Consider the following 72,089-nt stretch of genomic DNA (forward strand, 5'->3'; position numbering starts at 1 on the left):
AAGGATTTTGGTTGTCATTGTGGAGGATGGGTCTGAGAATATTCTAGAAAGCGGGTTTAGTTATGGTAAATTTCTTCCTCTTGTGAATATCATTAAGGTATTTAATTTTTCAATCAAAGAAACTCAGTTTAGCTGGATACAGGATCCTGGGTTGAAAATTGTTTTGTTTTAGGAAGTTGAAGGTAAATGACCATCCACTTCTAGATTGAAAAAGTTTAGCAGAGAGATCTACAGTCATTCTAATATTCTTCCCCTTGTATGTTATGGTTTTCATACATCTGACTTCTTCCAGTATTTCCTCCTTCATATTAACTTTGGTGAAGTTAATTATAATGTATCTGGGAGATGGTTTATTTGGGTTGAGTCATGCTGGGCTTCGGAAATTCTCTGCCATCTGAATTTCAGCATGTCTTGCCATGTTTGAGAAGTTCTGCTTGATTATCTCTTGGAGAAGAGCATCTGTAACTTTCAAAGCAACCTCATCACCTTTAGGGATTCCTATAAGGAGAATATTAGTTTTCTTGGAATTATCTCAGAGCTCTCTGAGAGATTGATTCATTTTTCTTTTCAATTTCTCTTCCTCTTTGTTCATTTGGGAGTGTTCAAAAGCTTTCTCTTTGATGTCAGACATCCCTTTTGCCTCTTCCATTCTGTTACTGAGGAATTATACTGTATGTCTGATATCCTGGAAGGATGCAACTTCTTTTCTCCATGTGTCAAAATCTTTGGTGATTTTTTGTTTGTTTGTTTGTTTTATTCCAATGACATTTAATGAGTTTTTAAGATAAGCAGATCAATAAGAATCTCCACCTTATGAAGATTATAGTTCCTTTGAAAAATGTAGTGTACATTATGATAGCTAAGGCTTATTTATTTTTACAATATTTGGCAGCACAACTATTTAACATGTCACATAATACTGAAATTTATTAAGTTTTGTGCCTTAGCTTTTTGCATTTACTACATTCTTTTATTCAGAATAGTTGAAGTAGTTTGTAAATTTTGAAGTACACAGTTTTGTTTTGTTTATTAACTTCTTGATGTAAGTTTTAGCATTTTCTTTCTTAAAGATTTTTTTTTCTGGCTTTACTATCTTCTTTCTTTTTTCTTCTTCTTTTTTTCTTAGGGCAAGTATTATCTCATAATTTTTTATTAAGCAATAATAATAATAATAATGCAAAGAAACAAGCCTTAACATTGTCAAATAAGAATATGTCTATTACAGAATTCTTTGACTCTGAGGTTCAGTATGGAGTCATCAAATTTCTTTTTGAATACACTGAATTATTTTTTTTTAATGAATGTTTTTATTTCTGAGTCAAGGGTGCTGCAGAGCAGCAGCAAGGAGGAGAGAAAAGAAAAGAGAGAGAGGAAAGAGGGGAAAAATGGGGGAGGGAAAGAGAGAGGGGGGAGTGATAGAGAAGGAGAGATGGAAACAGAGGAGGGGAGAGGGCTGAATACACTAAATTCTTGAGACAACTTTTGAATTATTCCTAGAATTTGCAATTCCAACTTTACTTCCATTCTGTTAATCTTATTTGCCATCTAAATTCTAAATTCGATTTCTGACAACTCATCCATCTGTTATGAATGAGATTCTCTGGTGTGTCTGGTTTGTCATTCCATACAAGAGTTGATGTGTTCTCATTATTCATGTCAGTGTTTTTACACATATTCTTCCTCTTGATTGTTATTCAATGATCATACAGCTAGGTTAGCTGGTAACTCGAAATCGGCTTGAGGGCTTCTGGGGTAGTGGCTGACCAGCCCTTTACCAAAGAGCTGAGACTGGTGACTGCAGATTTTCCTCTACAGCTTTTCAAAGGACCCCTACAGAACTACAGCCTGAGACACTACACATCTGTTAGGATTGTTGGGGCTAGGTGGCTCTTTCTTATATTCAGCTGATTTCTGTACAATACTAGGGAACCAGTGGCTCTGGGTTGAATGTCTCAGCAGTGGAGAAATGCAAGCAATTAAGATATTCTCAGCCCTACTATGAAAGTAATTTAGAGTTTTCACACGAAACCTATAACCCAGTTACAACCTAAGAATAGGGGGAAGGGGGAAAGAGAGGGGAGGGAGGGGGGAGGTGGGTAGAGGGAAGGGGACTGGTGGGATTACACCAGCAGTGCATCTTACAAAGGTATATGTGAAACTTGGTAAACGATCTGTGAAGCTAGTGAATGATGCCCCCATGATTATATCAATGTACACAGCTATGGTTTAATAAAAAATAAATAAATAAATAAAGTAAAAAAAAAAAGATATCTGCCCCCCACAGGCAAAAGTTGGAAGCAGAAAATCAAACCTTCCCTCTAAAACAGAACTAGGGTACCAACTTGGAGGGTCCTCAGTTGATTTTTCCTGTTCAAGAATTCCAAAACAATGTCCCAATCATCACTCACTCCCTAGCTGGAGAATTCAAACCTTCTCCAGCAAGTAATAGCAGTTTACTTGTAGCTCAAATGAGGCTCGTTCCAGTGGTACAAGGAGTCAGAAAGGCTCATCTAGTAGAAGGTTTGGAATAAGGAAGCTGAAGCCTCTTTCCCAACCTTGCTCCCCCTTCACCACCAAACTCTGATAACCCCAGTCTCCAGTAATTCCACTGTAGTCTCCGTTAAACCAGTCTGTGCCCAGTTCTGTAAAGTAAGCAAATGTGCCAGGGCTTTGTGTCTGCCAGAGTCAAAGTAAATTCAATGCCTCCACTTCTCAACCACCACTCTCTGTCACTAGAGGCAGGTGGACCTGAATGCCTGCCTCAGGTACTCAATAGCAACTGGGAAGTGTTCAAACTGAGCTCAATCTAAACCTGTGGCTATCCAGACAGAAGATACATATCTCCCTCAGCCACCACATGGTTTCTGCCACAGTTCTACAGCTCTGGTATCCCTATAGGATGAGGTCTAATTCCCTCTGGCAGACCACAGAGTTGGGGATGTGACTCTCCAAATTTTAACCCCAGAAAGATGACTCTATTAATGCTGATGTTGGGTGGGAGGTGACTCCACTTTGGATCGTGCAACTCAATGATTCCTGAGTCTCCACCCATTGCGTGGAGTCCCAAGCCTCTGCCCTCTGCTGAGATACACTTTGTCACAGCCAGGCTAGACACCTTCTTCTATGTGTCTTTCTGCACTGTTTCTGGTTTCACAGATACAGTGTAGCTGTGATGCAACTATCTATGCAATGTCCAGGCCTAGAATAGAAGTGTGTATATTCTGGTTGCTGCAGGGGTTGGACTTCTAGACCACTAGACAAGGGAGGAATGGTACAGTGGAAGTTCAAGGTGGCAGGGAAAATATTTATTCAAACTTCTGCCAGACAAGGGATTTCCTAGGCTCACAGCAGGGACTCTCTGGAGTCCCAGCTTCCAGCAAGTCACTCCAGTGGGGTGGGGCAATAGAACCTCACTTCACAGTTCACTAGTAGAGATCCAACAGCAAGCAAGCAACTCTCTTGGTGGAGGAGATGGACACATTTTTTTTGGGGGGGGGGGATGAGTTATGTACCTGAAATTTGTTTCCTTTGACTCATAGCTTGTCACAATATAGAAGACGTGCAATTATCTATCTCTTCTCTCAATTCCGCTCCCAACCATCAGCTTTGTTGTGTTCATTCTGACCATAATCTCTCCCTCTGGACTGGAGCTTCTGTTGAAAGCTGGCTCCAGTCAGTAATCATCACCCATTCCCCCTTCATATTGAATGTAAAAATCGGAGTTAAGGAAAATAGCCAACCCAAGGATTTTGCAAAACCCAAGAAACTTTGAAACAAAATGAATAAATAAACAAACCAAAAAGCTGTTGTTCTGGGAGAGCTGAGCTAGATGTCTATTCTGTCCACTATCATGCTCTGACTCCTAGATCCTGCCAAAGTGTTGGTTTCACCCATCTCAAAAAATATTCGCAGGCAGGTTTCGCAAAGTCTCCCTGCAGCAGTTCCCATGAAGTGAGGGATATCCTGGACCAGTTTTGGGTTCAGGATGGCTGCCTGAAGGTGAGACTCATATTGCCACACCTGGCCTGTAGGAAAAGTTGCCTGTTTCAGTAGCCATTCTGAAAGTGCAAACTATGTCTGCTTCCTAAGTGGATCCTTTCCCCCTGATTATGTTTCTGACTGCCTAACCCCAGCAGCGCCGCTCAAAATGGCTCCCGTTTCTGGCTGCCAATTTCTGCTCAGGAGCCCACACTTCAGCAATCTTTCCACAGGATACCTAGTTTCCCCATGAACTGGGAATTGTAGTTCTCCATGGAGGAGGGGCTGACAGCCGCCACCACCAGCTGCTGTTTCATCAGCTTCCCAGAAATATTTCTGGAAGACTTCACAGCTCCAGATTACATTCCCAGTCCAGCAATCCACCACTTCACACTACCTACCCCAAACTGCCTCTTTAATATTCCATGCTTGGAAAGATCTAGCCCAATCACTCTCATCTGTTGTTCCTGTAGAGCTGAGCTAAAAGTCTATCCCATCCACCATCATGCTTGGCTTCCCAATCTACAGATCTAATGCAATCCCTATTAAAGTACCTCCATCATACTTTAAAGATATAAAAAAATTAGTACTTTGTTTTATATGGAAACAAACAAACAAACAAAAAACCCTCGAATAGGCAAACATTAAACAAAAAAATAAAAAAGCAAAACAGGAGATATCACACAACCAGACTTCAGATAATAGTATAAATTTATAGTGATGAAATCAGCATGGAACTGGCACAAAAATAGAAAGGTAGATGTATGGAACAGAATTAAAAACCAATAGATGAATCTAGACACAAATTGTCATTTGATCTTTAATAAGCTTATGAAAAATACAAATTGGGGGAAAGATTCCCTATTCAAAAAATAGTGCTGGGTTAATTGGCTGTTATGTTGTAGAAGACTAAAACTGGACCCACACCTTTCTCCTCTAACAAAAATTGACTCACACTGGTTAAAGGACTTAAGACATGAAACTATAAAAGTTCTTGGAGATAGTGCAGGGGAAATACTTGAAGAAATTGGCCTGGGAGAATAATTTATAAGAAGGATCCCCAGGCAATAGAAGCAACATCAAACATACATTCCTGGGATCTGATCAAATTAAAAAGCTTCACCATTGCCAAGAACACAGTAAGTAAAGCAAGTAGACAGCTATCAGAATAGGAGAGGATTTTTATCGGTTATATTTCTGACAAAGGTCTAATAAGTGGAATCCACAGAGAAACCAAATTTATTAATAAGAAAAGAACAGGGCGGTACCTGTGGCTCAGTCTGTAAGGCGCCAGCCCCATATACCGAGGGTGGCGGGTTCAAACCCAGCCCCAGCCAAACTTCAACAATAAAAAATAGACGGGCGTTGTGGTGGGCGCCTGTAGTCCCAGCTACTCGGGAGGCTGAGGCAAGAGAATCGCTTTAGCCTAGGAGTTGGAGGTTGCTGTGAGCTGTGTGATGCCATGGCACTCTACCGAAGGCCATAAAGTGAGACTCTGTCTCTACCAAAAAAAAAAAAAAAAAAAAAGAAAAAGAAAACAACAAGTGATCTCATTTCATTGTGGGAAAGAGTTATGAACAGAAGCTTCTCTTATGAAGACAGGGGCATGGTATAAAGACACATGAAAAAATGCCCATCATCTTTAATCATCAGATAAATGCAAACCAAAACCACATTGAGATTTCCTCTAATTCTAGTGAGAGTAGCCCACATCATGAAATCCCCAAACTACAGATGTTGCTGTGTATGTGGAGAAAAAGAAACATTTCTGCACTGCTGGTGGGAATGCAAACTAGTACATGGTATCTAAATTTAGGCCTGCAGTTTGATCCTGCAATTCCTCTACTAGGTATATATCCAAAAGACCAAAAATCAATTGGCAACAGAGACCTATGCACCAGATTGTTCATTGTAGCTCTATTCATAATGGCCAAGTCTTGGAAGAAGCCCAAGTGCTTATGGACCCATGAATGAATCAATAAAATGTGGTATATTTATACCATAAAACACTATGCAGCATTTTTTAAAAAATGGAGAATTTACCTCTTTGATGTTGACATGCATAGAACTGGAAACTATTCTTCTTAGTAAAGTATCTGAGGAATGGGGAAAAATATATCCAATATATTCAGTACTACCATAGAACAGATTTATAATCACTCACACTTTCATATGAGAGATAAATCACAACTATAGCAAGGGAAAGGATGGTTTTACAAAGGGAGGTTTAATGTTGGGACCTCATCTATTAAGCTTACTACAAGGGTACAAGTCAAATATATCAAGTATTGTACACAAATATCTTAACATGGTGATTAAGTAAATGAAGTGAAAGCTATGTGAATTACTAGGTGTAAGCACTGCAATTCACAAAAATGATCAACACATTGAGTCCCACAAATACATAAAGGTATTCAAAATGTATGTATGTATAACTTAATAAAAAAAAAAGACAAAAAAAGAATGGAGAAAACAAGTGAATAAGAGAGAGAGAATTGGAGGAAGGATGAAGTGAGGGAGGAGCAAAGGGAGGGCGGATGAAGGGAAACAGAGAAGAGAAAATGACCAAACTTGATGACTCACACCTATAATCGTAGACCTCTGGAAGGCTTAGATGAGTGGAGTTCCTGAAGGAGGGGATGCTGAGAGCAAATAGAGCAAGACTCAGACCCTGTCCATAATAAAAAGTGAAAAAGTATCTAGGCATGGTGACAGGCAGGTGTAACCCTAGCCACATGGGAATTTCAGGGAGGAGGATTTCCTGAATCCTGGAGTTTGAGGTTGCTGTGATATAGGCTGAGGCCACAAAGACTAGCCTGGGCCACATACAGAAACTGTATCTCAAAAATACCCATACAAACACCCATGCACGGACAAAGCAACAAACTAAGCAATAAAGATTTTCATCATGTCAAATGACCAGAATTACTTTGATTGCTGAAGCAAAGCATACATGCTTAAGACCTGTGAAACTATGATGAAATTGAGGCTGTAGCCAGGCATAGAAAATTTTTAAGCTTCTCTGAAGTGGATACTTTGGGGTAAGTGTCAAACAGGTCCTTGAAATTGTGTCCCATGGGCTGTGCCAGTGCCTCAGTGGTTAGGGTGCCAGCACCACATAATGAGGGTGGTGTGTTCAAACCATGCCAGGGAAAAAACGCAATAAAAAATAGTTAGTGTCATGGAGGTTGACTATAGTCCAAGTTACTCGGGAAGCTGAAACAAAAGAATCACCTAAGCCCAGGAGTTGAAGGGTGCTGTGAGGTGGGATGCCAAGGCACTCTACTAAGGGTGACAAAGTGAAATTCTGACTCAAAGAAAAACAAATAACAAATAGAGTCCTACTTAAGTGACTCCAAGCAGTTTTGTCAGCTGTGATGTAGCTTGAGTCAAACAGATGAACAAAATCTCAACTGTTGTGTCAGAGTTATGCTGGGAATATCAACCATCAATAAAATCAGTAAGGAAAAAAGGGATATCACATCTCTGTCTGTGCAGGGAGGACTAAGAAGTGTCCAGGTTACAAAATCGTAAGGGACACGAGCTGAATTGAGCATAAAAGGCCACTTAGTATCTTTAGCCAGAAACCTGGATCCCAGGACATTACAGGATGAAGTCACTACATGGTCACCGTGGATGACATCACAATGGGTGTTGCCCTGGTTTACCTTCTTTAAAATTAACCTTATTACTGCTAAGCATGTGTAGGAATGCTTAGCAGAGATATCCAGGTTTGTCGTTAGGTTCAAACTGTCTGGGTTTGTCATTGGGTTCAAACTGTTAAAAAGAGTGGGCTTCTTTTCTCCAAACTCAATTACTGCTTCCTAAAGTTTTTTGTGTCTCTTCTCACGGTATTCAAAAACCCTTTTTTCTATTGTAAGCAAATAAAAGAGTATGGTTTATACCTAGTGCTTGCCTGGGATATTGAAGAACAAGTACACAAAGCCAAAGATCAGACAGTGATTTCACCTACCTGACAGGTACATCACACAGTTCTCAGTTCTACTTTTCATGATGTTTAAACTCTTTGTCTGGAATAGGTTTCTTTGGTAGGGTAGATGTCTCACTATAGTTCCTCTCTCGAAATCTGGTTATGCAATGTGTCCAGTAGTGTACTTCATACCCGCCATTGTTTACGATGATCAAGAGAAATAAAAGACCATATGGAAAGTTTTAACATTCCTGACCTCCATGCTAGCTGTGTCCAAACTTTTGGATTCTTGACCACATAGGAAGTAGAAGAGTTCTTAAGGTGTAGAGGGGAGTGATATAGGAATGAAAGGAATGAAGGAACTACAAGAAAGGAGACAGCAAGTGAATGAGAGATGGAGAATTGGAGGAAGGAAGGATAAAGAGAGGGAGGATAGAAGGGCGGATGGGATGGAGGGAAACAAAGAAAGAGAAAATGACCACATTTGGTGACTCACACGTATAATCGTAGCCTTCTGGAATGCTGAGATGAGTGCAGTTCATCAACAAGGGTGGGCTGAGAACGGAGAACAAGTGTCAGACCCTGTCTCTAATAAAAAGTGAAAAAATATCTAGTCATTGCCAGCAGCGCCTGTAGTCCTAGCCACATGGGAGTCTCAAGCAGGAGGATTGCCTGAATCCTGGTGTTTGAGGTTACTATGATCTAGGCTGAGGCCGTGAAAGACTAGCCTGCGCCACATACAGAAACCGTATCTCAAAAATACTCATACACACACCCATGCAACGTAAAAATGATAAACCAAGAAACATTTTTTCATCTAAAAAGACCCAGAATTACCTTGATAGTTCAATCAAAGTAGGCATGCTTACGAACTATGAAGCTATGAACAAATTGAGGTTACATTCATGCATAGTGAATTTGTAAGCTTCTCTCAAAGGAATGTTTTGGGGTAGGTGTCAAAAGATTCCTTGAAATAGCATCCCACAGGCTGTCACTGTGGCTCTGTGTGTAGGGTGCTGTCCCCATAATACAAGGGTGGTGAGTTTGAACCTGGCCCCGGAAACACTGCAAATAAATATTGCAGGTGTTGTGGTGGGCTCCTATAGACCCAACTACTCTGGAGGCTGAGGCAAAAGAATCACGTAAGCCCAGGACTTGGAGGTTCATGTGAGCTGTGAGATGTCATGGCACTCTATGGAGCGTGACAAAGTGAAACTCGGCATCAAGGAAGTAAAAAAAAATAAAGAGCGACCTACTTAAGCGACTCCATGCAGTTTTGTCAGTTGCGTTTCAGCTTGAATCAAACTTCTGTAGAATATCTACATTGTTGTGTCAGCCTAGTGCCAGTAATCTCAAACATTAATAGAATCAATAAGGCACAAATGGAAGAACACTTCTCTGTCTGTGGATATAGGGCTAAGAAGTGTCCTTTATCGAACCTTTGAAGAATATCAGCTCAGTGAGAATAAAGGCCACTTAGTATCTTTGACCAGAAGCCAGGATCCCAGGACATTACAGGATGAAGTCTCTGCATGGTCACCGTGGATGACATCACAATGGGGGTTTCCCTGGGTAACCATCCTTAAGCTTCACCTTATTCATGATAATTATGTGTAGTGGCTGTCCAGGTTTGTCGTTCAGTTCAAACTGTTGCAAAAGAGTGGGGTTCTTTATACCACACTCAATTCCTGCTTCCAAAACTTTGTTTGTATATCTGGCCAAGGGATTCAAAAACCCTTCCTTTCCATTTCACATCATGAATTTCTAAGAAAGTGGAAGAGTATGCTTTATACCTAGTGCTGCCCTGACATGTTATAGACCAAGAACGGGAGACCAAAAATCAGTGATTTCACAGACCTGACATGTACATCACACAATTGTCAGTTGTACTTTTCATGAGATTTTAATTCGTTCTCTAGAATAGGCTTGTTTCGGCCAGTAGGTGTCTCAGTCAACGTCCTCTATCAAACTCCAGTCAGGCAATGTGTCCAGTAGTATATTCTATAGCTGCAATTATTTGTAATGCTCATAGGAAATATCAGCCTATTTCTAAGTTCCACCTTTCCTGACCTCTATATACCAGGTATATTCACACTTTTAGCTTCTTGGCCACAGTGGAAGTAGAAGAGTTATTTTGGGCCACACATTTAATACACAATCACTAATGAAACCTGATAAGCAAAAAAGAGATGTGTGCATAATTGTAATATCTGCCACCACTGATACACAAAGCAATCCTGACAATTCTTATGTGTCCCTGGGGCCTGAGGATTGGACACTCCTCAAATGCCCTGATAAGGTAATATCTTAATCACAACTAAATGCCTTTAGCGACACATGACTACACTATTTAGTTTCTCTGGGAGGCCGAGGTGGGTCAAGGTGCTCAGAGTTTGGAGACAAGTCTCAGCAACAGCAAGATACCCCCAGCTCCGATCACACACCCAGTTTCTACTATAATAAAAAAGGTTCTCAATGATTGTTGCCCTTCCATTTAGTTACAGCTACCCAGAGGCCAAGGCAGGAGGATTACTTCAACCCGAGCTTTGGATGTTGCTGTGTGCTAGGCTGATGCCAAGACACTCCAGCAAGGACAATATACTGAGAATCTGTCTCATGAACAATAAAAAAAGAAAGAACAAAGAAAATTTGTTAGGCACAGTGTCCAAGAGCCAAAGTAGGAGGAGAAATCAGCAGGCAGATAAAATAGGGGGCTACATAAAGAGGGGATTTATTGTGGTCCATGGCAGTGGGAAATGTGTCAGGACAAGCGTGTGTGGAATCAGTTCATTAGGATATTGCCAGTTTATCTGCTGCATAGGGGTTTTCCAGAGATGTCTGGTTCCAGGGCTCAGACTGATTGGGGGAAGGGAATTTGGCCCAAATTGAAGGAGCATGACTGGAGAGGTGAAGGGTATACTCTGAATTTTTTAGTGTACATATGAAAAGCCATAGTTGAGTCTAGAATTTACTATGCGATGTATTGGCATCTGTGGCTCAGTGGGTAGGGCATGGGCCCCCTATAACAAGAGCGGTGGGTTCAAAGCCGGCCATGGACAAACCACAACAAAAAAAAACTATGCTTTTTGGACAGTGGCTGTAGTCCCAGCTATGCTCGAGACTGAGAGAAGAGAATGACATAATCCCAGGAGTTGGAGATTGCAGTGAGCTGTGTGATGCCATAACACTCTACCAAGGGCAATAATGTGAGACTCTGTGTACACATGCACACACACACATACATACACACAAAAGAATTCACTGTTGGGGAACTTTCCAGGGACTATAAGATACTAGGATATCAAAGGGTCAGAGGTACTTAAAATCCAAATGTTTGATTAATAGAGGTTGTAGGAAAACCATTGCTGAATGTGAGAATCAATTCTCTTGTTGATGTCTAAACTAGGGGAAAATTTTCAACACTAGATCCTTGGTCAAAAGTAACAATGAGGGGTAACTTCCCTACCAATTGTTTTCTCCATATAAGTAATGTGACAGAGTCTCATTTTGTTGCCCTTGGTAGAGTGCCCTGGTATCTTATCTCACAGCAAACTTCAAGTGTTGTCATCATGCCAAACTATTCCATTAGCTGGGACTCTAAGCACTTGCATAACATCCTGCTGTTTTTTATTCTTCAGAGATGGGGATCTCACTAGTGCTCAGGCTGGTCTTCAATTCAGAAACTCAGAGAATCCAAAAGATGGGTCCTCCAAAATTGCCAAGATGACAGGCATGAAGCAACACCATTGGCCATCAAGCATAGTTCAAAAAATATCCCAACTTCAAAGATTGGAGTGGTTTCTCATATCTGTTATTCTAACACTCTGGGAGGCAAAAGCAGTTGGTCCAAAAAGCTGGGCACAGTAGGGGAGCCACTGGACTCGCAGATGCTGAGGAGGCTGACTCAATAGGAACTCCTGAGCCCAGGAGTTTTAAATTGCAGTTAGCTAGGATGATGTCAAGGCACTCTACCCAGGGGAAAGGAGTCATACTCTGTCTAAAAGAAAAAAAAATGACATCTTCGATAAGATGGAACCATGTGCCTTCTGTGTCAATTCATGGTAAACTGTGTGTGAGCAGGAAGATAGGATTGACTGTCTCTCAAGTCCTCTCATTTCCTGGGTAATCCTTATGCTGTGTGCCTTTTAAGAGCCTCAAGTTTTGGAGAACATCATCAAGTAGGTTCTTTCAAATAAGCAGTTCACCCTTTCATAGTGTACAATTCTGTTTTTCTTAGTATAGTCAGACAGTTGCACAGCTATCATCACAATCTAATTTTAGAACATTGTCTTCTCCTCACACACAAAGAAAGTCAATACCTACTAGCAGTCACTTTCATCTTCCCCACCACCCTCCTCCACCTGCCCCATACTTGCAGCAGACAATTGAACTTGTCTTGATGTTTTGTATTGAGTTCAGTCATCCCTTGTTTTGTCTTTTGTAAGTGGCCTTGTTCCCTTATCATAATGATTTTAAAGTTTATTTGTATTGTAAAATAAATGTGCACTTCATTCCTTTTGATTGTTGAAAAATATTTCATCGCGTGAATATAGCAAGTTATATGTATTCAATCATCTGTAAATCCCATTAGTAGTCCTGAAGATGTTACCTTTTATCTAAGATTTTATCAACAAGATATGTTGCCTCCGTCAAAACCCTTTTCTTTGTCTCTTAAGGTGACCGTGTCGCTTTTGTTATTGGTTCTAATGATGTATTGTGTTCTATTAGTTGATTATCACACATGTAGGTAGACTTACAATCCTTGAGCCACAGGCGTGTTGCCTGTGGCTCAAGTGGCTTAGGCGCCAGTCACATACACCTGAGTGAGCCTGGACTCACCAAACAATAATGATGGCTGCAACCAAAAAATAGCCAGGCATTGTGGTGGGTGCCTGTAGTCCCAGCTACTTGGGAGGCTAGGGCAGGAGAATCACTTGACCCCAGGAATTGGAGCTTGCTGCAAGCGTTGATGCCATGGCATATCTACCCGTGGTGACAGCTTCAGGCTCTGTCTCAAAAAAAAAAAAAAAGAATAACTGAATAAATAAATAAAATTGGGGAGAAATGGATAAAATATTTTGTATGCGACCGGACTTGTACTGTATACTACATACCTTGTAGATTAAATATTGTGTTTCCCCCTTTGCCCCAGAATAATACATTGGTACCATGATAGCTCAAGGAAATGCAAGCTGGTAACATCAAGTGATCCTGTTGAGTTTATGCTTCTCAGTTACAGAGACTACAGCCCCATGCAACCACTGATGGGGATATTTTCCACTTTTTTTTTTTTTTTTGGAAAATGGGATTCTTACATTGTTACTCAATCTTGTCTGAAACCCCTTAGCTTTTAGTAATCTTTCTACATTGGCCTCTGAAATTGCTGGGATTATAGTTGTGACCTATGGTGTTCATCCATGATTATGTTTTGGTGAAGGTTTTCCTCTATTTTGCTCATACATAACAACCAAAGGAATAAAAACTAACAACTCTATTCAGATAAAATTTACACACTCCACGAGTCACCCATTTCAAATATAGAGTTCAAGACTACATATTACAGTGATAACTTGTATAGTTCATTTGTTTATTACAAATGAAGTTTCCCTTAATGTCTAGAGGCAAGAGATAGAGGAAAGAAATGAATGAAGGTAAAAAAAGAATGGAGAGACCAAGCAAGTGAGAGAGAGATATTTGGAGGAAGGAAGGATAAAGTGAGTGATGGGGAAGGGAGGAAGGAATGGAAGGAAGCATAAAAAAGAAAATGATGAAACTGCCTGGCTCACACCTATAACCCCAGTCCACTGGCAAGCTGAAATGAGTGGAGCTTTTGAAAGACAGGGTGCTGAGAACAGTCTGTGCAAGTGTCAGACCCTGTCTCTACTAAAAAATGAAAAATCATCTAGGCATTGCAACAGGCACCTGTAGTCCTAGCCACATGGGGGTTCAGGCAGGAGGATTGCCTGAATCCTAGAGTTAGAAGTTGCTATGATCTAGGATTAGTCCCTGAAAAAACTATCCTCGGCCACACACGGAAACCATATCCGTAAAATACCAATACACACACACATGCACAGACAAACCAAAAAACCAACAAAGATTTTCATCATCTTAAAACACCAGAATTACCTTGATGGTATAAGCAAATAGACATGCTTTAGGTCTGTGAAAGTATAACCAAATTGAGGTTGTGGCCAAGCATAATAAACATGTAAGCTTCTCTCAAATGAAAATTTTGTGGTAGGTGTCAAACAGGTCCTTGAATAGGGTTCCAGGAGCATTACCTGTGGTAAAGTGGATAGGGCGTGTGTCTCATATAACAAGTGTGGTGAGTCCTAACCCAGCCCCCGCAAAACTGCAAAAAAAAAAAAAAAATAGTCATGTGGGCCCCTGTAGTCCCAGCTACTCAGAAGGCAGAGGCACAAGAATCGCCTAAGCTCAGGAGTATGAGCTTGGTGTGAGCTGTGATTCCATGGCCCTCTACCGAGTGTCACAAAGTAAAACTGTCTCCAAGAAAGAAAAAAAAGAAAAAAGCAATTAGCATCCTACTTAAGTGACTCCATGAAGTTATATCAGCTGTTATGCATCCTGAGTCACACTGCACTACAATATCTCAAGTATTGTGTCAGCTTTGTGCCAGGAATCTAAACCATCAATAGAATCAATAAAGCACTTCTCTGTGTGTTGATGGAATGCTAAGAAGTGTCCTGGTTCAAACTTTTGAGGGGTGCCAGTTGATGTGAGCAAAAAAGGCCACTTAGTATCTTTGACCAGAAGCCTAGATCCCAGGACACTATAGAGTGAAGTCACTACATGGTCACTGTGCATGACATCACAATGTGTGTTGTCCTGGGCTACCATATTTATGTTTGATCTTATTCCTGCTAAGTATGTGTACTGGCTATTCAGGTGTGTTATTGGGTTCAAACTGTTATAAGAGAGTGGATTGCTGTTCTCAACACACAGTTTCTTCTTCCAAAATGTGTTTGTATATCCTGCCAAGGTATTCAACAACCCTTCTTTCCTTTTCATGTCATGACTTTGTAAGCAAGTGGAAGAGTATGCTGTATACCTCCTGTTGCCCTGGGATGTTACACACCAAGAACCCAAGCCCAAAGATCAGACAGTGATTTCTCAGACCTGACAGGTACATCACAGAATTCTCAGTTCTACTTTTCCTGAGATTTTATTTATTTCTCTAGAATAGGCTTGTTTTAGACAATAGGTGTTCTACTGAAGGTCCTAGCTCAAAATCTGGTAAGGCAATGTGTCCAGTAGTGTACTCCATATCTGCAGTTATTTCTTCTGATCATGAGAAATGACAGCCTATTTGAAAGTTCCAAAATTCTTGACCTCAGGGCCATGTGTTTCCAAACTTTTGGCTTCTTGGTCACATAGAAAGTAGAAGATTTATTGTGGGCCACATGTTCAATGCAGAATTATTAAGGAAACCTAATAAGCAAAAGAGAGATCTGGGCATAATTGTGGTGATAACTGCCACCACTGATATCCAAAACAGTCCTGACATAATCCCTATATGTAACCGTTGCCTGAGGATTGGACACTCCTCAAAGCCCCTTAAAAGGTTATTTCTTAAGTAGAGCTCAATGACTTTTGCCACATGGTTACATTATTTCGCTGCTCTGGGAGGCCAAAGTGAGCTGATCCCCTTAGCTCAGGGTTTCGAGGCAATGCTGAGTAACAGCAAGATACCCTCTGCTCTGATCATACACCCGGTTTGCATTTAAATAGCAAAGGTTGTCAAGGGTAGTGGGCCTTGCCCTTAGTTCCAGATACTCCAGAGGATGAAGCAAGAGGATCCCTTCATCCCAAGAGTTGACTGTCCCCATCTGCCATGAGGTCTGAGGATTGGACAATGCACAAGTGCCCTGATAAGGTCTTAACTTCAGCACAGCTAAATGAATAGGCCACACATGACTACAATATTTGGTTGCTATGGATGGCCAAGGTGGGCTGAATTACTGTGCTCAGGATTTGGAGACAACGTTGAGCAACAGCAAGATACCCTCAGCCCCGATCACACACGTGGTTTGTACTAAAATAGAAATGGTTATCAAGGGTTGTGGCACTTGCCTTTTGTTCCAGCTACTCTAGAGGCCGAGGCAGGAGGATTCTTTCAACCCATGGTTTGGATGTTGCTGCAGCCTAGGCAGATGCCATGAAACTCCAGCCTGGACAACATAGTAAGAGTCAGTCTCATGAAAAATCATTTAAAAAAAGAAAGAAGAAAGAAAATTTGCTAGGCTCATGTCCAAGAGCCAAATAGGAGGAGAGGTCAGTAGGCAGATGAAATATGGGACTATATAAAGGAGGACATTTATTTTGGCCCTGGGGGTATGAAATGTGTCATGACAAGCTTGTTTGGAACAGGTTCATTAGAATTTTGCCAGGTAATCTGACCGGTCGGAGTTCTCTAGAGATGTCTGGTTTCTTGACTCGAACTGATTGGGAAAGGGAATATTGGCCAAGATTGAAGGAGTCCACCACAAGAGGTTGAGGGTGTACTCTGGATCCTTTAGTGTGCATATAAAAAGCCTTATTTGAGTCAAGAATTCACTGTGTGATGTGGCAGTACCTGTGGTGCAGTAGGTAGGGCACCAGTTCGTATAACGAGGGTGGCAATTATAAGCCCAGCCACATTCAAACCGCAGCATAGGAATAGACAGCCAATATGGCCAGCACCTGTAGGTCCAGCTACTCAGGAGGCTGAGGGAAGAGAATTGGAGAAGTTGGAGGTTGCTGCGAGCTGGGTGAGGCCAAGACACTCTATTTAGAGCAAAAAAGTGAGACTCTGTCTCTACAGGAAAAAAAAAAATCATTGTGTGGGAAGTTTCTAGTGACTACAAGAGTCTAGGATATCAAAGGGTCAGAGTTATATAAAATCCAAATGTTTGATTCCTAAAGGCCGTCAAAAAACTAATTCCCAATGTGAGAATTGCTTCTCTAGTTGACGTCTAATCTAGGGGATAAATTTCAACACTATATTTCTGGTCAAAGTGAAAATGAGTGGTAAGTTCCCTAGCAATGCTTTTCTCCATTTCTGTATTGAGACAGAGGTTCATTTTGTATCCCACAGTAGTGTGCTCTGGTATCATAGCTCACAGCAAGCTTCAAGTGTTGTCATCAATCGAACCTATTCCTTCAGCTGGGACTCTGGGCCCTGCATAATATCCGGACATTGTTTATTCTTCAGACAAGGGGTCTCATTACTGGTCAGGCTGATCTCAAATTCACAAACTCAGACAATCCAACAAATGGGGTCTACAAAAGTGCCAAGATGACAGGCATGAAGCACCACCACTGACATCAAAAATAGTTTGAAAAATATTCCAATTCAAGGTCTGGACTGGTGACTCACACCTGCAATGCTAACACTCTGGGAGGCTGAAGTGGGTCATCCAAAGTAACTGCGCACTGTGCGGGAGCACTTGGACTCTAGATGCTCAGGGGCCTTACGTAATAGGATCTGTTGTCACAAGAGTTTGAGATTGCGGTTTAGCTATGATAACTTCAGGACACTATACCAAGGGAAAAGTTGTCAGAGGCTGTCTCAAGGGAAAAGAAAATGACAACTTTGGTAGGATGGAACTAAGTGCCTTTCATGTCAATTCATAGTAACCGGTATGTGAGCATGGAAGTAGGATTGACTGTCTCTCAAGTACTCTCACGACCTGGGTATTTTTTATGCTGTGAGCCCTTTGAGCACCTCATGTTTTGAAAAACATCTTCAATTAGCTTCATTGAAACAAGTAGTTCCCACTTTTAAATATATACAATTCTGTGTCTTAGTATAGTCACAGAATTGTAAAGCTATGTTCGCAATCTATTTTAGAGCTTTGTCATCTCACCCCACACAAAGAATGTCAACCTCTCCTATCAGTCACTTTCACTTCCTCACCACCACACCCCACCTGCCCTCTCTCCTAGCAGACAATTGGCCTTCTCTTGATGTTTTCTTCTGAGTTCAGTCATGCTAGGTGTGGTCTTCTGTATATGGCCGCGTTCCCTTATCATATAGATTTTAAGGTTCATTCATATTGTAAAAAAAATGTGCACTTCATTCCTTTTGATTGCTGAAAAATATTCCATCCTGTGAATATAGCAACTTATATGTATCCACACAACTGTAAATGCCATTAGTATTCCTGAAGACGTTCCCCCTCATCTAAGATTTTTTTTCTTGTTGTTCCAGATTGGCTGGGGCAAAGTTGAAACCCACCATCCTCGGTATATAGGGCTGGCACACTACTCCCTGAGCAACAGGTGCCTCCCCTCAGCTAATATTTTTTAAATGTTATTAAAAATATATGTTTCATCTGTGAAAAGCCTTTTCTGTTCCTCTTGTGGCAACCATGCAGTTTTCCTTATTTCTTACATTAATGTAGTGTGTTCTATTATTTGATTTTCCCATATTGAGCAGGACTGTCCATCTTGGTAATAAATCCCTTTGGGATACATGTATAAAATATTTTGTATGAGGAGTTTTCCTGCTCCTATATACTATCTTCCTTTTGAATTGGATATTTCATTTCCCCCTTTGCAGCAGAAAACTACATTGGTACCATGATAGCTCAATGAAATGCAAGATTCTAAGCTCAAGTGATTCTCCTGAAATTATGCTTGTGAGCATTTGAGAGTATAGGTCCAAGCCACCACTGCTGGGGCAGTTTTGCCCTTATTTTTTGTCATGTGATGTCTTGCTGTATCCCTGAGCCTTATCTGCAACCCCTTATCATCCAGAGTTCTTTCTGCTTTAATTCCTGAAATTGCTGGGATTGTAGGTGTGAGTTATCGTGCTCATCCATGCTTATGTTTTGATGAAGTTTTTTCTCAATAATCCTCATAGATAACAGCCCATAGATTAAAAAATAACAATTCTATTTAGACATAATTTACACATATGACATTTCACTCATGTGAAGTATAGAGTTCAAGACTATACATTCAGGGATCACTTGTATAGTTTGTTTATTTGTCACTGGAGAATTTTCCCTTAAGTTGTAGAGGAGAAAGATACAGGAAAGAAAGGAATGAAGTAAAGAAAGGAATGGGGAGAGCAAGTGAATGAGACAGAGAGAATTGGAGGTAGGAAGAATAAAGTGAGGGAGGTTTGAAGGGAACTATGGATGAAGGGAAACAAAGAAAGAGAAATGTCCAAACTTGGTGGCTCAAATCTATAATCCCAGCCATCTGGCATACTGAGATGAGTGGAGTTCTTAAAGACTGATTGCTGAGAATGGACTGAGCAGCAATTTGACTCTGTCTCTACTAAAAAGAGAAAAATCTTCTAGGCCTTGTGACAGGCACCTATAGTTATATCCACATGGGATTCTCATGGAGGAGGATTGCCTTAATCCTGGAGTTTGAGGTTGCTATGATCTAGGCTGAGGCCACAAAAAACTAGCCTGGTCCACATACAAAAACCATATCTCAAAAGTACTGATACACATTCAGTCACAGACAAACCAACAAACCAACAAACAAAGATTTTCATCATCTAAAAAGACCAGAATTATCTTGATGGTTCAAGAAAAGTAGACATGCTTAAGACTTGTGACCAAATTGAGGCTGTAGTCAGGTATAGTAAACTTGTAAGATTCTCTCAAATGGATGTTTTGGGGTATGTGTCAACCAGGTCTTTGAAATAGATTTCCAGGGACATTTTGGCAAAGTGGGTAGGACACTGGCCCCATATGATGAGGGTGGTGACTACAAACTGGGCCCCAGCCAAACTTTAAAAACAAATACACAGGTGTTGTGGTGAGCTCCTGTAGTCCCAGCTACTCAGGAGGCTGAGGCAAATGAATCACCTAAGCTCAGTATTAGGAGCTTGCTGTGAGTTATGATGCCATGGCATTATGCTGAGGGTGATAAAGCAAAACCCTATGTCTAAGAAAGAAAATTTAAAAAAAAGCAAATAACCAAAGCATCCAACTTAAGTGATTCCATAACATTATATCAGCTGTGATGCTGCCTGAGTCAAACTGCAGTACAAAATCTCAAATGTTGTGTGACTCTAGTGCCAAGAATCTCAACCATCAATAGAATCAATAAGGCACCAATGGGAGATCACTTCTGTGTCTTTGGATGGAGGCCTAAGAAGTGTTCTGGTTCAATCCCTTGAGGGTTACCAGCTGAAATGACCAGAAAAATTCACTTAGTATTTTTGAACAGAAGCCTGGATCCCAGGACATTACAGGATGAAGTCACTACATGGTCAACATGGATGACATCACAATGATTGTTGCCTTGTGTTATCATGTTTATGCTTAACCTTATTCCTTCTAATCATGTGTAGTGGTATCCGGTTTTGTTGTTGGGTTCAAACTGTTAGAAAAGGGTGGGGTTCTGTTCTCCACACTCAATTCCTGCTTTCAAAAGTTTGTATATCGGGCCAAGGGATTCAACAGCCCTTCCTTCCCTTTTCACGTCATGGATTTGTAAGCAAGTGGAAGAGTACGCTGTATTACCTACTGTTCCCCTTGGATGTTACACACCAAGAACCCAAGGCCAAATATAGACAGTGATTTCAGAGACCCGACAGGTGTGTCTTAGAATTCTTAGTTCTACTTTTCCTGAGATTTTATTTCTTTCTATAGAATAGGCTTGTTTTGGATGTTAGGTGTCTTACTGAACGTCCTCTCTCGAAACCTTGTTAGGCCATGTGTCAGGTAGTGTTCACCATACGTGCAGTTATTTTCTCTGATCCTGGGAATTATTAGCTCATCTAGAATGTTCCAACATTCCTGACCTCCTGGCCAGGTGTGTCCAAACTTTTGGCAAATTGGACACAAAAGAAGTAGAAGAGTTGTTTAGGGCCACACATTCAATACACAATCACTAATGAAACTTTACAAGCTAATGGGCGGCACCTGTGGCTCAGTGAGCAGGGCGCCGGCCCCATATACTGAGGGTGGCGGGTTCAAACCCGGCCCCGGCCAAACTGCAAAAAAAAAAATAGCCGAGCGTTCTGGCGAGCGCCTGTAGTCCCAGCTACTCGGGAGGCTGAGGCAGGAGAATCGCCTAAGCCCAGGAGTTGGAGGTTGCTGTGAGCTGTGTGACGCCACGGCACTCTACCGAGGGCAATAAAGTGAAACTCTGTCTCTACAAAAAAAAAATAAAAGAAACTTTACAAGCTAAAAAGAGATGTGGGCATAATTCTTCTGATATCTGCCACCATGGATATGCAAAATAGTCCTGACATATTCCCTATGTGTCACCGGGGCGGAGTATTGGACAATAATATAAGCAACTGATATGGTGATTTCTTATGTAGAGTTCAAAGACTTTGGCCACACATGACTACAATATTTGGTTGCTGAGGGAGGCCAATGTGGGCTGATACCCTGAGCTCAGGGGTTGGAGACAATACTGAACATAGAAAGATATTCTGAGCCCCAATAACACACGTGGTTTGTAATAAATAGAATATATTGGCAAGGGTGTGGCCCTTGCCTTTATTTCCTGCTACTCCAGAGGCTGAGGCAGGAAGATCGCTTCATTCCACGAGTTGGATGTTGCTGTGTGCAAGGCTGATGCATGACACTCTAGCCTGGGCAACATAGTGAAATTCTGCCTTATGAAAAATAATTAAAGAAAGAAAGAAGGAAAGGAAGGAAGAAAGAAAGAAAAAAGGGAGGGAGAGAGGAAGGGAGAAAGACCTACATGAATTTGGAACATATTCCTCTTATCAAAGTACCCCAAGAATGGAAGAAAAATATCCGATGTACTCAACCGTTCTGTGAAACCAAAATATAAGGACCCACACTTCCATATGGAAGGTTAACCCAACAACAACCCGAGGAGAGGGAAGGAAGTGGGAGGATGAATGTAGGGAAGGTACTTCTTGGAAGCACACTGATTGTGCATTTTATATGGGTTCATGTTAAAACTGCAAAGTATAGTATACATATTTCTTAACATAATAACTAAGAAACAGCAGTGAAGGCTATGATAGCCAGTTTGACAAAAGTATTTCAAATTGTACATAAAACGATCACATTGTACCCCATAATTGCTTTAATGTACACAACTATGTTTTAATGGGAAACAATGGGAAGGAATAAAGAAAGAAGGAAAGAATTAAAGAAAGGAGGGAGAGAGGGAGGGAAGGAAGGAAAAAAGGAAAGAAGGAAGGAAGGAAGAAAAGAAAGAAAGAAAGAAAGAAAGAAAGGAAGGAAGGAAGGAAGGAAGGAAGGAAGGAAGGAAGGAAGGAAGGAAGGAAGGAAGGAAAGAAAGAAAGAAAGAAAGAAAGAAAGAAAGAAAGAAAGAAAGAAAGAAAGAAAGAAAGAAAGAAAGAAAGAAAGAAAGAAAGAAAGAAAAGAGACACAAAAGGTACAGCTATTTTTTCTCTGTGGATGGAGGGCTAAAAAATTTCCTGGTCTAAACACTTGAGAGACACAAGCTATTGTGAGCAGAAAAGGCCACTTAGTATTTTTGACAAGAAGGCTGGATCCCAGGACATTACAAGATGAAGTCACTACATCGTCACCGATGACATCGCAATGGATATTGCCCTTGGTTACCAACTTCAAGCTTAGACTTATTTGTACTAAGCATGTGTAAGGGCTGTCAAAATTTATTGTTGTTTTTCTTTTTGTTGTTGTTATTGTTGTAGGGTCTCAAACTGTTACCAAATAGTGGGATTTTTTTTTTTCTCCACTCTCAATTCCTTCTTCCTGAGGTTTCTTTGTATCTGTGGATTCAACAACCCTTCCTTTCCTTTTCAAGTCATGGATTTGTAAGCAAATGGAAGAGAGTGGTTGACACCTACTGCTGCCCTGGGATGTTGTAGACCAAGAACCCGAGCCCAAACTTGAGACAGTGATTTCACAAACCTGACAAAGTAAATCACCCAGTTCTTAGTTTCTACTTTCGTGGTTTTTACTTCCTTCTTTAGAATAGGGATGTTTGGCAAGGTAGGTGTCTCACTGAAGGTCCTCTCGACATCTGGTTAGGCACTGTGTCCAGTAGTGAACTCCATATCTCCAGTTATTTATGGTGATCATGGGAAATACCAGCCTATCTGGAAAGTTCCAATATTCCTGACCTCAGGGCCAGGAGTGTCCAACCTTCTGGCTTCTCTTGCCACATAGGAAGTAGAACAGTTATTTTGGGCCACACATTCAATATACAAACACTAATAAAACCTGATAAGCAAAGGAGAGATCCCTGCATAATTGTGGTGATATCTGCCACCACAGATATGCAAAACAGTTCTGACAAAATCCCTATGTAACAGGGACCTCAGGATTGGACACTCTTTAATGCCCCTGATAAGGTCATTTCTTAAGTAGAGCTCAATGGCTTTTGCCTCACATGACTACAATGTTTGTAGGCTATGGCAGGCCAAGGTGGGCTGATCTATTGAGCTCACGTGTTGAAGGCAAGGCTGAGCAATAGTGAGAAATCTTCACCCCAGATATGTGAAAAAATAGCCAAGCCTTGTGTTACTTGCCTGTAGTTCCAGCTACTTCACAGGCTGAGGCAGCATGATTCCTTCAATCGAAGAGTTGCACGTCACAGTGTGAGAGGCTGAGGCCATTACACAATAGCATGCTTGGGCAAATAGTGAGAGTCTGTCTCATGGAAAAAAAAAAGAAAGAAAAAAAAATACGCACAGTTTCCAGAGAAAACGTTCAAGGATAGTTCAGTAGGCAGATGGTATAGGGGACTATAAAAAGGAAGAGTTTATTGTGGCCTCTGTGGGGGAAGAACAAGTGAGTCAGGACAAGCAGGTTTTGGATCAGTTCCTTGGGATATTATCAATTGATGTGAAGGGTAGGTGTTGTCCAGAGATGTCTTGTCTCTGGACTTGGAATGACTGGGGCAAAGAAATATTGGCCCAGATTGAAAGAGCCCTAGAGTGGGCAGTGCCTGTGGCTCAAAGGAGTAGGGCAATGGTCCCATATGCCAGAGGTGGTGTGTTCAAACCCAGCCCAGGCCAAAAACTGCAAAAAGAAAAAAAAAAATGAAGAAAGAGCCCTACAGTGGAGATGGAGGTGGAGGTCATACTCTGAATTTTTTAGTGTGCATATGAAAAGCCTGGTTTTAGGCAAGAATTGACTGTAGGGGCAGTTTCCAGAGGGCTATAAGAATGGATCAGAGGGGTCAGAGTTACATAAATTCCAAAGGCTTGATTAGTACCGGTTTTAGGAAAACAATTTCCCTATGAGGTAATAATGTCTCTAATTGACAACTGATCTAGAGGTAAAATTTTGAAACCACATCTGTGGTAAAAAGTAAAAATGAGGGCTAAGTCACCTAAGAACAGTTTTCTCCATTTATGTATTAAGACAGTCTCATTTAGTTGCCCTCAGTAGAGTGCCCTGCTATCATAGCTCACAGCAATCTTCAAGTGTTGTCATCAAGTGAAACTATTTCCTCAGCTGGGACTACAGGCACCCGCACAACGGCCAGTTGTATTTTTATTCTTCACAGGTGGGGCTTTCACTCTCTCTCAAGCTGGTTTCCAATTCAGAAGCTCAGACAATCTAACTGACTGTTCCTTCCGAAGTGCCAAAATGACAGGCATGAAGCACCACGGATGACCACAAACCATACTTTTAAAATATACCAACTTTAAGGTGCGGAGTTGTGGCTCACACTTGTAATCTTAACACTCTGGGAGGCAGAGGAGGGTGTTTTCAAAGTAACTGGGCACTGTGGTGGAGCACCTGTCCTCCCAGGTGTTCAGGAGGCTAAGGCGATAGGATCTGTTGAGCCCAGGAGTTTGAGATTGCGGTTAGCTATGATAACATCAGGGCACTCTACCCAGGGGGAAGGAGTCAGACTCTGTCTCAAAGAAAAAGAAAATGACAAATTCTGTAGTGTGGAACAATGTGCCTTCCCAAGTCAATTCATGGTAGCCTGTGTTTGAGTAGGGAGATAGGGTTAACTATCTCTCAGGCACTGTCAATATCGGGGTACTTCTTATGCTGTGAGCCTTTTGAGCACCTCATATTTTGGAAAACATGGTTAAGTAGCTTCATTGAAATAAGTAGTTCACTTTTAGAAAGTGTATAATTCTGTGTTTCTTAGTATATTCACATAATAGTACAGCTATCATCACAATCTAATTATAGAACTTTTACTTCTTCCCTACCTAATGTAAGTAAACACTATTAGTAGTCACTTTCATATTTCTCTCAACTGTCTCCCACCTGTCCCCTACTCCTAGCAAACAATTAGCCTTGTCTTGATGTTTTCTTCTAAGTATAGTCACACTCTATGTGGCCCTTTGTAACTGGCCTTTTCCCTTACCATAATGTTTTCAGGGTTCATTACTGGGCAGTGCCCCTGGCTCAAAGGGGTAGGGCGCCAGTCCCACATGCCAGAGGTGGCGGGTTCAAACCCAGGCTCGGCTAAAAAAAAAACAAACAAACAAAAAAAAACAAATAATAATAGTAAGGTTCATTTCTATTGTAACATCTATGTGCACTCATTCCTTTTGATTGTTGAAAAATATGCCATCATGTGAATATAACACGTTATATGTATCCCGTCATCTGTAGATCCCATTAATAGTACTGAAGACATGCCCTTCTCATCTAACATTTTTAAAAAATTTCATCAAAAAGATATGTTGCCTCTGTAAAATGCCTCTTCTGAGTCTGTTGATGTGACCATGTGGTTTTTCTTATTGATTCTATTAATGTAGTGTATTCTATTAGTTTATTTTCCCATAGTGAGCTAGACAGGCATTCCTGGTCATAAATCCCATTTGTGATACACGTATGAACTATTATGTATGCTACTGGAATATTCCTCACCTATACACTATATCTCTTATAAATTTGAGACTGTGTTTCCCTCTTTCTCCAAGAAAAGTATAGTGGCACCATTATAGCTCAAGGCAATGCAAAATACTGACATCCAGTGATCCCCCTGAAATTATCCTTCTCAGGAGTTGAGAGTACAGGCTCATGCCAACACTGCTGGTTACCTTTTGCACGTATTTCATAGACAGGTAGGGTCACATTATGTTGCTCAGTCTGGTATGAAACCCCTAGCATCCAGTGATCTTTCTGCCTCGGTTTCTGAAAGTGCTAGAATTATACATGTGATCTATGGTGCTCATTCCTCTTTATGTTTTGGTGAAGTTTTTTCTCTACTTGCATCATAGATAATAGCCCATACATTAAAAGATAACAACTCTATTCAGATATAATTCACACACTCCACAATTCACCCATTTCAAGTATGGAGTTCATTATGACACATTCAGGGATCACTTGTATAGTTTGTTTGTTTGTAACGAGAGAAGTTTCTTTTAAGGAATAGAAGAGAGAAAGTGAGAGAGTGGCAATCGAGGGGTGAAGGAAATAAAAGAATGAAGAAAATAAATTAGAAAGAGAGAATTGGAGGAAGGAAGGAGAAAGAGAGGGAGGGGCAAATGGAGGGACGGAGTGAGGAAAAGAAAGAAAAAGAAAATGACCGAATTTGCTGGCATATGCCTTTAATCCTAGCCATCTGGCAGGCTTATATGAGTGGAGTTCTTAAACAAGGGGGTTCTCAGAACCAACTGAGAAAGAGTTAGACCCTGTCTCAACTAAAAAGTAAAAAATTATTTAGGAATTGAGACAGCCAACTGCAGTCCTAACCACATGGGTGTCTGAGGTAGGAGGATTTCTTGAATCCTGGTATTTGAGGTTGCTATATCGTCCAAGCTATGAAAGACTAGCCTGGGACACATATGGAAACCGCACCTCAAAAATACCCATACACACACACATGTACAAACAAACCAAGAAACCAACCCACAAATATTTTTATCATCTGAAAAGACTAGAATTACCTTGATGGTTCAAGCAAAGTAAACATGCTTAAGACCTGTGAAGCTTTGACCAAATTGACCAAATTTGGGGTAGGTGTCAAAACATGTCCTTGAAACAGAGTCCCACTTATGTGATTCCATCCAGTTTTGTCAGCTGTGGTGAAGCTTGAGTCACACTGCTATACAAAATTTCAACTGTCGTGTCAGCCTAGTGCTGGGAAACTCAACGGTCATTAGAATCAATGATGCACAAATGTGAGAACATTCTGTCTGTGGATGGAGGGATAAGAAGCGTCCTGGTCCAAACACTTGAGGGGCATCCAGCTGGAGTGAGCAGAAAAAGCCACTTAGTATCTTTGACCAGAGTCCTGGGTCCAAGGACATTACAGGATGAAGTCACTACATGCTCACCGTGGATGATATCACAATGTGTGTTGTCCTGGGTTACCATCTTCAAGCTTAACCTTATTCCTGCTAAGCATATGTAGTGGCTGTCCACATTTGTTGTTATTGTTTCTGTTATTGTGTCTCAAACTTTTACAAAACAGTGGGATTCTTTTCTTCACACTTAATTCCTGCTTTCTAAAGTTTCTATCTGTGTCCAAGGGATTCAACAACCCTTCCTTTCCTTTTCGAGTCATGGATTTGTAAGCAAATGGAAGAGTGTGGTTTAAACCTAATGCTGCCCTAGGATGACTGCTGCCCAAAGAACCCAAGCCCACAGTTCAGACAGTGATTTCACAGACCTGATAGTTATGTCACAAAATTCTAAGTTCTACTTTCATGGTGTTTTTCTTCTTTCTCAAGAATAACCTTGATTAAGCTTGGTAAATGTGGAATGTAAATGTCTTAGCAAAGTAACTAAGAAAATGCCAGGAGGGCTATGTCAACTAATGTGATTAAAATGTGTCAAATGGTCTATGAACCAAGTAGTTTGGTGCCCCATGATCATATTGATGTACACAGCTATTATTTAATAAAAAAATTAAAAAAAAATGAAATGTACGTGTCTCTCTGAACATCTTCTCTTAACCTCAGGATAGGCACTGTGTCCACATATGTACTCAAAGCTCCAGTTATTTATGAATACCATTGGAAATATCATACTATCTGGAAACTTGTAACATTTCTGACCTCAGTGGAAGGGGTGTCCAAATTTTTGGCTTCTCTTGATCACATAAGAAGTAGAAGAGTTATGTTGGGGGTATACATTGAATAAACCAACAATAATGAAAACTGAAAAGCAAAAATAAAGATAAGTGCATAATTTTTTAAAATTCATTTTTGGTTATTCATTGAGGGTGCAATAATCCAGGTTATACTGATTGCATTTGTTAGGTAAATTCCCTCTGGCAATCGTGTCTTGCCCCCAAAAGCTGTGGCACACAACAAGGTCCCCCCTCCTAACTCCTTCCACCTCTCTACTTTTTTTTTCTCCACCCCTCCCTTCTTTTTTTTTTTTTTTTTTTTTTCATTTTTTTTTTTTTTTATTGTTGGGGATTCATTGAGGGTACAATAAGCCAGGTTACACTGATTGCAATTGTTAGGTAAAGTCCCTCTTGCAATCATGTCTTGCCCCCATAAAGTGTGACACACACCAAGGCCCCACCCACCTCCCTCCTTCCCTCTTTCTGTTTCCCCCCCCATAACCATAATTGACATTAATTGTCCTCATATCAAAATTGAGTACATAGGATTCATGCTTCTCCATTCTTGTGATGCTTTACTAAGAATAATATCTTCCACGTCCATCCAGGTTAATACGAAGGATGTAAAGTCTCCATTTTTTTCTTTTTTCTCTTTCTGCTCGCCCCTTTTCCCACCCGGACTTTGACCTTCATTGTCATTAATTGGCCTCATATCAAAATTGAGTACATAGGATTCATGCTTCTCCATTCTTGTGATGCTTCACTAAGAATAGTGGCTTCCACTTCCATCCAGTTTAATATAAAAGTTGTAAAGTCTCCATGTTTTTTAAGGGCTGAATAGATTTCCATGGTGTACATATACCACAGCTTGTCAATCCATTGCTGGGTTAGTGGGCATTTAGGCTGTTTCCACATTTTGGTGATTGTAAATTGGCCTGCAGTAAAGTCTAGAACAAGTGTCCTTATGATAAAAGGATTTTTTTCCTTCTGGGTAGATGCCCAGTAATGGGATTGCAGGATCAAATGGGAGGTCTGGTTTGAGTGCTTTGAAGTTTCTCCATACTTCTTTCCAAAACGGTTGTACTAGTTTGCAGTCCCACCAGCAGTGTAAAAGTGTTCCCTTCTCTCCACATCTATGCCAGCATCTGCAGTTTTGAGATTTTGTGAAGTGTGCCATTCTCGCTGGGGTTAGATGGTATCTCAGGGTGGTTTTGATTTGCATTTCTCTCATAGATAGGGATGATGAACATTTTTTAATAGGTTTATTAGCCATTTGTCTTTCTTCTTTAGAGAAGGTTATATTCATGTCTCTTGCCCATTGATATATGGAATTGTTGGCTTTTTTTATGTGTATTAATTTCATGTCTATAGATCATAGTTATCAAGCTTTTGTCTGATTCAAAATATGCAAATATCCTTTATCATTGTGTAAGTTGTCTAATTGCTCTGGTTGTTTGTTTCCTTAGCTGTGCAGAAGTTTTTCAGTTTAATGAAGTCCCATTCGTTTATTTTTGTTGTTGCGATTGCCATGGCAGTCTTCTTCATGAAGTCTTTTTCCAGGCCATTATCTTTCCGTATTTTTCCTATGCTTTCTTTGAGGATTGGTATTGTTTAATGCCTTAAAATTAAGCCCTTTATACATCTTGAATCAATTTTTGTGAGTGGGGAAAGGTGTGGGTCCACTTTCAGTCTTTGACATGTGGATATGCAATTCTCCCAGCACCATTTGTTGAATAGGAAATCTTTCCCCCAGTGGTCGTTCTTGTTAGGTTTATTGAAGATTAGGTGGCTGTAAGTTGCTGGTTTCATTTCCTGGTTTTCTGTTCAATTCCAAATGTCTATGTCTCTATTTTTGTGCCATTACCATGCTGTCTTGACCACTATAACCTTGTAATACAGCCTAAAATCCGGTATGGTGATACACCCAGCTTTGTTTTTATTACTAAGAACTGCCTTAGCTATACGGGGTTTTTTATGGTTCCATACAAAATGCAGAATCATTTTTTGCAAGTCTTGATAATAGGATGTTGGCATTTTAATAGGAATGGCATTAAATCGGTAAATTACTCTGGGAATTATAAACATTTAAAAAGTGTTAATTCTTCCAAGTCACGAGCATGGTATGTTCTTCCATTTGTTAAGGTCCTCTGCTATTTCCTTTCTTAAGGTTACATAATTTTCTTTATAGAGGTCCTTCACATCTTTTGTTAGGTACATTCCTAAGTATTTCATTTTGGGGGAGGGGCTATGGTGAAGGGAGTTGTGTCTTTCATTAACATCTCATGTTGGTTGTTTTTGGCATATACAAAAGTAACTGACTTGTGGACATTGATTTTATATCCTGAAATATTAATGTATTTTTCAATGACTACCAAGAGTCTTGTGGTTGAGTCCTTAGGTTTCTCTAAGTATAAGATCATATCATAAGCAAAGAAGGACAGTTTGAGCTCCTCTGCTCTGATTTAAATGTCCTTTATTTTCTTGTCTAATTGTATTGGCTAGAACATCCAACACTATTTTGAATAGTAATGGTGACAGAGGGCAACCTTGTCTGGTTCCAGTTCTAAGAGGAAAAGCTTTCCGTTTTTCTCTATTCAGTAAAATATTAGCTGTGCGTTTCTCATAGATACCTTCGATTAGTTTAAGAAATGTGCCACCTATGCCTATAATACTCAGTGTTTTAATTAGAAAAGGATGCTGGCTCTTGTCAAATGCTTTTTCTGCATCTATTGAGAGGATCAAATATTTTTTAGTTTTACTTCTGTTGATATAGTGAATAATGTATCTAGACTTGTGTATTTTAACCAGCCTTGCATCCATGGGATGAAACCAACTTGATCATGATGTATGACTTTTTTGATGACAAGCTGCAATCCGTTAGCTAAGATTTTATTGAGAATTTTTGCATCTATATTCATTAGTGGATTTGATCTGAAATTCTTCTTTTTATTTGGGTGTTTTCCGGGTTTTGGTATCAGAGTGATGTTTTCTTCATAGAACGTGTTGGGGAAGATTCCTTCCTTCTCAATTTTTTGGAATAATTTCTGCAATATAGGAATAAGCTCTTCTTTGAAGGTTTCATAAAATTCTGGTGTGAAGCTATCTCGACCAGGGCATATTTTTGTTGGAAAATTTTTTGGTGCTTGAAATTGGTCTGTTCAGGAACTCTATTTCACCTGGAGTAAGTCTAGGGAGAAGGTGTGATTCAAAATATTGATCCATTTCCTTCACATTGTCAAATTTCTGGGCATAAAGTTTCTGGAATTATTCAGAGATAATCTCTTGTATCTCTATGGCATCAGTTTTTATTTCCTGTTTGTCATTTCTGATTGAGGTTACTAGAGATTTTACTTTTTTTATATCTAGTTAATCTAGACAAATATTTATCTATTTTATCATTTTTTCAATAAACCAACTCTTTGTTTCATTAATTTTCTGAATGATTCTTTTGTTTTCAATTTCATTAATCTCTGATTTAATTTTGGATATTTCTTTTCTTCTGCTGGGTTTAGGCTTAGATTGTTCTTTTTTCAATTCCATAAGATGGCTCAGAGTTGTAGGTAGAGAATATACACTTTTTTATACAGTTTTATACTTGGCAGGACAATGCTGTGGCACCCTAGTGGGGAGGTTGGTTCAGATTTTAGAGAGTCTCTCCCGTGGAGTGTAGTGGGAGGAACTTTGAACTCTACTCATTTGTTTCTGGGACACTCTGAGCCATTCTTATGGAGTAAGGGACTCTCATCCACTTGGTGACAGATTTTGTACCTTTTGTTTGTATCCTTGTGGTTGCAGTTTGCCTCAGTGGGGTTATTGTGCATTCTTCAAACTTCTCTCTTGGTGTAGCTCTAATCCACCACGTTACTTGCTAAATTTGTCCCTCAAATCTCCTTCTGGACGGGAGTCTCTGTGCAAAGCTGTCTTCAGTCAGCCATCCGTTACATTTCTAATTGATGAAATTAGAAATTTTACTCCTTTTTTCCTGGTTAGGTTGACCAAAAGTTTATGTATTTTATTGATCTTTTAAAAAACAAACTTTTGGATTTATTGATCTGTTGTATAATTCTTTTGTTTTCAATTTCATTTAATTCTGCTCTGATTTTGGTTATTTCTTTTCTTCTACTGGGTTTGGGGTTGGAGTGTTCTTCCCTCTCCTGTTGCTTGAGATGTCCCTTTAAGTTATCAACTTCTTCTCTTTCCGTTTTCTTGAGAAATGCTTGCTGTGCTATAAATTTCCCTCATAGGACTGCCTTTGCAGTATCCCAGAGGTTCTGGTAATTCATGTCTTGATTTTAGTTTTGTTCCAAAAATTTGGTGATTTCCTTCTTAATCTCGTCTATAACCTATCTATCCTTCAGCATAAGGTTGTTTACCTTCCATGTTTTTGTATGAGCATGCAGGTTCCTGTTGTTATTGAATTCAACTTTTATTCCATCATGGTCTGAGAAGATGCAAAAAATAATTTCTTTTTTTTTTAATTTACTGAAGTTAGATTTGTGGCCTAGGATCTGGTTGAATTTGGAGTATGTTTCGTGGGCTGATGAGAGGAATGTGTATTCTGTTTCGTTGGGATGAAATGTTCTGTAGATATCTGTTAAGTCCAGATGTTGAATGGTTAAATTTAAATCTAAAATTTCTTTGCTTAGATTCTTTTTGGAGAATCTATAGAACACTGCTAAATGGTTGTTAAAATCTTCAACTACTATGGAACTGGAGGAATCAAGTTGCTTGTGTCTGTTACAGTTTCTCTTATAAATTGAGGTGCGTTCTGGTTGTTTGCATAAATATTAATAATTGAAATCTCATCATAGTGAGTATTACCTTTAACAAATATGAAGTGTCCGTTCTTATCCTTCCTTATTTTGGGTTGTTTAAAGCCCATTGTGTCTGCCAATAGGATTGGAATGCCTGCTTTTTTCTGTTTTGTTTGCCTGGATTATAGATAACCATCCCTTCACCTTGAGTCTATAATTGTCTTTTAATGTAAGATACAATTCTTGTATGCAGCAGATATCTGGCTTGAGTTTTTGTGTCCAGTCAGCCAATCTGTGCCTATTTAGAGGACAATTTAAACCATTCACATTAATTGAGAATATTTATAAACCTTTTGAGAGTCTGGTGTACATTTTTAACACTTTTGCAACTGTGAAAGTTGGAATTTGATCAAAATTTTCTGGGTGGGTTTAGTTTTGTGGTGGAGGATTATGCTGGTCTTTATAAAGGATAGGTCTGAGAATATCCTGGAGACCTGGTTTAGTTATGGCAAATTTCTTCAACATGTGAATGTCATTGAAGTATTTAATTTCTCCATCATAATTGAAAATCAGTTTAACTGGGTACAGGATCCTGGGTTGAAAGTTTTTTGTTTTAAGAGATTAAAAGTCGATGACCATCCTCTTCTTGCTTGAAAGGTTTCAGCAGAGAGATCTGCAGTTATTCTAATATACTTGCCCTTGTAGGTGATGGTTTTCTTTCATCTGGCTGCTTTCAGAATTTTCTCCTTCATATTAACTTTAGTGAAATTGATTATGATGTGTCTGGGAGATGTCTTATTTGGGTTGAGTCGTGCTGGAGTTCTGAAACTGTCTGCTATCTGAATTTCAGAATCTCTTTGCATGTCTGGAAAGTTCTCCTTCATAATCTCATAGAGAAGAGACTCTGTGCCTTGTGAAGCCACTTCGTCGCTTTTGGGGATCCCTATAAGATGAATATTTGTTTTCTTCTAATTATCCCAGAGCTCTCTGAGAGAGTGTTTTTGCCCTCCATTTCTCTTCCTCTTTGTGAGTTTTGGAACATCCAAAAACTTTGTCTTCAATGTCAGAAATTCTTTCTTCTGCTTGCTCCATTCTGTTACTGAGGGATTCTACTGTGTTTCTCAGATCTTTGAGGGCTGCAACTTCTTGTCTCAATGTTTCAAAATCTTTGTTCATTTGGTCTTTGAATTCATTGAATTTTTGAGATATCTTTTGGGTTACTACTTTAAATTCTAATTCGATCTTATTTGCTATCCAGATTCTGAATTCGATTTCTGACATCTCAGCTATTTGTTTGTGCATGGGATCTTGTGCTGTGTCTGCCCCTTTGATCCTTGGGGGAGTTGATCTACTCTGATTATTCATATTTTCTGTTGGGTGCATAAGAAACCCATTTCATTTTTCTGTTGATTTTGCCTCATGATTGTTTTTCACCATTGCCTCTGGCTGTCCTCAGAGTTCTGGAGGTGACTCTCCAAGATTAGACACCAACTGGATCACTCTATTTTTGCTGGATCATTGTAGGAGTGACCCTGTGTAGTCCTTCTGGGGCAGCCCCAGCTAGGGAGTTCTGGTTGTGGAAGTAGCTCCAGAGTGTGACACACCCGCATCCAGCAACAGGGTGGGAAGTGGTGCGCACAGTTCTGGGAGTGCCTGTCACCCAGTGACTTTGGCACAGTGAGCCCAAGGCTCCAGCAGTCTCTGGCCAGGAGAAGGACTCTGAGCAGAGGCAGGGATGGAACATGGCTACCATAGTTCCTGGCCAGACTAGTGGTCCGGTGTGGAGGTAGGGAGGGTACAAAAGGGAAGACGCTGTTTTGCCTGGCTCCAGCAGTTCCTATTCAGGGCATGTAGAGGTTGTCACAGGGTATGAGTCGGGGGTTAAGGTGCAACTCTTATGGAGGTCTTGGTGGTTCCCAGTCCAGGAGTTTGAGGTTGCTATGTGCTGTGACAGCACAACACTCTACCCAGGGCAACAGCCTGATGCTTCAGTGTGCCAAAACCGATTTTACTCTGCCTCTGAGGGTTAAGGCTATAAGGCAGTTCAGTCCCCACCTTTAGGCTGCTCAGTCACTAGGTTACTAGCTCCCACCTGATCCTTGTTCTGTGACCCTCAGAGTGGAGCTTGCTGGGACAGTTGTCTCGCAATGGCTCCCTGCAGCCCACAGCCAAACACTATTAGCTCCGTTTGGCTCAGCAGTTCAATCTGGGGCCCTAGGCAATGCCCAAACTTCTCCGCACTTATGCTCAAGCTCTCCCCAAGGATGTTCAACTGATTTCCAAGTTCAAAAACACCGAAATAGTTCATAGGTAAGGCTTTTCTGATTTGCAGTCTGACTGCTACTTGTACACATGATTGCCACCAGGATTAGATCAATTGAACACAAGCAACCACTTGACAGTTTTTCACTGTTTTTGCCCTCCTGTTGGGTTCCAGAAGTCCCTTGCTGACTCCCTGTATCCTCAAAGAGATGATTATAGGCAGATCCCACCAGCCAGAGATGCCTGGAGTCTTATCTCCCCAGACTCACTGTGCCCGGTTGCAGGGAAGCTGTTATTCGGCCGCCATCTTGCTCCAACCCCAGATAGAGTCATTTAAAAAAAAACCTAGCACCATAACTCTTCATTACCTCCTGTTTTAAGAGAGTATTTGTTGAAAGCATGAATACTGTTTGCTTCTTTGTAAAAGCCTGTTCCTTTCAAAATTATTTAGTTCTATAAAAGTAGAGGTATTTCTAGTAGATTTATTTTTTTTTTACTTTTTTTTACATTTATGAATTCATATACTCATAGACCATGAATACATTTATGCATTTTTAGGCAAAGTCTGAACAGGTTTTTGTAAAACATGAGAGTTATCTCCTAATCTGTTCAAACTTATACTCATATCTAAGTATCAATTATAGTGGCTATTTCCAAGGAGACATCTTTTTCAAAGCAACTGTCAAATAAAGAATGAACCCTTTCTGAATTTTTGTATAGATTTAAATACACATACAGGATGTAGTTTCATGCCTGTATGAGCTGTGGAATGAATGTATGCCCCGGTCATTCACAAGCTACTTAAAATAGCACCCTGTCTTCTAAACAAGGACACATCACAGAAGTTAGACAAAATTTAGAGAAAGTGAAACCCTAAACCCAGCTTTATTAATCCAGTTTCTTGTATGCTTTCCTGGGAAGGATCAGAGACATGGATTATTAATGTTACAAATAGAAATGATTTATTGCAATAATTAAAATTCTCACTGGTAGGTCATTTGTTTGCTTCTAAATGATTCATCAAGGAGGCTAAAATCTTCACTTTCCAGGATTACTCTTATGTCCAGAGTAGGAGGTAGAGAGGACTAATTTCTCTTGGCTAGCCTAGGAACTTGTTATTTCCTGCTATAAAAACATGAAGGAAAAAAGATGTTACTGCTTGTCTACTTGGGATGTGTCAACATTGGGGTTTATAAATCTTTACCACCAAGCAGCATGAGACTAATGTACACTCTGAAACCTAGTGGAACTCATGCCCGTTTCTCTCTAGTCCACATTGCTAGAATACAGAATGGTTCATAGGCCTTCAAAGCTATGCAAGATCATGAGAGCCCTGAACCACTGGGACATTGGAGACCTAGGAAAGATGTTGGTCATAGGATACAAAGTTTCAGTTACATAGGAGGAATAAGTTCAAGAAATTTCTCATGTAACATGATAAATGTGGTTAATAAAAATATATTGTATTTTTGAAAAATCCTAAGTGAAAAAATATTTAAAAGACCCAAAATTATTTACATCATGGTAAAGGTCCTTATGAAAGTTGTGAGTTTTCACCGGTGTAAAATAAAGGAAAGTTATTTAATGACTGAAGAAATGAAGATAATTTATACTTTTTAAATATCTCACTGACATTTATTAAAATTCCAGTTCTCTTAGTATTACATTATCCAAAATGTATCTGAAATACATGATTATTTTGCATATTTGCACAATACCCATAGGATAAAAATGTGCCAATATATACGTAAGGGATCATCACCTTAGTCGAATTGCCCATAATTTCCTTCTACACTCTGATGCATATGTCTGCTTATAGCTTAGAATAAACTAATTGGCTTATACATTTAGAGCTTCTAACTGCCTTGGAAGGGAATAATAGCCTTTCTGTGAGCCTACTATCATTGATTTGTGATTACCCATTATACCTTGTGATGCATTTATGGTCACAGTACAACAAAAATATTTAGTATACCTAGTGGTATTAATTCCGTTTATCTCATATGCATCCAGAAAACTGCCTTGTCATCAGTACACTATGAATATTTTAAGACAGTTACTAGAAGAGTTATTTACACTGGGAATATGACCATTTAAAAGCCTAAGAAAATTCAGATAAAGTACTTTATCATATCATTTAAAGCACCACCATTTGCAGCAATGGAATCCAACAATTTACTTTTCCTCAATTTCTGAAAGAATTAAATTTCAATTAATTATTTATAATTCTCCATCTACCCTTCCCTATGTTAACACATTTTTCAAAATATTTAATGTTAATCACACTTTTTAGTTGAATTGCCCATCCATTCTGATACCTGAAATTTTTGTTCTAAAAGTTGTAAGTTAAGTCAATATTTTGTATACCTAAATTAATAAAACACATAAAGGAACATTAATTAAGCACAAAGGATACCTGATTCCTAGCACATCACATTTCATGGGAAGGATGCCATCCTTGTTTACATGCCTCTGAAAGAAAAACTAGCATAAAATTTGATGGCCTAGCTTATATGTGTGTTCTTTAGTTAAGGATTGTACATAACTAGTCTGGCTGAGTTTGAGTAAAATGAAACCAAAAGGATGCAATCTGCAAAATCCATACTCCATGAAACTCAACAGGACAAACAAATTCCTCAAAAAAAAACTTAAAAGGGAAACAAGATGCAGGGGGAAGCCTATCAATTAAAAGATAGATGAGAAACATTAATTAATTTCAATATATAGGCCTTGACTCCTGATTCAAACAATTTCTTGAAAAATCAGGGAAAATGGGAGCACTAGAGATTAAATGATCTTAAATCTTAAAGAATTATCAATTTTTCCTGGTGTGATAATTTTATTGTGGTTATCATTAATTTGTTAAGAGTTTATATTCTAGAGATACATGTTAGAATATTTATGAATGAAATCATATAGAGTCTAGAATTTCTCTTTTTAATACTTTATTAAGTCTTAACTGTGTACATTAATGCATTTATTGGGTATGATGTACTAATTTGATATACAATGTGGAATGCTTACATCTAATTGATTCACATAACCGTCTCCTTGCTTACTTATTCGTTGTTGCGAAAGTATTCACATTCTTTTCTTAGTAGTATAGAAATGTTTCATTGCATTATGCACATTAATTTGGATCCACCCCAAAACCTCCCACCTCTGGACTTCCCTCCCTCCCCCACTTTCCTCTTCCCTCCTTCTGTCTGGATTATAGTTACGTTTTACCATTTCTAGGAATGTGTTGATGATTATATACTGATTTCATAATAGTATTGATCCTTCAAAATAATCTCTCATGAAATTAAAGTCTTGTTTCTCCTAATGTCAGTCATTGAAATTGGGTTAAGATAATTCCAGATTGCTAGGGGCTCTATCCACTTGCAAGAAGGCTGTCCGAGTAAGGTGACTTCATTATAGCTCTCTAATTATTTTTGCATTTTTCATTTACAGTGTTCATCACTCACTCAGAAATAAGCACATACAAGAGAACACAAAATGTTGTGAACAAAAACTAAGAAAATGAATAGACAATAGAAATAATCTCATAAGCACTTCATATAATGGAGATATCAGACCTGAACTTCAAAATAACTATTCTTCATTTGCTTGAAGAGATAAAACAAAGGATGGAGAATTTAGGAAATAAAACTTGAATTGGGCAAGAGACAAACACATGCTTCACCAATGAAGATACCCAAATGGACAATAAGCATATGAACAAGTGCAGAGCCTCATTTGTAACTAGGAATATGCAAATTAAAACCATGCAATGCTACTACATACTCCTCAGAATAGCTAAAACTAAAAAGATGGACAATACCAAGTGTTGGTAAAGGATAAAGAGCATTAAGAAATCTCAAACACTGCTTGTGAAAGGGCATTTTAGTACAACCACTGTAGAAAATGGGTTGGTATTATCTACTAATGTTGAGCATATATACATGCCCTGTGACCTAGTTATTTTGCCCTTAAGCATATACTGAACAGGTATGTATGTATATGTGCACCTAGAATATTCAGTGCATTATTTTCTGTAATATATCAAAATGAAATATATTACATGTGATGTTTTGATGAAGGCACACAATGCATATTAATAAAATCAGAATAACTGGGGTATCTATCACCAGAGGCATTTATAATATATTGTGTTAGGAACATTCCAGCTCCACTCTTTTAGTTATTCTACTTTAGAGTACCACCTGATGTATTGTTGATTAGAGTCACTTTATTGTGTTAACAAATATTGTTCATTCTAACTAACTATAGTTTTGCACCCATTAACCACCCACTTTATCCCCCCACCCTGCTACCCTTCCCACTCGCTGGAAAGCATTATTGGTCTTTTTTATCTCAAAGCTGAGTATAGTGCCTAGCACCACAGGCATTTCCAAAATATTTGTTGGATAAATAAGTTTTTTGTTTGTTTTTTTCTTTTGAGACTCATTCTCACTATGTCACCCTAGATAGAGTGCCAAGTTGTCACACCTCACAGCCACCTCAAACACCTGGGCTTAAGCAATTCTCATGCCTCAGCCTCCCCATAGCGGGGATTACAGGCACCCACAACAACGCCTGGCTATTTTTTGTTGCAGTTATCATTCATTGTTTTAGCTTGTCAGGGCCAGGTTAGAACCGGTTAGCCTCGGTGTACGTGGCTGGTGCCATAACCACTGTGCTATGAGCGCCCAGCAGAATGAATGAGTTCTAAGTGTGATTTTTCCCATTTTGCACGTAAAGCAACCAATACTCAGAAAGGTAAAGTATTCTGCCTAGGGTCATGCAGATAGTTAATTGTTGAGCTAGGTTTGGATCCAGATCCATCTGATTCTAGAGTTGCTTCTGTCCTTTGCAGTGGCAATTACTTAATCTTCACTGCATCTTCTTCATCGTAGCACTAGTATCATCCCCATTTTACAGATGCTGAAGCTGAGGCTCAGTGAGGTTCAAGATCTCAGTCCCTGAAACTAGTTGAGCTGTGATTAAAATTCAGGTTTACCTTTTTTTTTTTCTGCAGTTTTTGGCTGGGGCTGGGTTTGAACCTGCCACCTCTGGCATATGGAGCCAGCGCCCTACCCCTTTGAGCCACAGGCACTGCCCGGTTTGCCTCATTTTTAAATCCTTCACTCAAAAGTGCATCACAAAGCTTCATGATACACTTTGATTGCCTTCTGTTAGGGAAGCATATAAATACACCATATTTATTTCAGAGTTCTGTGTCCAGAAAACTATTATAATATTGTATATTTGCCTTTTATAGGTGGCATACTCTACGATTAAGCTTACAAATGGAATTTTAACTTTGAATTTTCCATGTAATAGATGGTAGTTAACAGAGCTCTGGGACAGATTTGGGTTTGAATTATGTGACTTCCTCCCTAAGGCTCAATTTTTTTTTTTTTTTTATTGTTGGGGATTCATTGAAGGTACAATAAGCCAGGTTATACTGATTGCATTTGTTAAGTAAAGTCCCTCTTGCAATCATGTCTTGCCCCAGAAGGTGTGCAACACACCAAGGCCATACCCCTCTCCCTCCTTCCCTTTCTCTGCTTTTCCTTCACCCCCCCATGACCTTAATTGTCATTAATTGTCCTCCTATCAAAATTGAGTACATAGAATTCAGGCTTCTCCATTCTTGTGATGCTTTACTAAGAATAATGTCTTCCACTTCCATCCAGATTAATACAAAGGATGTAAAGTCTCCATTTTTTTTAATGGCTGGATAGTATTCCATGGTATACAGATACCACAGCTTGTTAGTCCATTCCTGGTTGGTGGACATTTAGGCTGTTTCCACATTTTGGCGATTCTAAATTGAGCTGCAATAAACAGTCTAGTACAAGTGTCCTTATGATAAAAGGATTTTTTTTCCTTCTGGGTAGATGCCCAGTAATGGGATTGCAGGATCAAATGGGAGTTCTAGCTTGAGTGCTTTGAGGTTTCTCCATACATCCTTCCAGAAAGGTTGTATTACTTTGCAGTCCCACCAGCATTGTAAAAATGTTTCCTTCTCTCCACATCCACACCAGCATCTGCAGTTTTGTGATGCATTTTTGAGATTTTGTGATGTGGGCCATTCTCACTGGGGTTAGATGGTATCTCAGGGTGCTTTTGATTTGCGTTTCTCTAATATATAAGGATGATAAACATTTTTTCATATGTTTGTTAGCCATTCGTCTGTCTTCTTTAGAGAAGGTTCTATTCATTTCTCTTGCCCATTGAAATATGGGATTGTTGGCTTTTTTCATGGGGATTAATTTAGGTTCTCTATAGATCCTAGTTATCAAGCTTTTGTCTGATTCAAAATATGCAAATATCCATTCCCATTGTGTAGGTTGTCTCTTTGCTTTGGTTGTTGTCTTCTTGGATGTACAGAAGCTTTTCAGTTTAATGAAGTCCCATTGGTTTATTTTTGTCGTTGTTGCAATTACCATCACAGTCCTCTTCATGAAGTCTTTCCCCAGGCCAATATCTTGTAGTGTTTTTCCTATACATTCTTTGAGGATTTATATTGTTTCATGCCTTAAATTTAAGTCCTTTATCCACCTTGAATCAATTTTTGTGAGTGGCGAAAAATGTGGGTCCAGTTTCAGTCTTTTACATGAGGATATCCAGTTGTCCCAACACCATTTATAGAATAGGCAGTCTTTTCCCCAAAGTATGTTCTTGTTTGGTTTATCAAACATTTGGTGGTTGTAAGATGTTAGTTTCATTTCTTGGTTCTCTATTCGATACCAAGTGTCTATGTCTTTTTGTGCCAGTACCATGCTGCCTTGACCACTATGGCTCTGTAGTACAGATTAAAATCTGGTATGCTGTTGCCCCCAGCTTTATTCTTATTACTAAGAAATGCCTTAGCTATACGGGTTTTTTTCTGGTTCCATATAAAACGCAGAATCTTTTTTCCAAATCTTGAAAGTACAATGTTGGTATTTTGACAGGAATAGCATTGAACATGTAGATTGATTTGGGAAGTATAGACATTTTAACAATGTTGATTCAGCCCATCCATGAGCATGGTGTATTCTTCCATTTGTTAAAATCCTTTGCTATTTTCTTTCTGAGGATTTCACAATTTTTTTATAGAGGTCCTTCACCTCCTTCATTAGGTATATTCCTAGGTATTTTGTTTTCTTTGAAACTATGGTAAAGGGAGTTGTGTCCTTAATTAGCTTCTCATCTTCACTGTTATTGGCGTATACAAAGGCTACTGACTTGTGGACATTGATTTTATATCCTGAAACATTACTGTATTTTTTTTTTTTGATGACTTCTAGGAGTCTTGTGGTTGAGTCTTTGGGATTCTCTAAGTACAAGAAATGTCATAAGCAAAGAGGAAGAGTTTGACCTCCTCTGCTCCCATTTGGATTCCCTTTATATCCTTGTCTTGCCTAATTGTATTGGCTAGAACTTCCAGCACTACGTTGAATGGTAAAGGTGACAGAGGACAACCTTGTCGGGTTCCAGTTCTAAGAGGAAAAGCTTTCAGTTTTACTCCATTTAGTAAAATATTATCTATGGGTTTGTCATAGATCGCTTCAATCAATTTTAGAAATGTGTCACCTATGCCTATACTCTTCAGTGTTCTAATTAGAAAAGCATGCTGGATTTTATCAAATGCTTTTTCTGCGTCTATTGAGAGGATCGTATGATCTTTATTTTTGCCTCTCTTAATATCGTGGATAATGTTTATGGACTTGCGTATGTTAAACCAGCCTTGCATCCCTGGGATGAATCCTACTTGATCATGATGTATGACTTTTTTGATGATAAGCTGTAATCTATTGGCTAGGATTTTGTTGAGAATTTTTGCATCTTTATTCATGAGTGAGATTGGTCTGAAATTCTCCTTTTTGTTCGGGTCTTTTCCTGGTTTTGGTATCAGGGTGATGTTTGCTTCATAGAATGTGTTGGGGAAGATTCCTTCTTCCTCAATTTTTTGGGATAATTTCTGCAGTACAGGAATAAGCTCTTCCTTGAAGATTGTTTAATTTAAATGTCTTTGTGTGTGGTCGAACGTTTTTTTAGAGTTGAGTTCCACCCTTAGTGCCTTATGGTCTGAGAAGATACAAGGTAAAATTTCAATTCTTTTGATTCTGTTGTTATTTGTTTTGTCTCCCAGGATATAATCAATTTTGGAGAATGTTCCATGGGGTGATGAGAAGAATGTGTATTCTTCAATCTTCAATCTTTGGGATGGATTGTTCTATATAAGTCTATCAAGCACAGTTTTTCTAGGGTCTCATTTAAATCTCTTATATCTTTGTTTAATTTCTGTTTAGAGGATCTGTCTAGGTCTTTAAAAGGAGTGTTAAATTCCCCTGTTAGTATGGTTTTATCGAATATCATATTGCTCAGACTGAGTAAGGTCTGTTTCAAGAATCTAGGAGAATTTAAATTGGGTGCATACATATTTAGAATCAAAACGTCTTCTTTTTGTATTTTTCCCTTGACCAATATAAAGTGACCATCTTTGTCTTTTTTGACTTTAGTTTCTTTAAATCCACATGTATGTGAAAATAAGATTGCAACTCCTCTTCTCTTCTGAATTCCATTTGCCTGAAAAATTGTCTTCCAACCCTTGACTCAGAGCTTTAATTTGTCTTTTGAAGCCAGGTGTGTTTCTTGCAGACAGGAAATGGATGGCTTGTGTTTTTTTAATCCAGTCAGCCAATCTATGTCTCTTCAGTGGGGAATTCAAGCCATTAACATTTATTGAGATAATTGATAAGTGTGGTAGTGTTCTATTCATCTTATTTTGTGAGAATCCATTGCTTAGTTTTATCTTTTGCATCAGTGTGGAGGTTTGGTTCTGTCCTTTAATTTCTGAGTTTTTACTTTGCTGCTGATGCATTGTGATGGTCAGTGTGTATAACAGGTTGGATGGTCAGTGTGTATTTCCTGTAGAGCTGGTCTTGTTGTGGTGAATTTTCTCAATGTTTATATATCCATAAATTATTTGATTTCTCCATCAATTTTTAAGCTTAGCTTAGCAGGGTACAAAATTCTGGGCTGAAAATTGTTCTGTTTAAGTAGATTAAAGGTAGATGACTGTTGTCTTCTTGCTTGGAACGTTTCATTAGAGAAGTCTGTGGTCACTCTGATGGATTTGCCCCTGTAGGTCAACTGGTGCTTACCTCTGGCAGCTTGCAGAATCTTTTCTTTTTTCTTGACTTTGGACAGGTTCATCACAATGTGTTTTGGAGAAGCTTGTTTAGAGTTGAAGCAACCTGGAGTCCGATATCGCTTTGAAAGCAGTGTGACAGAATCTTTGGTGATATTTGGGAAATTTTCTTTTATAACATTCTTTAGTATGGCTTTTATTCCCCTGGGGCATTATTCTTACCCTTCTGGGATTCCTATAACTCGTATGTTGGAACGCTTCATAAGGTCCTATAATTCTGACAGTGAACGTTCTGCTTTCTTTCTCTTATTTCTACCTCTTTTACTATCTTAGTTATCTCGAGAACTTTGTCTTCTGCCTCTGAAATTCTTTCTTCTGTATAGTCTATCCTTTTGCTGATACTTTCCATTGCATCTTTAAGTTCCCTTATTGACTGCTTCAGTTCCTTCAGCTATGCTATATCCTTTCTATATTCTTCATATTGTTCATCTCTTATTTGATATTTTCTTTATTTCTTTTTGGATATTTTTGACTTTGTTAGCAGTTTCCTTCATTGTTTCCATCATTCCCTTCATTGTTTTCATCATGTGTATTCTAAATTCCCTTTCTGTCAATTCTAACATTTCTTTATTGGTTGAATCCTCTGCAGTAGCTACCTCATGGTCCCTTGGAGGGGTTGTTCTGGACTGCTTATTCGTGGTGCCTGGAGTTTTCTGCTGATTCTTCCTCATGAGTGATTTCTTGTATCTGTTTCCTTGCCCTAATTTTCCTTGCACTTCCTCTTGCTCTTTAAATTCCCATGCCTGTGGACTTAGATTTCGATGAGTCCTTTTGGTATAGGACCAGAAGGAGAGAAGGTTGAATAGCAAGAAGGGATAAAATAAATAAGGAAAGACCAAAAGAAAATAGAGAAAGGAGAGGGGGTGTGTAAAAGGAATGTTGACAAAAAGAAGAGAGGCACAGAAAGAGGCATACAGAGCAATAAAGGTGTATAGTGGGGTACTTTGACACAAAATTAAAAAACCCCAACCTTTGGGGGTGCCCGGTTGAGTGGTTCTCTTGAGGGCAGTATCTCTTTGCTAACCTGATCAGACACAGTACCCCACCTCCACCAATTAGAAAGGAAAGACAAAAATGATATAAATCTTACCAAAACAAGCAAACATAAAAGTTTATGGGATAAAATTGTGTGAAAAACCAAATAGGGGTAGAAACACTAGCAAAAATAAAGTTCTAGTTATTGAAAAAGGCAGCATGGGAAATTGTATTTATACTTCAAACCTGGAGAAAGAAAAGAGAAATCTGTACACGAATGGTTGAAATTAAAAAACAAAACAACAACATCAAAATAAACAAAAACAAACAAACAAACATACAAAACAACCAAAAACAAAGCAGTATATATGTCTTGTTGACTATTGTCTGGGCAACAGGTGGTCTTCTGCGGTATGAGATGTTAATTACATCACTGATACGACTGGACGCCTCCGCTGATTTCTCAAACACCACAGGGTAGACACATTAAGTCTCTCTTCAGCCCTCTTAAAAGGCACTTTAAGCTTCTAAACTTGCTAAGCAGAAGCTTTCCCAGGAAACTGCTTATTGCTGGAATCACTGGTGAAGTGGCTATCCACTTACTCTGTGTGCCAAAACTGGTCTTAATGTGCCCCTGAGGGTTAGGGCTGTAAGGTGGCTCATACACCGCCTTTAGGCTGCTAAGTCACTAGGTTACTAGTTCCTGCCTGATCCTTGCTCTGCAAACCCTAAGGCGGATCTTGTTGGGACAGTTCTCTCACAATGGCTCCCTGTAGCCCATAGCCAAACACCATTAGCTCCATCTGTCCAGTTCAGCAGCTCAGTCTGGGGTCACAGACAACGTCCAAAGTTCTCTGCACTCCTGCTCAAGCTCTCCCCAAGGCAGTTCAACTGAGTGCCAAGTCCAAAAACACCAAAACAGTTCACAGGTAAGGCCTTTCCTGTTTTAAGTCTCACTGCTACTGTACTTATAACTGTTTGCGGGATTAGACAGATCAAACACACGCGATTAGTTGCCAGTTTTCCACTGTTTTTGTCCTCCTCTTGGGGTCCAGAAGTCTCTCGATGACTCCCTGTATCCTCAAATGGATGATTATAGGCAGATCCTACCAGCCAGAGATGCCTGGAGTCTTATCTCCCCAGATACAGTGCCCAGATGCAAGGAAGCTGTTACTCGGCCGCCATCTTGATCTCCACCCCTATCGGCTTCATTTCTTAATGTGCTCAATGAGGCTAATGACAGTTCCTACCCTACCTCTTATGAGGTTGCTGTATTGATGAGTGCCCAAAAATAAAACTGTTATTGTATCATAAATTTCTATCGTATAAAATGGGAAAGAGAATCATGAGAAAAGGAAGGTGTTTTTCTTTTTCAGGTTGTGTTTTCTATGGTTTTTCTTGAGCAGCAATTATTTTCTGTTGCATGTCCTTTTGGGGTAAACTCTGTTAAATGTTGTTTTCATCATTTCTTCACATTCAATAACCAGATGCTTTATTTCACTGCTTCTTAGATAATGTTGATCCTCATTATTGTATCTGTGGCTTTCCATGCTATCTGCTTTTGTTCTCTCCATAATTTCCCATCCTTCAAATGAGAGCACTTAACTGCTCTCTAACCTGGCACCAGGGCCATGAGGTGGCTGCTCCCCACAGAGCCCCAGGACACATAGGTTTTTAATTCTTCTACTCTACTCTCTTATCTGAAAAGCCATTTCTTCTTTTGATCCATTAAGACATGGCTAATGATGTCTATTTTTTTTTTTGGGTCGGCACCCTCAGCATAGGGATATGATGCCAGCCATGTGCACTCAGGCTGGTGTGTTTGAGCCTTGCCCAGGCCAAATAAGGAACAGTGACAACTACAACAACAAAAAATAGCCGAGTGCTGGTTGTGAATGCCTGAAGTCTCAGCTACTTGGGAGGCGAGGAAGAGAATTTCTTAAGCCCAAGAGCTGGAGGATATTGTGAGCAGTGATGTCATAGCACTCCACTGAGGGTGATATAGTGGACTCTGTTTCAAAAAAAAAAAAAGAAAAGAAAAGAAAGAAAGAAAGAAAGAAAAGGGAAGAGAAAATGATTCCTATCCAAGTGTCTTACTCATTTATTCCACAGATGCTTATTGGGTGGCTACTCACTGGCTCACTAGGAATACAGAAATGAGCAAGGAAAATGAGACAAGCTTTCTTAATAGAGCTTACATTAAAGGGAGTTGGAAGCAGACAGAGAGAGACAGAAAGAAGGAGAGGGGAAGTGAGACGAAAATAAATACAAGTTCAACTACTCAAAACAATTATGAGGATATAAAATCAGGTAATGTGATGAGGAATGATTGGTGAATGGGTCACTTAAGCTTTGGAAATACTGAGGAGTGAAAAACGAAGCTTTATGTTAAAAGACAAGAGTAAGAGGCAGCCATCCATTGCTAGCAAATGGACCTGCTAGGGGAAAGAGACACAGCACAGAGAACAGTACTGCATAGGAAAAAGGTGCTTTGCCAATTCCTGGTTGGCTGTCCATTTCCATTGCCTTTCAAGTTAAAAATATTTTTATTATGCCTTAAGGCAAATCTGTGATTATTATTTTTTTAATTAAACCATAGCTGTGTACATTAATGCTGTCATCGGGTATAATGTGCTTGTTTTATATAAAATTTGAAATATTTTCTTAACTGGTTAACATAGCCTTCATGGAATTTTCTTAGTTATTGTGTTAAGATATTTATATTCTACATTTATTAAGTTTCACATGTACCCTTGTAAGAAGCACCATAGTTGTGGTCCCACCAGTTACCCTCCCTCCGCTCATCCTCCTGCCTCCCCTCCCCTCTCTTTCACTTTTCCCCATATTCTTTAAGAAAAATTGTCATCCAAACATTCTCCTTGATTACACTAGATTTAACTTAATACCCAGAGAGACAAAAGAAGGAAAAATTGCTAAGGCCACAAATAGATCTGGCCAACCACTGGCTACTACCATATGATTTTCTAACCAAGTCTTGTGGCCTTGCCAAGGTACACCTGTACTCCTGGAGGCACAGTTATATCCATAGAGCACTTTACAGGGGCACCCACTTCTCAGAAACAAGATGCTCTTTAGGGGATAGTTTTTAGACTAAAGGATAAACAATAAAGGCTCCCCAGTAGCACCCACTGGTGCCTTAAGAGGCTTGTTTTCAGGAAACAATACAGAGATTGAGTTCCTTAATAGACTAGCTGCTGACAAGACATATTGGCAGAATTGATACAATTTTTCTTTATCTCCTCTCTCCATGTCCATATATCTCAGTAGCTTCCTCTCCTTTCCCCCAGTCTGCCACAGGATTGAAATTCTATGATAGGTCATTCCTACATTTAACATTTATTTCCTACAGTCTCGGTTTAAAATATTGTAGCCTTCTTTCAGCACTATTCATGGAGGGTCCATACAGCATTGTTTTGGATTCCCACGGTAACTTAAAGGGAAAATTTCACAATGTCCAGAATGCTTCAAGTCCTGCAAATGAAGGAGAGGATGTCCTCAAATTCCTTGTATTAGGAACCCACTTTGGTGGCACCAACCTTGACTTCCAAATGAAACAGTACATCTACAAAAAGAAAAGTGATGGCATCTCCATCATAAATCTGAAGAGGACCTGGGAAACGCTTCTGTTGGCAGCTCATGCCATTGTTGCCATTGAAAATCCTGCTGATTTCAGTGTCATATCTTCCAGGAATACTGGCCAGCAGTTGTGCAGAAGTTTGCTGCTGCCACTGGAGCCACTCCTATTGATGGTGGCTTCACTCCCGGAACCTTCACCAGCCAGGTCCAGGCAGCATTTCAGGAGTCTCGTCTTCTAGTGGTTACTGATCCAAGAATCTATAATGACCAAGATACAAATGAAGAAAAGTACTTAAATACAGGCACCCAAAGTGAATAGCAAAAGCTTGAAGCTTTCAGGCATTTGCTTCTTGTTTCTTAACAGAATACATCTGTAAATAATCATAGTGCTCGATTTAAATTACTTACGGAAAGTGCCACTTTTCAGGGCCTGTCAGACATCATGCTGCTCTTTCAGATGCCTTTGGGTGTACAAAGGAAATTGCTGAGGATACAAACGATTATAATTTTGGCCAGTTTGCCAGTGTATCTATTCATGTCACACAATCGGTTTTAACTTAAATGGTTTTAATTACACATATAATGTGTGTGAAGAAAAGTTTTCTGAAAAGGAATTTTGAGGAAAGAGATGGTCTCCCAGTAAATTTGTAAGATGGAGCCTTTGGTGAATTTCAGAGGACAAAGGGATGGTTGAGGATTCATAGCAAAAGTTCTTACCTGGGTTCCAAATCATGTCCTTTTCTGCTAATGAAACATACACATACATCCCAAAGGTCACCATACACTGCAAAAATGGAAAATGGTAGCTAAATCTACCTTTGTTTATAGAACCGTCATTATAAAATTTTACAAAATAGGCTCACATACACCACCAAGGCTGGTGGGTTTTAACCCCAAGTCCAGGCCAGCTAAAGCAGCAATGAATGACAACTGCAACAAAAAATAACCAAGTGTTGTGGTGGGTGACAGTAGTTCCAGCTACCTGGGAGGCTGAGGGAAAAGAATCACTTAAGCCCAAGAGTTACAGTTGCTGTGAGCTGTGGTGCCACAGCATTCTACCAAGGGCAACATAGTAAGACACTGTCTAAAAAAAAAAAAAAAAAAATTACAGAATAATCTCTAAGTTTTGTCCTCTTTCTATCTTCTCTCGCACTCATAGCAAACAAGTTCCAATATATCCACTGTTACAGTTTCACCGTGTATGGCTCCTTAGGGAACCACAAACACCAGGGTTCCACCTATCCTTCCATCTGGAACCACAAACACCACTGGTGTTTTCTGATTGGTTGACACAAGTGAGCTCTGATTGGTTGGGTCCAATGAACTCTAATTGGTTGATTCTGGTGAGCTCTGACTGGTTGACTGCAGTGATGTATGATGTTGGCTCCAGTGAGCTCTGATTTGCAGATTCTGGTGATTCCTGATTGGTTGACTCTGGGGATTTCTGGTTGACTCTGGTGATTTCTCATTGGTTGGCTCTGGTGATTTCTGATTGTTTGACTATGGATTCTGGTGATTTTTAATTTTAAAAAAAATTTTTTTTGAAGTTTTTGGCCGGGCTGGGTTTGAACCATCACCTCCAGTTTATGGGGCCTGTGCCCTACTCCTTTGAGCCATAGGCGCTGCTCCCTGACTTCTAATTTGTTGACTCATGTGAGTTCTGATTGGTTGGCTTCAGTGAGCTCTGATTGGTTAAATCTAGTGATTTCTGATTGGTTCATAAAAGTGAGCTCTGATTGTTGGGCTCCAATGAGTTCTGATTGCTTGACTCTGGTGATCTCTGATTGGTTGAATCAGATCCAATGAGCTCTGATTGGCTGATTCTGGTTATTTCTGGTTGACTCTGGTGATTTCTCATTGGTTGATTGACTTTGGTGATTTCTAATTGGTGGACTCAAGTGAGATCTGGTTGTTTGGCTCTGATTTCTGATTGGTTGACTCATGCGAGCTCTGATTGATCTGTTAAAATAGGCTCTGATTGGTTGACTCAAGTGAGCTCTGATTGGTCTGTTCCAATGTGCTCTGATAGGTTGACTCTGGTGATTTATGATTGGTTGTCTCAAGTGAGCTCTGATTGGTTGGTGCTGGTGAGTTCTGATTGGTTGGTTCAGGTGAGGTCTAGAATTCCCAACGTTGTAGGGAAATGTGGGTTTCTGAGTCAATTCAGAGTACACAGTGTCACCTCTAGTCAGAAAATTGCCACTTGGCTTTATTTTCAATTGAGGCCCAATGAGCCAATCAAGATATATCTTGAAGGATTAGATGTTTCAGATTCACACTTAGCACATGGTTTTCTAAATGTACAACCTTGTTAAAAAAGAAAGATAATCCCCACAACAAGCACAGCTCTGTTGCACTCCTCCAGAGACTGAGCAGAGAAGGTACAGGTCAAAAAAGATGGAGAAGCTGAAGAATGGATCATATCAGTAGTTAAATGGGCCACAAAAGACCCCTTCCATTGGCATTTTCACATATCTTAGTACAGAGCTAGTCCACTATCAAAATAGTCCAACAAGCATGCAGAGAAAAGGGAGGAAGGCAATAAAATGGTGTCATGAAGGTAAGGCAGAGAAAGTGTGAAGAGTGCATTTCTGTGGCCTATAATGATTTCAACACATAACCTGGCAGCTTGAGCTCTAAGAGACAAGATTGCCATTCAAAGCCCTTCCAGAAAATTTGGGTTGTTTCATTCAAGATGTCTTACAGCACTTAGATCAATATTTTTCTGAACATGGTCTAGGAACCACATGCATCAATGTCAGGGATGGAGGGAAGTTTTTGGAAATATATATTCCTTAATTCCCACATTCCACTCCAGACCTACCAAAATAAAATCTTGGGGTTGGGACCCTGTTACATACATTTTAATGAGGTGATTTGAATGTGTACCAAAGTTTGATAAGTACTTCAGAAATCTGTGAGGTGTACCATCATGTCATGCACAGTACTTGGCAACATGGTGCATAGTGAATTTAAACAGGTATAATAAATGATTGGCTATTGTATTACTTGCTGAACCCCAAGTATTTTCTTTTTTTTCCTTCATAGTTCTGCAGTATCTATGAACTGTATCAGAGTGACAGACTGAAAACTGGGCATTGGCAGAGGACATCACCTCCTTCACAGAGAAAATTAAAACGATAGGTTCAAGTACCTCAACTTGCTCCTTGCCTTGTGTCTGTACTTAAGGGAAAGACATTCAGTCTATTATCATTCTGATGTTAACTACATATTTTCCAGAGTTGTTCCCTTATAGATTAAACAAAGTCCCATCTATTCCTTGATTTCTTGATTGCTAAGAACTTTAGAAATCAAAACTGGAGGTCAGATTTTGTCAAATGATATTTCTGCATCACACACTCATGCACTTATTTGGAAAACTTGACATGCATTGGAGCTCACACTTATAAGTCAAAACGTTCAGTATTAGTTTTTCTGCGTCTGAGTTATTTCACTTACAATAATGGCCTGTAGTTTCATCTGTGTGGCTTCAAAAGACATAACTTCATTCTTTTTTACAGCTGAATAGTATTTAAGTCGTGTATACACCACCTTACTTTTATCCAGTTCTCTGTTCATGGACACTTAAGTTGATTCTATATCTTTGCTTATGTGAATAGTGCTTTGATAAAAATACAAGTGCAGATATTTGTTTTCTTTTTCTTAATTCATAACTGTGTACATGAATGCATTTATGGGGTACAATGTCTTGATTTTATATACAATTTGGAATGCTTACATCAAACTGGTTAACATAGCCTTCACCTCACTTACTTAATTGTTGTGCTAATATATTTATACTCAGGTCAGTACCTGTAGCACAGTGGTTATGGTGCTGGCCACATACACTGAGGCTGTGGGTTTGAGCATGGCCTGGGTCAGCTAAACAACAAATGACAACTGGAACAATAAATAGCCAGTCGTTGTGGCAGAGGCCTGTAAAGCCAACCACTTGAGAGGCTGAGGCAAGAGAATCGCTTAAGCCCAAGAGTTGAGGTTGCTGTGAGCTGTGACACCACAGCACTCTATAAAGGGCAAGAAAAAAAAACACATTTATACTCTTAGTAGATTTGACATGTACCCTTGCAATATGCACAATAGCTGAGGTCTCACCAATTACCCTTCCTCCAATAAGAATCCCCTCTCAGATATTTTTTAATATAGTGATTTCTCTTTCTTTAGGAAATTTTGCAAAAACGTAGCCAACACATGGAGAATGTTTTGTAAAATGTTGTAAAGAATACTTTGTAAATAAAGGCCCATTTAGAAACAATTTCCCACTTTCCCTATGAATGGCAACTTTAGGGGAAACTTTTGAGACATGCTGTGTTTTCAGCTAACTTAAAATTCTCTTATAGAACTAATTTTATCCTTCAGGAAGTTGATAAAAGGAAATACTAACAATGTATGACAGGCACAGTGGCACATGCCTGCTGTCCCAGATACACAGGAGACTGAAGTGGGGGAAGATCACTTGGGTGTAGAAGCTCAAGACTGAAGTGTGCTATGATTATGCCTGTGAATTAGCACTGCACTCCAGCCAGTGCAACATAGTGAGACCCCCAGATCTGAAAAAAAAAGGAAGAAATAAAAGTAATATTAGTGACATAGTAATAATTATGAGATGAAATAATTCAAAAGTTACCCAGAGAACTATAAGACATTTAATTTGGGGCTAGTAACAAGCTGACAAGAATTTCCATTTATCTTCCCTTCCTTGCTTTTAATATTCCTGTGCTCATGAGATGGATATGAACTCTACATTCCTCTTCATTATGGCTTTAGTAGCTGGAATCAGAGAAGAAATCCCTGAGTGAACACTTAACTAGCATTTGCTGTGAATGATCAGAGTTCCACTCAGAATAAAGCTAGTGTCCTTATGGCCATGGCCAACTGAACGAGAAAAGAAGATTTGCTTTAAGTGTGTGTATGTCTGTGAATACATGGATATACTTAGTAAAAAAGGTCGGATAGAAGATAAACCAAAATATCCCTATTGGTTACTTCCAAGTGATGGCATGAGAGATCTTTTTAAAAGTAATATATATATTTTTTTGTATTTTATTTATTTTTTTTAATTTTTTCTTTTTTTTATTAAATCATAGCTGTGTACATTAGTAATATATTTTTAAGAGTAAGAAAATATATTCAGCCTATTAGCAATAGAACAAAAGTAATCATTGCTTGTGTAACTGGAAATTGGCCCTCTGTCCTTTATATATCTGTATGTACCTTCCTGGGAAGACAGCATGCAAAGGTATAGAAAATGGGCCCAGGCCAAGTGCTCACATCTGTAATCTCAGCACTTTGGGAGGCTGAGGCCATTCAAGACCAGCCTGAGCAACATAGTGAGAACTTGTCTCTACAAAAAGTTTTAAAAGTTAACCAGATATGGTGGTGCATATCTGTAGTCCCAGCTACTTGGGAGGCTAAGGCTAGAGGATAACTTGAACCCTGAAGATTAAGTTTGCAGTCTGCTATGATTGGGACACTGCACTCCAGGTGGGTGACAGAGTGAGTGCAAACCTGTCTCGCAAAAAGAGGGGAAGGCAGGCAACAAATTGAGATGACAACCACATACTGGAAAACAAAGCGTTTGTTTTGTTTGTGATGAATTTTCATATTAATCATACTAATTAATTAAATTTTCATTTTAATCAATCTATTAAATATCAGGTCTGGAATTTTGCTATGACTCATGAGAAATTTATCAACTTTTGTTCATTTTATAAAATGTTTGTAAGTGAAGAACTCATGACTTCTGTCTTCTTCCTCTCTTGCCATTTTTTATTTAACATATTTCATGTGGATGAAGAAATTTTCTTTTTACTTATTATTTGTATTTGACACAGAGTATCATTCAGTCACCCTGGGGTACAGTGTTGCTGTGTCACAGCTCACAGCAACCTCAAACTCTTGGGCTCAATTGATTGTCTTGCCTCAGCCTCCTAAGTAGCTTGGATTTCAGGCATCCACCGCAATGCCCAGCTGGATTTTCTATTTTTAGTAGAGACAGGGTCTCGCTTCTATTAGGTCATGTTTTATTAATAATTAATTGATTATGGCTTGGTGCCTGCAGCTCGGCAACTAAAGCACCAGTTACATGCACTGGAGCTGGTGGGCTTGAACCCAGCCCAGGCCTGCCAAACAACAATGACAACTACAAGTAAAAAATTAGCCATTTGTGCTGGCAGGAGCTTAACTCATTATTTTTCAATAGGGATTGTGTTGGTTAGGGGCACAAAGTCAGAAAGGGTAGATCTTGACAGTGGTAGACAGAATGTATGTGGGGTGAAGTGAGAGGTGGTTCACAAAATTGTCAATGCAAAGTGTTGCTTTAGATGGTGATTAAGTATATCACAATTTTTATTGGAGCTAATAAGATACAATAAAGAGGTTGAAACAATTCCTGCAGACATTTTACTTATTTATTTGCTGAGACAAGGTCTCACTCTGTCACCCAAGCTGGAGAATGGTGGCATCATTATAGTTCCTGGCAGTCTTCAACTTCTGGGCTCAAGTGATCCTCCTACATCATCCTTGCAAGTAGCTGGGATTAAGGGGAACATGTCCACTCTTGGTTAATTTTTTTTCTTTTTGTTTAGACAGCATCTTGTTTAGTCGCCTTCGGTAGAGTGCCAAGGCATCATAGATCACAGCAACTGCAAACCCTTGAGCTCTAGTGATCCTATTGTTTCAACCTCCTGAGAAGCTGGGATTACAGGTGCCCACCACACTGCCTGGCTATTTTTAGTGACAAGGTCTTGCTCTTGCTCAGGCTGCTGTCAAACTCCTGAGCTTAGGCAATGCACCCACTTCAGCCTTCCGGATTAAAGGTGTGAGACACCTAGCTTGGACTGGTCAATTGTTCTTATTTTTCTGTAGAGATTTGGGTCTTGCTATGTTCTTCAGAATTGTCTTGGACGCCTGACCTCAAGTGATCCTCTACCTAGGCCTCTCAAAGTGCTGAGATTACAAGTGCGACCCAACATGCTGGACAGACAGGATTTTTTATTATGTCCAGAATTGAGTCTGGTTTGCCACCTAGTTTCAAAATTCTATTCTAAAACTGTGCTGTGTTCATAAGATTTCATGGAAGGGGCTCCTTGTAAGGCCTGACAGATTATACCAGATATATATATATATATATATATATATATATATATATATATATATGACATTTATTGAAACATTCTCAATATGTTGCCCTACCATAGCCCAGTAATAGTGGTGAGAAAGAGAAAAATAAACCCAGGCACATGGGAACTGACCTGGCAATCAATCTCACAGAGTGCTAACCTCTGACCAGGTCCCTCAGGAACAGTTAAGAATATGAGAGAAAAAGCAAAGCCACTGCTTTATTAGGTCTGGACACAGACAAAACACAAACATTATCCAACAGGTCTCCTGGTTAAAACAAGTAATTGCTATTGTTTTTACCTTTCTTTTTAGCATGCACCTGTGAATTATAGTGTGTGTGTGTGTGTGTGTGTGTGTGTGTGTGTGTGTGTGTGTGTGTGTGAATTACAGGTTTATCTTCAGTATTATCTGTTCTGGTTTTACAGCATTTATTGTAAATATCTCTTGTTTTTCTGACTTATACCATGTCTCCTGTGACACCTATTCTTGATTTTGCCTTTTCCAAATTCATGACCTAAATTCAGAATTATAAGACTATAAAGATATCTTTTATGGGCAGAGCCTATGGCTCAGTGTGTAGGGTGCCAGCCCCATATAACGAAGGTGGAAGGTGGCGGGCAAACTGCAACAAAACATAGCTGGCGGTTGTAACAGGTGGCTGTAGTCTCATAGCTCCTCAGGAGGCTGAGGCAAGAGAATCACCTAAGCCCAGGATTTGGAAGTCGCTGTGAGCTGTGATGCCACAGCACGCTATACATTGTGAGCAAGTGAGACTCTGTCTCTAAAAAAAGGAAAGAAAAAGAAAAAGTTATCTATTACACCTAAACTATATTTTTGGTTGGTTTGTTTTTTGAGGCAGAGTCTCATTCTGGTATCCTCTAAAGTGCCCCAGCATCATAGCTCACAGCAACCTCAAACTCTTGGGTGACAGTAATCCCCTTGCCTCAGCCTCCTTGGTAGGTGGGACTATAGGGGCCCCCCTAATTTTAATATTTTTAGTAAAGATGGAGTGTGCTTTTGCTCAGGTTCATCTTGAACTCCAGAGCTCAAGAAATCCACCTGCCTTGGCTACCCAGAGTGCTAGGATTACAGGTGTGAGCCACCTGGCCTGGCCTATACTAAACTATATTTGGCATTCCCAAAAATAGTTATTGGTAATAGCAATTCACTGAATGTTTACGTACCCCCAAATTCATTTTGTAATACTAACCTCAATATTATGGCATAAGGAAATTGGACCTGTGGTTGAATCATGAGGGTGGAGCCCTCAAGAATAACATATGTACCCTTATAAAAAGGTTCTCCCTCTGAGAACTCTCTTATCCTCTTTTTGACATGTGAAGACAACATAATGCACCCCAGAAGACCTCAGCAGAACCAAACATACCAGCACTTAATCTTGAACCTCAACCTCCAGAACTGTGAGAGATAAATTTATGCTGTTTATAAACCACCCAGTCCATTGTACTTTGTTATATCAGCCCTCATTGAGACAATAACACAAACATTTGATCCTCAATCCTAGAAAAGACAGTAAGTAAATTTATACAAGTTATTTTTTTTTTTAATTTTGCCCCTTACATCCTGTGATTCTCCAAATTTTAAGTCAAAACTGTTGGGTGAGCATTTGTCACCCAAACTTGGTAATAATAATGATGATGACAATAAAATTCTTGACATATTTAAAAGTTTAAGTTCCAAAGTTAGTTATATACAAATAAAATGTGGTAATTAAATATCTTTCAATGGTTGAATATTTTTCAAGTTACAATAAAAATACTCATGTTTAAACAAAAGACTGATGCAATGACTGTTTCCCAAAAAGTTTTCCAGGGTTCTAGATTCACAAACCATTTTCATTTTTGTTTCTGGAGGCCAGGTGTGGTGGATCATGTCTGTAAGCCTAATATTCTGGGAGGATGAAGAGAGAGGATCCCATGATCTTAGGAGCTGGAGACCTGCATGAGTAAGAGAAAGACCCCATTTCTACTAAAAAAAAAAAAAAATAGAAAAAGTAACCTGCTAAAGTGGTGCCTGCCTATAGTCGCAGATATTTGGGAGGCCGAAGCAGGATTGCTGAAGCCCAGGGGTTTGAGGTTGTTGTTAGCTAGACTGAAGCGACATCACTCTAGCTAGGGCAAAGATTGAGATTCTATCTCAAAAAAAAAAGTTACTTTATAGAACGTGGCTTATCTTCCATTGACAGCAGGGCATGAGCAGGAAGCACAGCCTCAAGGCCCTTTTCAGACTTCTCTAAATGGGCTAAGTGTGTAGTCTGGTTATCATTGTCTACTATAAGGGTAAATTGAGGCCTCTCTTGCTGGAAAGCTGGAGGTGATTTTTTATTTTTTTGCAGTTTTATTTATTTATTATTATTATTTTTTGACTCGGGGTGTGCTTAAACCCACCACCTCTGGCATTTGGGGCTAGCACCCTACCCCTTTGAGCCACAGGCCCCACCCTGAAGGTGATTTTTTAATTGCTTGATTTTACACTTCTGAGGTGGGAAATCCCAAGGTATCTCTCTAGGAAAGGAACACACATTTTGCTTGTAACACTATTTTTTATTTTTTTTTTGTATATTACATTTTATTCAGAAATTCCTTTATATTTACCATGTTCAAATTCATGAAAGAATTAATATAATTCTCAAATCATAATTATCAAAAGCTTTCAAAAAACCTTGGACTTCTCAAGAAGGCCCAAAGAACTGCCATTAGCCCACTTGACAATAAGATAAAACTCTTAAGGATCCAAAGGTAATCTCTTATATTTAATAAATGGCTGTCTTGTGCACTTGGGAATTTTTTATTTTTTGAGAGAGAGAATCTCACTCTTGCCAAGCTATGAGTGCCATGATGTCATTATAGCTCACAGAAACCTCAAATTCTTGTGGTTCACGAGATTTTCTTGTCTCAGCTCCCCCAGTAGCTGGGACTACAGGCTCCCAACACTACACCCAAGCCGTTTTCCTATTTTTAGGAGAGATTGGGTCTCGCTCTTGCTCAGGGTGGTCTCAAACTCCTGAGCTCAAGCAATCCTCCATTGGCCTCCCAGAGTTCTGGGATTCTAGGCATGAGCTACTGTGCCCAGCCTGCATTTGGGAATTTCACTTCCAACCCCAGTTTCTACTTTAGTACAATCTGATTTGACTGAATATTCCAAGAGACTCAAACAATGCGTACTGCCTTATGACAGAAAGATAAAATGTGCATTTTCAAAGTACATACCTAAAAATTCTCTGCATGGTCCATAATCTGGAGATTCATCTTCTGGAATATGCAACAAAAATAAAGCTTCCCTGATCTTGTTAAAAAATATCTTGTAGGTAGTGTTTTCAAGTTCACATACCAATAAAACTCCAATAAATTGATACCTAAGACTATCTACAGAAAGATGAAATAACAGTTCTCTAGAATTTAGAGAAATCATGGGTGAACATATTCTGAGCCAAATTTAAGAACATAAGCCTGGGAATACAGATTGACTCAGCACAGACAGAGATTGTAACTGGAAATAGGTTACATGAAGCACTGTGTATATGTACTTTCTAACAGGGGGTGGGGGAGAGTGTAGGTGGGATATGTACGGCCCAGAAGGTGGGAGAAGTGAGTACTACATAAAAGCAAAGGTAAACTTGCCCTTTTCACCTCAGAAGTTGACTGAAAGATCACAATTAAGGCAGATTAATAAAAGAACTGTTTATTTCCAAATACCACATTCGTGGGAGAACCACAAGAGGGGTTAACCAATGTCTCAGTCATGGTCAAATACCTTTATAGATTTCTTTTAGAAGGGAGGAGAAATAACTCAAAGTGTAGGTGCAGCTAGTGGTTGCTAAGGGGATGAATAGATGAGGGTAAACAAGTTGACTTGCAAATTAAGCTGAAAGACATGTATTGTGTTGTAAATTATCTGGGCCAGGAACAAACACATGAAAAAATGCTCCCCATCTTTAATCATCCAAGAAATGCAAATCAAAACCACTCTAAGATATCACCTAATCCCAGCAAGATTAGCCCACCTGCCAAAGTCCCAAAGCACCAGATGCTGGTGTGGATGTGGAAAGAAGGGAAGACTTGTACACTACTGGTGGGGTTGAAAACTAATACAGCCTTTTTGGGAAAAAGTATAGAGAATCCTCAAAGATCTAAAAGTAGAGCTTCCATTTGACCCTGCAATCCCATTACTAGTTATCGAGCCAGAAGAACAAAATCATTTTACCACAAAGAGATTTGCACTCGAATGTTGATTGCAGCTCAATTCCTAATTGCCAGGTTGTGGTAGCAACCTAAGGGCCCATCAACTGTGGTATATTTATACCATGGAATATTACTCAGCTATTAAAAGATGTAGATTTTACATCGTTTACATTTACCTGGATGGAGTTGAAATACATTCTTCTTAGTAAAGGATCACATGAATGAAAAGATAAATATCCAATGTACTCTATACTATTATGAAATCAATATATAAACAATTACATGTTCATAGGAACAAGAAAACACTAATATAGTCCAGTTTGGGGGATAGGGACTTGGGAGAGGGAGGGGGTAGGAAGTAAGGAATAAAGAGGAAGGGCATGAGGTGGGATCTCAACTAAAGTGCACATTGTGAGGGTGTATAACATGACCTCTGGGTGAGGGGCTCTTCTACAAGTGGAACTTTACCCTGGAAGGGAAAACAATGTAGCCTAAAAATTAAACCCTCATATTAATTTGAACTAAATAAAAGAAAAATAAATAAATAAATCATTTGGGCCAGTTCTGCTAGCTTTCAGGAGGAGGAAAGGAATTCATTTGCCTACCATAGACATTTTGATCCAGTTGGTGAAGTTTTAACTAGTTAGAGGTAAATACCCTTCTAATGCTTTCTCATCTCCAGCGATATTTATTTATCTATTTATTTTTATTTTATTTTTTTTTTGAGACAGATTCTCACTATGTCACACTCACTAGAGTGCTATGGTATCACAGCTCACAGCAACCTCCAACTCTTGGGCTTAAGTGATTCTCATGCCTCAACCTCCCAGTAGCTGGGACTACAGGTGCTTACCACAACACCTGGTTGTTGTTTTTTTTTTTCTTATTGTTATTGTTTTTTAGCAGGCCCTGGCCAGGTTCAAACCCACTAGCCTCAGTGCATGTGACCAGTGCACTAACCACTGAGCCAGAAGTGACGAGCCTTCAATTATTTTTAATTCAAAGCATTCTTTATACCAAATAGTCATATTTGGGGGCAAAATTTCCTTAGCTCCTTCAAGCAATGATTACATTCTTGTGATTCTGATTGGTTCTCAGTGACTCTATGCATAAGATAATGTAAATGTGCAGTTGAGTGTGCGGGAAGATAGGTGTTTTAATATCTGGTAGAGGCTGATTGATTTCATCCTATCTTCGTTCTTATAAAGATGGTTGATCTTTATAATGAAGAATAGAAAAATTATAGCTAGGGCTGTGGTGGGTACCTCTAGTCTCAGCTACTTGGGAGGCTGAGGCAAGAGAATCACTTGAGCTCAAGAGTTGGAGCCCACGGTACCCTACAGGGGGCAACAAAGTGAGACTGTGTCTCAAAAAAAAATTTATTAAACTGTTTTTTTTTGGCTCATCCCTGTAATCATAGAACTGTGGTAGACCAAGGCAGGTAGAAAGCTTGAGATCAGGAGGTCAAGGCAAGTCTGAGCAAGACCGAGACCCTGTCTCTACTAAAAATAGAAAAACTAACTGGTTGGGGGGAGTGTGGCTGTAGTCCCAGCTACCTGGAAGGCTGAGGAAAGAGGATTGCTTGAGCCCAAGAGTTGGAGGTTGCTGTGAGCTGTGACACCATGGCCCTCTACCAGTGCCACAGCTTGAGACTATGTTAAAAAAAAGAAAGAAAGAAAGAAAAAGAAACATTATTAGCTCATAGTTTTTCTTCAGTCTTTTTCCTTTTCTTCTTTCTTCTTTCTTCTTTCTTTCTTTCTTTCTTTCTTTCTTTCTTTCTTTCTTTCTTTCTTTCTTTCTTTCTTTCTTTCTTTCCTCCTCCTCCTCCTCCTCCTTCTTCTTCTTCTTCTCCTCTTCCTCCTCCTCCTCCTCCTCCTCCTCCTTTGAGATACAGTCTCCCTGTGTTGCCCAGGTTAGAGAACAATGCGGCCACAGCCTAGCTCACAACAAACTGAATCTACGAGGCTAAAGAAATCCCCTTGCCTCAGCCTCCCAAGTAGCAGGGACTGCAGACAGCTGCAACAGCACCCACCTAATTTTACTATTTTTAGTAGAGGCAAGGTCTCACTCTTGCTCAGGATGGTCTGGAACTCCTGAGCTCAAGTGATACATCCCCCTCCACCTTCCAGAGTTCTAGGATTACAGACCTGAGAAAATGTGTCCAGCCTACCTCATTACTTTTTAATAGGGATTGAGATTGCGTTCTGCGTTCTCCCTATCTCGATAGCAGCACCCCCCAAAAATAGATTTCAGTTTTCATAAAACTTTGAGGAGACCAGTAGATCCATAAGACATGTAAGTTACTACTTTTTACATTCACCAGGTCATTGGTCTTTTAGAATTTGTTTCCATAGCCTCAAATGATACCTCAGTGACTCCTAAGAACAATGGAATATGAACTGTCAGGACTTCTGGTTGGAAAAACCTGGAAAAATATGTGTCTGCAGTCTCGTTAAAAGAAAAGTGGACACAGCATTCACACTCATAATACCCTGTAAATGGATACATTTACCTTCCTTCTCCCCCTTAAATTCAGGTACCTGTTGAACCTCTAACCAGACATTCCCCCCCCTTCTTTGGGATACCATCTCATCTCTCTGCTCTCTTCTCTCTCCCTTTCCTCTCCCCCCTTCTAAACTATGAAATATACTTTTATATCCGAATCTTTGCTTAGACAAATTCATTTTTTGTCTGTGTACAGCACATACTGAGCTTTTTCACCCTAACAGTTCTACATCTGATAAACAGGTTTATAACCAGTACCTCTCAGTGAGATATTTAACAAAGTCCAGTTACACAGAGAAGAGGTCATCTTTAGTTAGAGGCCTAAATTTATCATTAATGTGTCCAATACAGTCATCTTGAGCCATTATTAAATTGTTTTCATTTTTCTTTTTCTGCTAATCATATATAAAATCTGTAACTATCAATGAGACACTTAGCAGGGATGAAGCCTTTTGTCAATTGCCACACCAGGGAAAAAATAAAGTGTGACTTGAAGTTGAGTCAAGAAGATAGGTGGCTCCCAAGACTGTGAGGTTGCAATGATCTGTGATGACACCACAGCACACTAACTAAAGAAACATAGAAACACTGTCTCCAAAAAAGTGTGTATTTTACAACATTTACTTTTTAAATTCCTTTAAAAATTGGACATGACTTCCTTCTTGACAATAGACACTAAGAAAGGGGCTTGAAGCAGGATAAAAAGAAAACCTGGTCTGTTGAAGCAGGAATTCTGGAGGGCCCATAAGAATGTGGACATGGGATTTAGCAAGTAACCTGGTTGATTAAAGCTATGCCAAGAGAGAAGGTTGAAGAACACACATCAACCCAGCTGAGGTGAGCTGTGATGCCAAGGATAAAACAAAAGCTACAAAATCCATCACCAAGTGAACGAGAGTCCCCTCGCCCATCAGAACAGCTGAGTAACCCATGAACAAACGAGCAGTGTTCAAAAGTCCTCCCATTAAACTCCACAGGAGAGGTCCTCTAAAAACTAGACATACCCTGTTTTCCCGAAAATAAGACATCTTCCGAAAATAAGACCTACTTACAGGAAAGATAAGACATCCCCTGAAAATAAGACCTAGCACATCTTTGGGAGAACAACTTAAAATAAGACACTGCCTTATTTTCGGGCAAACAGGGTACTTTGCCTACCAGAGTGCCATGGCACTCTCCTGCCAGGCATATAACTATAAAACTGTGTAAATTCTCTACCTGCAATTCTGAGCTCCCAGCACTCCCTTCCACTCTCACTCTAAGGTCTGGAAGCCTGTCCCCTAGGATTCCAGATTCTTGGAGGGTTTCTTGAGAGGTGTGGACAGGGCCTGGACTGCTGCTGGCCAGTTCTGATTCTGTGGCACAAGATGAAGAGAGGCCAGTCAGTTGAGAGGGAACCACACCAGAGCAGTTGTGCCCCAAGGTGCAAAGCGGCAGCCATTCTTAGCAAAAATAGGGCTCACCCCTGGATATTCCGTAGTCACATCCCATGTTTATCTGGGCAACCAGAGGAGGCCAGGCATCTTCTCAGGTGTCAAAAATCAGCCCTGCGGAACAGATCTGGCACAGAAACGCAGGTCCCATGAGTAAAGGGTTTGCCTGAGGCGGTACTTGCCTGAGTGGAGCATGGACTAGAAAATGCACATGGAGGGCCGGCTGATTCCCATGGTGGTGGTGACTCAGAGAATCACTCTACTGAGACTAAGACACACCCAGCCCACCAGGGGATCAGCAGCCTAAACAAAGGAAAGCAGGCAGAGGCTGGAACTGACAGGTAACCAAGCTGTGAATACAAACTACAGCTGAGACCAGACAGCAGCACAGTCAGGGCCTGAGGCACAGGTTCTGTGAACTCAAAACAGCTTCTCTTCTGCAGGGGAATTTAGCAGGGACAGAAACATATTCCGCAAAGTTGTTCTGTTCTATCAGTAACATCAATCAGGCATGGCTGGAACTGATTGAACACCCTCAGCCTCCATGAAACACCCAAGGTTGTAAGGCCTCACTTCCCCCTGCTGGATAGTGGCATAGAGCAGTGGCCTGGGTGAGGAGACATAGATCTCCTTGTGATTCAGGTAGGTGCAAACCCCTGGAATATCTGCTCATTGGAGGCCACTGGGTCACAGCCCAGTGGGGTTATCAGTGACTGAATGTGACAGAGGTGAAAGGTGGGGAAGGAGGCATCAACCTCCCCAGACTAATCTATTAGCTAGGTGGCTCCTCCTGACCTCACAGAGGACCGGAGGGTGGTCATCAACTTTTCATCTCCTAAAACAAAATAACTTAGAGCCCCAGATTCTGTTTCCAGCTAAACTGAGTTTCATTTATGATAGAGAAATTAAATACGTTAATGACATTCACAAGTTGAAGACATTGCCATAACCAAACAAGCACTTCAGGAGATTCTCAGACTGATGCTCCGTAATGACCAGCCCAGTCCTCTACCACAAAAGTAAACTCACTCAGAAATTTTTGATCAAACTCCAACATCCACGGTACTGAAAGGATTAAAAATGTCCACTCGACTTTCGAAAAACTTGATACCCAAAATTTTACCAGACTTATCAGTATTCTCCATTAAGGTGAATGGCTTAAACTGTCCTCTAAAGAGGCACAGGTTGGCTGACTGGATGCAAAAACTCAGGCCAGATATTTTCTGCATACAAGTATCTCATTTTACCTTAAAAGATAAATATAGACTCAGGATGGAAAAATGGTTGTCCATATTTCAGGCAAATGAAAATCAGAAAAAAGCAGTTCTTGCAATTCTATTTTCAGATACAATAGGCTTTAAACAAACAAAAGTAAGGAAGAATAAGAATGGCCACTTCATATTTGTTTAGGTTAATACTTAATATGATGAGATTTCAATTATTAATATTTATGCACCCAACCAGAATGCACCTCAATTTATAAGAGAAACTCTAATAGGCATGAGTAATTTGATTTCCCACAGCTCCAGAACAGAGATTTTAACACTCCTTTGGCAGTGTTGTATAGATCTTCCAATTAGAAGCTGAGCAAAGAAATTTTAGATTTAAACTTAACCATCCAACATTTGGATTTAACAGACATCTACAGAACATTTCATCTCAACAAAATTCAATACACATACTTCTCATCATCCCATGGAACATATCCAAAATCGACCACATCATAGGTCACAGGTATAACCTCAGTAAATTTAAAGGGATAGAAATTATTCATTGCCTCTTCTTGCACCACCATGGAATAAAAGTTGACCTCAGTAACAAAAGGAACCTGCATACTCATACAAAAACATGGAAGTTAAATAACTTTATAGCTGGGTCATAAATGAGTTTAAGAAGGAAATTGTCAAATTTTTGGAAAAAAATGACAATGAAGACACCAATTATCAGAACCTCTGGGATACTGCAAAGGCAGTCTTAAGAGGGAAATTTATAGCACTACAAGTTTTCCTCAAAGGAATGAAAAGAGAGAAAGTTAACAACTTAATGGGACATCTCAAGCAACTGGAAAAGGAAAAACATTCCAACCCCAAACCCAGTAGAAGAAAAGAAAGAACCCAAAGGAATATGCAGATTTTTTTTTTTTATTAAATCATAGCTGTGTACATTAATGTGATTATGGGGCACTATACACTAGTTTCATAGACCATTTGACACATTTTCATCACACGGGTTAACATAGCCTTCCTGGCATTTTCTTTGTTATTGTGCTAAGACACTTACATTCGACATTTACTAAGTATCACATATACCCTTGTAAGAGGCACCACTGATGTAATCCTACAAACCCCCCTCCTCTGCCCACCTCCCCAATCCCTTCCCTCCCTTTCCCCCTTCTCTCTATTCTTAGGTTGTAACTGGGTTATAGCTTTCATGTGAAAGACAAAAAATAGTTTCATAGTAGGGCTGAGTACATTGGATAGTTTTTTTTTCATTCTTGAGATACTTTACTGAGAAAAATATGTTCTAGCTCCATCCATGTAAACATGAAACAGGTAAAGTCTCCATCTTTCTTTAAGGCTGCATAATACCATGGTGTACATATACCACAATTTATTAATCCAATCGTGGATCGATGGGCACTTGAGCTTTTTGCATGATTTACAAGTTATTAATAGGGCTGCAATAAACATTCTGGTACAAATGTCTTTGTTATGATGTGATTTTTATTCTTCTGTGTATATACCTAGTAGAGGAACTATAGTATTGAATGGCAGGTCTATTTTTAGAACTCTTAGTTTTCTCCATACATCTTTCCAAAAGGAATGTATTAATTTGCATTCCCACTAGCAGTGTAGAAGTGTTCCCTTTTCTCCACATCCCACCAACATCTCTGGTCTTGGGATTTTGTGATATAGGCTAATCTTACTGGAGTTAGATGATATCTCAAAGTAGTTTTGATTTGCATTTTTCTGATGATTAAGGATGATGAGCATTTTTTTCATATGTCTGTAGGCCGGGCACATGTCTTCTTCAGAGAAGTTTCTCTTCAAATCCCTTGTCCAGCCTGCGATCGGAACACTTGTTCTTTTCTTGCTTATACGTTTGAGTTCTCTGTGGATTCTGATTATTAAACCTTTCTCAGAGACATAACCTACAAATATCTTCTCCCATTGTGAGGGCTGTTTGCTTGCTTTACTTACTGTGTTCTTGGCTGTGCAGAAGCTTTTAGTTGGATGAGGTCTCAGTAGTGTATTTTTGAAGCTGATTTAATTGCCCAGGGGGTCGTCCTCATAAAATACTTGCCCAGACTGATTTCTTCAAGGGTTTTCTCTGCACTCTCTTCTAGTATTTTTATAGTTCCATGTCTTCAGTTTAAATCTTTCATCCAGTGAGAGTCTATCTTAGTCAATGGTGAAAGGTTTGCGTCTAGTTTCAGTGTTCTGCAGGTTGCCAGCCAGTTCACCCAGCACCATTTGTTATATAGGGAATCTTTTCCCCACTGAATGTTTTTAATTGGATTGTCAAAGATTAAATAATGGTAAGTAGCTGGAGTCATCTCTTGGTTCTCTATTTTTTACAGGCATCTACTTGTCTGTTTTTGTGCCAGTACCATGCTGTTTTGATTACTATCAATTTGTAGTATAGTGTGAGGTCTGGTGCGTGATTCCTCCTGCTTCCTCCTATAAGTGTATGGAGAACACTTATAGATCTAAAAATAGATCTGCCATTCAATCCTGTAATTCCTCTGCTGGGCATATACCCAGAAGACCAAAAATCACATCATAACAAAGATATTTGTACCATAATGTTTATCACAGCCCGATTCATAATTGCTAAGTCATGGTAAAAACCCAAGTGCCCCTCAATCTCGAATGGATTAATATATTGTGAATATCGGAAGGGGGTGAAGAAGTGGGACCAATGATTCCATTTACTACAGACAGTCAGTATCATTTTAATTTCTACCTTAACTGAGCCTGTCTCACTGTAGGCATGACATTGTATTACATCTTGTGATCACTTGCAATTTATTGTTTGCCCTACACTTGCTTTCCCACATGTTTTCACACCTTCCACTGATGCCTGATTGTTTTTTAATCAAGGAGTCTTTCTTCATATGTAGGCTAATTCCTTATTCATTTACCATTTCTCCCCATTTGTTCTATAAATGAGCAATGTTCATGAGTCCTATGTTTTCAAACATCCATTGACTACTGTATGCAGACTCATGGTCCTAATAAATTCTTTTTACCTTCTTCCCTTGCAGTTACCTAATTCTGAGCCCTTTTTGTTTATTTGTTTGTGATAGAGTCTGACACTGTTGCCCTGGGTAGAGTGCCATGGCATTCTACCTTACAGCAAACTCAAACTCCTGGGTTCAAGTGATTCTGTACCCTCATTTTCCTGAGTAGGTAGAAGTACAAGTGCCTGTCAGAATGCCTGACTAGTTTTACTATTTTTTTTTTTTATAAATTTTTTTATTAAATATTTTACTATTTTTAGTACAGATGGGTCTTGCTATTGCTCAGTCTGGTCTGGAACTCTTGAGCTCAAGAAATTAACCTATCTTAGTCTTCACAAGTGCTAGGATTAGAGGTGTATGGCACCCATGAGCCTTTGAGTATTTTCTTATTAGCCAAGCCTATATCCTTTGCCTGGCTCTTAATACAAAGTCAGGTACCTATTCTTAGTACAATATTAGTATTGTTTTTGGTTCATTGGGAACAAAGTAGGATGTTAAAAAAGACATTTGCCCTCAAACAACTCAAAATAGACCTTCCATTTAATCTTGTAATACAATTTCTAGGTATCTACCCAGAAGAAAAATATAATTTTATCATATGGATATATGTACTAGATTGTTCATCACAGCTCATTTTACAATTAGCAAAATATGGAAACAACTGAAGTGACCATCAATATGTGAGCAGCTTTATAATCTGTGGCATACATATACCCTGGATCCTATTCTACCATATAATAGAAGGAGATTTTACATCTTTTGCATTAACATGGATCAAAATGAAACATATACTTCTTACTAAAGAATCACAAGAATGGAAAAGCAAGTACTCAATGTTCTCAAAACTAATATGAAGTTAGTATAGGGACAATAACATGCCCATACAAGAGAAAAACTCAATTCCATTCATGTTGGGGAAAGTGGGGAGAGGATAGGAGGGAGGAAGATTGGTGTGCTCTCATGCAATGGGTACAATGTAAGGGTATATGGTACCCAACTATAACAGGGACTTTACCCAACAAATATAAACATTGTAACCTATTTGTTTGTACTCTCATATAACTGTGAAATAGAAAATTTAAAAAATGAGAGTGAGAGCAAGTTGGTGACTGAGTAACTGGGCACTGTGAGTCTGGTGAGATAAGACTCCAGGCATATCTGGCTGGTGGGATCTGCCTATAATCATCCCTTTGAGGATACAGGGAGCCAGTGAGATAATTCTGGACCCCAAGAGGAGGACAAAAACAGTGGAAAACTAGCAAATGGTTGTGTGTGTTCGAACGGTCTAATCCCACCAGCAGCTTTAAGAACAGCAGCAGTGAGACTGCAAACCAGAAAGTGATCTGTTTTGGTGTTTTTAGACTTGGCACTCAGTTGAACTGCACTGGGGAGAGTTTGAGCAGGAGTGCAGAGAACTTTGGGCATTGTCTAGGGCCCCAGACTGAGATGCTGAGCCAGACGGAGCTAATAGTGTTTGGTGGTGGGATACAGGGAGCCATGTGAGAGAACTGCCCCGGCAAGCTCTGCCCTCAGGGTCACAGAATAAGGATTAGGCAGGAGCTAGTAACCTAGTGACTGAGTAGCCTAAAGGCGGGGACTGAGCTGCCTTACAGCCTTAACCATCAGGGGCAGGGTAAGACCAGTTTTGGCACACTGGGTTAGTGGATAGCCACTTCAGCAGTGATCCCAGTGACAAGCAATTTCCTGGGAAAGCTTCTGCTTAGCCCAGCGGAAATGTTTAAAGTGCCTTTTAAGAGGGATGAAGAGAGATTTAGGGTGTTCATGCTGTGGGGTTTGAGAAATTAGTGGAGGCCTGCAGTCGTATCAGCATTGTGATTAACATCTCATACTCCAGGAGACCACCTTTTGTCCAGACAATATTAAACATAAATATATATATATATATATATACTGATTTGTTTTTGGTAATTTTTTGTGTTTGTTCAGTTGTTGGTGTTCTGTTTTTTAATTTCAACGTTTTCCATACAGTTTTTTTCTTTTTTCTTTCTTTTCTTTCTCCATTTTTCTAGTTCAAAAACAATTTCCCATTGCTGTCTTTTTCAATAATTACAACTTCATTTTTGCCAGTGCTTCTACCACTATTATTTGGTTTTTTACTCAATTTTATCCCATAAAGTTTTCTGTTTGCTTGTTTTGGTTTCATTTACAGCATTTTTGTCTTTCCTCTCTACTCGGTGGAGGGGTACTGTGTCCAATCAGGTTAGCAAAGAGCTGATGACCTCAAGGGAACCATCCAACTGGGCACCCCCAGAGGTTAGGTTTTTTTTAAGGTTGTGTCAAAGTACCTTACTATAAACCTATATTGCTCTGTCTTCCTCCTTATGGGCCCTTTTTTTTTTTTTTGTCAATATTCCCTTTTACCCATCCCCCTATCCTTTCTATATCTTCTTTTCTTTCTTTCTTCCTATCTTTCTTTCTTTATTTTTTCTTTTATCCCTTCTTGCTGTTCAACCCACACATCCTTATGGTCCTGTAACAAAATAATTCATCAAAACCTTAAACCACAGGCATGATAACTTAAATAGAAAGAGGAAGTGAAGGGAAAATTAGGGCAAGAAAACAAATAAAAGAAATCACTGATGAGGAAGAATCAGCAGAAACCTCCTGGCAACATGAAGAACCAGTCCATAGCAACCCCTCCAAGGGACCATGAGGTAGCTACTTCAAAGTATTCCACCTATGAAGAAATGTTAGTAATGACAGAAATGGAATTTAGAATACACATGATAAAAACAATGAAGGAAATGATGAAAACAACAGAAAAAAATGCTAATAAAGTGAAAAAAATAACCAAAAGGAAATCCAAAAACAGAATCAAATAAGAGATGAATGATTTGAAGAATATATAAAGGATATAGTGGAGCTGAAGGAACTGAAGAAGTCAATTAGGGAACTTAAACATGCAATGGAAAGTATCAGCAACAGGTTAGAGCATGCACAAGAAAGAATTTAAGAGGTAGAGGACAAAGATCTTGAAATAACTCACATAGTTAAAGAGGCAGAAAAGAAGAGAGAGAAAGCAGAACATTCACTGGCAGAATTATGGGACTTTATACAGTGTTTCAACATATGAGTTATGTGAATCCCAGAAGGGGAAGAAGAATGCCCCAGAGGAATGGAAGCCATACTAGAGAATATTATAAATGAAAATTTCCCAAATATCACCAAAGATTCTGACACATTGCTGTCAGAGGGATATAAGACCAGATATTGCCTCAACTCTAACCGAGTTTCTCCAAGACACATTGTGATGAACCTGCCCAAAGTCAACAAAAAAAGATTCTGCAAGCTGCCAGAAGTAAGTGCCAGTTGACCTACAGGGGCAAATCCATCAGAGTGACTGAAGACTTCTCTAATAAAACTTTCCAAGCAAGAAGACAATGGTCATCTACCTTTAATCTACTTAAACAGAAAAATTTCCAGCCCAGAATACTATACCCTGCTTAGCTAAGCTTTAAAACTGATGGAGAAATCAAATCATACACGGATATACAAACATTGAGAAAATTTGCCACAACAAGACCATTCTTACAGGAAATACTTCAACCTGTTCTAAACACTGACCATCACAATGGATCATCAGCAAAGTAAGAACTCAGAACTTAAAGGACAGAACCTAACTTCCACACTGATGCAAAAGAGAAAACTAAGAAATGGACTCTCACTTAATAAGATGAATAGAATACTACCACACTTATTAATTATTTCAATAAATATTAATGGCTCGAATTCCCCACTAAAGAGACACAGATTGTCTGACTGGATTAAAAAACACAAGCCATCATTTGATCTTAGAAGAAACACTCCTGGCTTCAAAAGACAAATTGAATCTCTGAGTCAAGAGTTATAAGACAAATATTCAGGCAAATAGAATTCAGAAGAAAAGAGGAGTTGCAATCTCATTTTCAGATACATGT

The sequence above is a fragment of the Nycticebus coucang genome, chromosome Y (genome assembly GCF_027406575.1).
Source record: "Nycticebus coucang isolate mNycCou1 chromosome Y, mNycCou1.pri, whole genome shotgun sequence".
NCBI lineage: Eukaryota > Metazoa > Chordata > Mammalia > Primates > Lorisidae > Nycticebus > Nycticebus coucang.